General features: G+C 51.0%; 2 protein-coding genes across 6 annotated transcripts; one reads left to right on the forward strand and one right to left on the reverse strand.

Moving 5' to 3' along the window:
• Window positions 1-17,613: 17,613 nt before the first annotated feature.
• RNF223 (ring finger protein 223) lies at window positions 17,614-18,366 on the forward strand. Its single transcript, XM_036743141.1, has one exon. It carries the CDS (start codon window positions 17,626-17,628, stop codon window positions 18,364-18,366), a length of 741 nt encoding a protein of 246 aa, XP_036599036.1. The 5' UTR covers window positions 17,614-17,625.
• A 3,312-nt stretch (window positions 18,367-21,678) lies between these two features.
• Window positions 21,679-60,679, reverse strand: LOC118840446 (tyrosine-protein phosphatase non-receptor type 11-like). 5 transcript variants are annotated; one of them, XM_036747958.1, is made up of 16 exons: window positions 60,534-60,679; window positions 42,645-42,767; window positions 39,781-39,975; window positions 32,102-32,297; window positions 31,900-32,019; window positions 29,892-30,005; window positions 29,273-29,369; window positions 28,737-28,816; window positions 27,651-27,806; window positions 27,427-27,558; window positions 26,574-26,728; window positions 26,402-26,469; window positions 23,673-23,824; window positions 23,393-23,490; window positions 22,839-22,939; window positions 21,679-22,712 (listed from the first exon to the last, which is right to left on the reverse strand). In XM_036747958.1, the coding sequence occupies exons 1-15, from the start codon at window positions 60,545-60,547 to the stop codon at window positions 22,855-22,857; spliced, it is 1,785 nt and encodes a 594-aa protein (XP_036603853.1). In that variant the 5' UTR covers window positions 60,548-60,679; the 3' UTR covers window positions 21,679-22,712; window positions 22,839-22,854. The 5 variants fall into 5 exon arrangements, with proteins under 5 accessions (XP_036603853.1, XP_036603854.1, XP_036603855.1 ...); XM_036747959.1 differs by having other exon boundaries at window positions 22,848-22,939; window positions 60,534-60,605; XM_036747960.1 differs by lacking the exon at window positions 60,534-60,679 and adding an exon at window positions 51,543-51,616.
• Window positions 60,680-64,503: the final 3,824 nt, after the last annotated feature.

The raw sequence follows: 64,503 nt of genomic DNA on the forward strand, positions 1-64,503 counted from the left end.
AGGTCCCTTTCAGTCCCTAGATCTACAAGCCTGTTGGCCACTATCTTCTACCCTCTGCTGTCCTCTTCACACAATGTTGGAAGAGGGTCAGTTTGTACTTCCTTCTTCAGGTCTTAGGAGTGGCCCTTTGGATGGGTTTCTTCCCTTGTCTGTGCAAACTGCCCCATGCCCACCCAACACAGCCTTGTGCTTGATGCTGAGTCAAAGGTCACCAGAGGACTCCCACAGAACCCTCAGGCCTCTTGCTTTCCAACTCCCAGACACTCTCTTTGCCTTTTCACTCACAGAGAGCCCCAGCTTAGCCCCACCTTCCCTGTCCCTGAAGAAATCAGCATCCCCTCCCTTTCCACTCCCAAGTGCCACTTGTGCCTCCTGCTCATGACGCATTCCCAGTCACACAGCCAGCCATGGACACAAGGCCCAGGGGTTGACTAACCATGGAGGCTTCTGTCTAACTCCCTGAACATCCTCCATGGAGCAGAGCCAACCCTGGCTGAGCCGTGAATGCCTGAGATGGCTATGGGAGAGAGACTGACAGCGTTACAGGAGAGTAGAGTCATGAAAGGGTCAGAGCCTTGAAAGAACAGAACCATGGACAGTCGGGGCAACTGAGGTGGGGGCAGGGTCATTTGGGGACAGAATATTGGGGGGGAAATGTAGGGAGGGACAGTCATAAGAGGACAGGGTTATGAGGGGAAACAGCCATTAGGGCACAATAGAAATACACAGGAGAGATGAATACATGGGAGGACAGAACCACAGAGACAGGACATGAGAATTAGATCTTCCCCCCCACCCTTTGATCTCTGTTATCACTCCCATCCTCCACCTCCAAGTACTGGCACATGCCTCAATCTGGGGCCAAGATTGGTGAGACCCCCTACCGCCAGAAGATACTGTCAGACGAGGAGGTGGAGCATCCCTGAGCACTGATTGTCAGGAGAGTCAAGCACCCCCATACCCACTGACTGTGAGGGGAAGAGAGAAGAGCTTTGTGAGTAGGTGATGCCCACTCAGGCTTCAATGCCAGCACTGTCTGGGTCCCAGACTGTGACAAGGGGTTCCCTTCTCACCTCTCCCCCTAGAAAAGAGTCAAAATTTAAGTAAGGCTGAGGCTAGAGCCCAAAATTACCAAAGAGAAGATCAGGTCATTAGGTAACTACAGAATCCCATGACTGGAGCAGCTAGGTGGCACAGTGGATAGAGCACCAGGTCTGGAGTTCAAATCTAACCTCAGATACTTACAGGCTATGTGAACCTGAGCAAGTCACTTAACCCTTTTTGCCTCAGTTTCCTCATCTGTAAAATGAGCTAGAGAAGGAAATGACAAACCACTCCAGTATCCTTGCCAAGAAAATCCCACATGGCGTCACGAAGAGTCAGGCATGACTGAAATGAATGAACAACAACATAGAAAGTCAAGGGTAAGAGAGCCCTTAGAGCATAGAATGTCAGAATTAGGAGGGATCTCAGAACAGAGAAGACCCTTCTCTGGCTTAGCAAGCCCTTAGCAATACCCTAGTTTAAGCTTTTCATCCTACAGCCAAGGACATTGAAACCTAGCAACAGGAAATGGTTTGTCCAGGATCACACAGGACCAGAGCCCAAGCCTCTCGACTCCTTCCCCTGCACGGTGGAGGACCAAGGAAATCAATGACTACTTCCTCCTAGAAAATACATCCCCAGAGAAGTAGGAGGTGACCGGGTGAGATGCCCCTACCCATCACTCTATAACCTGAAGCCCTGGGAGCCAGATTAACTCTCACTGGGAGAGAGAACATGAGAAGTGACAGCTCAGGGCGCTTCCCTTCTTTCTGCCTTCCCTGCATCCTCCCCCCCACCCCACCTTCACCTGAGCTCCCTCTGTCTCCGGACTCCCCTGATTTGTATTCTCAAGATCACGGAACCATAGGATTTCTATCTGGAAAGGACTTTCAAGATCTCTATCTGGTGTCCTCAAAAGCTCCCATGGGCTCAATTACCACCATCTCTATGTAGCTCACTCTAGAGTGATCTATCCAGTCCAGGTGTCTCATATCACTGTCTATTGGACATTTCAAGCTGCAGGTCCCCTAGGCATCTCAAACTCTACAAGTCTGCAGCTGAACTCCTTATCTTTTCCCCAGGCCCTCCCCTCTTCCAAACCTGCTTATTTCTGCCCAAGGTATCTCCACTCTTCCAGTTGTCCTCAATGCCTTACTCTCTCTCATTTTCCATACAGCCCATTGGTTGCCAAATCTTGACATTTCCAGACCTCCTCACCTGAAATGTGATAATAGCTTCCTACCTGGCCTCCCTGCTTCCCAGGTGGCTCCCTGCAGTATCTATAAGAGGGAAGGTTTACAGTCATTCTCCTTGGCCCTAGAGAGCCAAACCAGGAATAAAGAGTGGTTTGACAGAAGGAAGCCCCTTCTAACTCAGGGAGCTATCCAGAAGGGTAAGGGACACCCTTGGAGGTATTAGGCTCCCTCTCCTTGGGGGTCTTAGCTGTTGGGGATGTTAATGGGAACTCTTTGTGTGGGGGTTGGATTAGATGGCCACCAATATAACCTTCTCAGTTTGCTTGTTAAAGACCCCTGCAGCCTGGCTGCAAAGTACCTTTTCAGGTATTGCATAGCTCTCTCCCTTCCCACCCTCTAGAGTCCAGTTAACAGTCTCTCTCTTCCTCACACATGACCTTCCATTTCCCACTTCCCTATCTTTACACTGACCATCCTCCACACCTGAAATGCCCTCCCTCCTTCCTGAAATAGCATCTCCTGCTTGAAGCCTTTCCTGATGTCCCCCAGCTGCCAGGACCCTCCCTCCCAGAGGACCTTGGGTCTAACAGTTCTGTTTATTTTGAATCTGTATGTTGTGTGTGGGTTTGTTTTTTTTATTTTTAACTATGTCTCTCCACCTCATCCAGGCTAGAAATATAGGAGTCCCTCACTCACTGACCAGTTCTGCTACAGAGCAGCTTTAACTAACTCTATTTCTGACCTAAGTCAGTTTGCCTTTTCTTAAGCACATAGTAGGTGCTTAAAAATACTTCTTGACTGATTAATCATTCAGTCCAACTTCCTCTTCTGACAGTTGAGGAAACTAAGATGGGGTGACTTACCCAAGAAGTACTGAACTTGGATGACCAAGCCTTTGGAAATGTTTCTGAATGTCAATGAAGGCTCACCACATTGAAGGCACTGGGGCTGGGGCACCAAGGATCTGTGAATTCTGGCAAGGTGGGAATGCCTTCCTTCCACCCACCCCTCTGAAATGTCATGGTTCTGGGCAGTCAAAAGGGACCTTGGTGGCCATCTAATCCAACCCCCACACAAAAAGTTCCCACCAATATCCTAAGACCCCCAAGGAGGGGGAACCCACTACCTCCAAGGGTGATCCATTCCCCTTCTAGACAGCTCCCCAAGTTACAAAGGGCTTCCTTCTATTAAACCACCCTTTATTCCTGGTTCTAGGGCCAAGGAGGATGATGGTAATCCTTCTTTCTCAAGATAGCCCTTAAAATGCTTAAAGACAATTGATAAGCCCAGTTCTGCCCCAACCACCACTGCCACCACCCACTTCTCCACCCCAAGCACAGCTCAACCTAGCTTAAATTCAACTTACCTTCCTCATCATCCTTGTGATGTCACTACTCTTCTAGAATACAGGACAAACAACAACCCAAACCACCTCCTTGTTTACGGGTTTTCTCCTCCATTGTACTTTTAGGCTCTAAAGGACAAGGTCTACATCTTGCCTTTTTTTTTTTTTGTATCCTCAGTGCCTGGCACATAGCAGGGGCTTAAGAAATGTTTACTGATTGACTCTCTAGGGAAAGAGATTGTTCCATGACTTCCCAGCTTTAAAAAGTGCTTCTTCACTCCAGATGAAAGAGGACACCCACAGACTCCAGGAGAGAAGTTATACCTAAGGATAGAAATAGCACCAGTGGGGCCACCTGCCCACCCCCACCCCACCCAGGGAAAGAAGCTAGTCCAGTGGTTTCTGGAAAAGGTTACTCCCAGGGCCTCCAGGAGATAAAACACCATCCCCCAAAATGGCAGGAAAGAAGGTCTCAGTTAGAGAGGACCCTACTAATGACTCAGAGGAAAAAGTCACGCATATCTCTAGGTTCTGAAAGAGGTCAGTCACCCACAAGGAGAAACAAGCTGGAGCGCACACACACACATACATACCATGCCTCCACAGAGAGATTCCTCTTAAGAAATCATCCCTTTATCTCTAAGAAAAAGATCATACTCAGACCCAGACTCTCAGACTGCTTGTGTGGGGGGATGGGTGGGGGGAACCTCCATCCCCTAGCCAAGGAGGTCAATCTTAAGCTCTCAGGGAGAGATTTCCTACATCCCTAAAAAATAGCAACAAACATCCTAAGAAAAAAGGTCTTTCCCAGACCCCCAATAAGAGAAGATTTTCCAGGCAGAGATGACACCTGCCTAATAAGAAAAGACCCCCAAGCCCTTAAAAAGAGATCATATCTAGGGAAAGAGTCCCTCAGAAAGGCTTTCCTCAGGCCTTCAGAGACAACTGGAAAAGGTTCGAGTGTGACAGGGAGACAAATCAACCCTAGGTTTTTCTCCCCACCCTCTTCCCATCCCTACCAACCAAGTCCTAAAGGGAAATACATCTCCACTAGGTTATGGGAAAGAGGTCATCCCAGGGAGAGATCACCCTCTATACCCTCAAGGATAGAGGCTGCTTCCATATCCTCTTGGATAAAGATCACCTCCTCCCAGGCCTCCAGGAAGAAAGGACACACCTCCCACACACACTGATTAATTCTCCTCCCTTGGAGAGTAAAGACTTCTTTCCAGAAAGAAGAAAGTATATTGTCTTCTCCCACCTCCAGACAATGAGATAGACACGGGAAACAACCCCTGACCCACACATGTTGGACTTTCAGCCCCATCACCTAGCCTTCCTCAATCAAAGCTGGGCAGAGGTGCCCAACAAGCTGGGAAAGAAAGGAACTGCCCTCTACAGGCTTTTCAGGAAGAAAGTGAGTGGGGGGTCACCAGCAGAGGACTATCAGGAGATGAAGATGCCTAAAGAAGTTGAGGGTCCCCATTTCTAAGCTTTGCTGTCCCCCTAGCTGGAGAGATGTTCTCAGCAAATGTAAAGATTCCTGGTCTGGGGAGACTCTGGGCTGTCTGGGGAAGACCCCTCCCTAAAGTGAGCACATTCCCAAAGAGACATCCCATCCAACTCTGCCAGAAAGTGACCCTGAGGGTCTGGGAGTGATTTCTGTCCCGGAATCCCTCCCTGGAGAAACCTTGCATTAAGGAGACTTCCTCCTTCCTTGGAAGAGATATTCCCTCTTGCCAGAAGGAGTCCTAGGGGCAGGACCCACCTGGTAGCCCGAAGCACCCAGCCCCACCTTCAGCCCCCAACCAGGGCTGAGGAAGAATCCCCCTGCATCCACACACCTGGCTTCTAAAGTGGTTCCTCCTTGCTGGCAGAGGTGCTGGGCACACACCTGCTGGCCTGGCAGCCAATCAGGGCCTCATCTCCTGGCTGAGCAGGCGGGCGGGGCCACTCACTGAGAGACCATAAATAGCACCTAAGCCAGGAATGAGTACTAATAGGGAGAGGGAGTACACCTTTCCACTTGGTCATTGGGTGGACTGGACGGACCGGACGCTGTTGCCTTGGGGAACACCACCGATTACTGTAGACTTTGACGCCACAATTTTTTCCTATAGCAGAAGGCACAAAGTACGTGAGCTACCCTGAGTAGGAAGAAGAAGGACCAGCCACGAGTTTGGCAACTTATAAAGGAGCCTGAAAAACTCCCCACGGGAAGACTCAGAAGCTGAGCCCAAGTCACCACCTCACCCTTTGGCCCTGAGGGCCAGACTGGGCCTCAGCTAGTAGAGCAGTGCCCGGCAGAGTATGACCACCTCCCACTGACCTGGAAGCCCAGGTAAGTCTGCCCACCAGAGCTAGGGCCCCTAGCTCTCCTTTCTGCTGGAGTGGAGGGCTTGGGGCTGCCTCCTGTCCACTGGCCAGAGAAGGACTTTGGGGATGGGTGGGTCCAGGGATGTCCTATCTCTTCCCCCTACTCCCCAACAATGTCAGAGGCTAACTGGGCTTGGGAACATCTCGCATGGGTGACTTGGGAGTATAGTTAAAGAAACTCCCTTATTAACAAACCATCAGAGAGTGGCAAGACAGAAAGTCTAGGCATCTCCCTCTCCCCCACCCTGGGCTGTCTATCTCCAAGTCTGGCTCGGCAGCATTTTAGACAGCCAAGCCTCCAGGTATCAGAAATCGGTATCCTTTCTGATGACTTGCACACAGCCACCCTGAAGTGACCTGATGATGTCAAGTCACGTGCAGGGGAGACTCATTTTCCCCCCACCCCTTCCCTCATCATCCCCTGGGGCCAATGCTCACAGCCCCTTGGAATGCCAGGCATCCTGGACTAGACTTGGTAGGGAACAGAGACCAGGCTCTGCTTCAGGCCAGCAGGAGTATGAGAGCTCCTCTTTAATGTCCAAAATACCAGAGACCCCCATGTGAGGACCAATAGCAGCAGCAAATCCAAGGCTGGTGCTTCGAAGTGAATTTTTATTTTATTGATCAGCATAGTGCCTAGAGACATTTGAAGCCATAGAGCATGAACTCATGGCGGGAATGATGCATCTAGAATGGGGGTTTGAAGCCTGCCTCAGATATTTGCCAGCTATGTGACCCTAGCCGAGTCACGGCCCAGGTCTGAGCTTCCTGCAAATGAGACACAGATACCAATTGTGTGAGCTGGCTGGGGTGGGGGGGGGGGGGGAAGGGGGAAGGATTTAAAGGAAAATCTTTAAGGCTTCAAATTGGGGTCTGTGGGCTTTTAAGGCATCTGTGGGTAGATTTTAGGGGGTCTAGGAACTTAGATGGGAAAAAAGAATCACTTTGTTGTGACAGAATTGACTTTCTTTGTCAGCCTATGTATTTTATTTTATTCATTTAAAAGCATTATCCTGAGAAGGGGTCCCAAGGCTTCACCAGGTTGTCTAAGGGGTGCACAGCATAAAATAAAAAGTAGAGGACCTCTGAACTAGAGAAATGGATATTTTGTATATTTAATAATAATAACTGGAATTTATATAGCACTTTGTGGTTTGTAAAGTATTCTAATAGTATTATCTCATTTTAGGTGGGTGCTATTCTTAGCCATTTTATAGATGAGGAAACAGGTTCAGAGAAATGATTTGCCCAAGGTCATCCAGGGGAAAAGCAGGATTTGAACCCAGGTCTTCTTGCTCTTTAGTCACTGCCCGTTCGCTCATTTTCTGGTCAAATTCATGGGATCATAGGACCATTGATTTAGTGCTGAGACAGACTTTATAACCCTCTTATAGATGAGAAAACAGACGGAGGGGAGGTAGGATTGGAACTCAAATCTTCCTGACTCCCAGGCCAGGGCTCCATCGACCTTATCTGAAGTCCCCTTTGCCCCTATCACACAGCCCCTTGTATGATGACTAGTTGGGAAGACTGTAGTCAGAGGACCATTTTTCCTCTCTCATTTGGTGAACTCAGTAGCCCTTTCTGGGATATTTCTTTGGTCCATGTTCTGGGAAGCCCAGAGTGTGGGGGTATATGCAGGGATGGGGCTGGAGCCGAGCAGCTTGGACCCTTGACTGTCACCTTGAGAACCCTGGATCCCCGCCCACCCAGGGGTGACTATTGGGGAGAGTCATCCCTGTTGGCCACGGGCAGGTGACACTGTGACACTGTCTCAGCCAGCCAGAATCCTGACTTAGCTAGCTGCTACTCTTCCCTGTAGTGCACCGGGTTTGTTAGAGTTGGGGGAGGAGGGGGGCAGGGTGTGGGGAGATGGCTAGAACTGGGAGAATCCTCCCTGAGGAGCCCCAGCCATCTCTCCCCACCCACCCCTCAAACCAGCAGCCTGCTCCTGGGGAAACTTGTTTAACCAGAGTCTTTAGGGCTGGGCTGGCTTGCTAATGGCCACATGGTGGCTGTCCATAAAGCTGGGAGGGGACAGATGAGCCCCTCTGGAGGTGGGGAGACCCATGGGGGACCTGCCCCTATCCTCAGGGCTTCGAGCCCCTCTGAGCTGCCATGGAAACCAGAAAGGGTGTTCCCCTACTAGTGGCACCCTCTGCTTTGGGGTGGTAGGCAAGGAAACCAAGGTGCTGACTCTGGGGGAGAGGGGAAACCCAGGGTAAAGGCGAAGCCAGATTCTACCCAGAGGCAGACTGGATGTTTGCCTAGAGGGTGATTCCAGAGGAGCCAATAAGGAATTATTCCCACCCCTCCCTCCCTACTAAAAGTAACCCAAATACACCCTTTTTCCATCTACGTATGTCCCAAATGTCATTCAAAACCTTACATTGTCCAAGGAATCAGGCTCATACCAGACGAAGCCCTGGGTCTGACTTCCTCATAGGAGAAAGTTTGGGAAGGGAGGAGGACAGAGCCAGGAACACTGGGTACCTGACTGGCTAAATGGCAGCCACTGCAAGGGAGTGGGGAGTGGGGTAGGACAGACAAGAAGAGCTGAGATAGGGATGTCCCATTGACATCCCACAGTTATCAATGATGCAGGTCACCTGAGCTGTGCCCCCTTCCCACATGGTCCCCCCTTAACCTTGACTCATCAGCATCTTGCCCACAGCCCCACAGTCCACAGCTACAGACTCCCTCATCCATGATGGCCCCCACTGGGCCATCACACATCAGGGAGGACAGAGGTTAGTCTCCAGAAGACTAGGCTAGGGAAAGGAGTCAGGAAAGGAAGAGTTAGATTAGATAATCTCTGAAGTTGGGGGACAGCTGGGGGGCACCATCGTGCATAGAGTGCTGGGCCTGGAGTCAGGAAGACCTAAGTTCAAATTTGACCTCAGATACTTCCTAGCTGTGTGACCTAGACAAATCACTTCACCCTGTTTGTCTCTCATCTGTAAAATGAGCTGGACAAGGAAATGGCAAACTGCTCCAGCATCCCTGCCACAAAAATCCTAAATGGGATTATGAAGAAACAACACAACAACGAAAACAACTTATCTAATCTAACTCTTTCCTTTTACAAATAAGAAAACTGAGTCCCAGGGAAGTTGTGAATAACCAAAGGTCACACAGGCTGTCTTTGACAGAGATGGACTTGGAGCATAGATTCTCTGACTTCAAGTTCAGGGTTCTTTTCTACCTTCGCTGGCCACCTCTCATTCCAGAAGAGCTGGGCTTTGTTATAAATGGCAATGCCAGGCTTGCAGTTATGAAGACCTGAGTTCAAACTCTGCCTCAAACACTTGGTAGCTATGGCACCTTGGACAAGTCACCTAACTTCTGCCCTCCTCAGTTTCCTGGTCTGTCCTTCCAAGGTTGTGAGGGTCAAATGAGGGAACCTTTGTAAAGTGCTTTGCAAACCTTAAAGTGATCCATAAATGCCAGCTGTTATTATTATTCGTCTTTCTGTGCCTCAGTTTCTTTATTGGTAAAATGAGAATAATTCTGCCTCTAGTTATTGTGAGAAAGGCCTTTGCAAACCTTAAAGTTGTGAGTGGCTGTGAGTTTGTGAGTGTGCATCCTTGTGTCTGCTTGAGGGCAGGGGCAGAGAGCTGAGACTGGGAGGCTCCTTCCTGCCCCTGGAGCCCCTGGAGAACATAGCACCTGGCAGGCAAGGAAGGAAGCAGGGACGCTAGGTCTGAGGGGCCAGAGGGAGGCCTCCCCAAAGCCTCCAGGTGGAAGTGACAATTTCCTGCCCCAGGATAGTCAGTCTGTTATTATAAAGGTTGGCTTCGAGATCTCGCTCTGTGTCAGACTGGAACATCGGGCTGGGCAAGTTCCTTTGCCAGGAGACAGGAAATGTACCTTTCAGAAAACTTGCCCTTGCCCAGCCCGAGCCCCCTACCCCCACCCCAATGCTTGGAACAGCCAGCCCCAGCCTAGAAGCTAAAGGAAATGGGAGAGGAAGGGAAGGCAAGTGGAGGGGACAGCCTGGAGGCCTTGATCTTAGATGTATGTACATTTCTGATCCAGGAGGAGGCCCACAGCTATCTTTAATGTTCCCAACAGCCCTTCCAAAATGACTCTTACAAAATACTTTCTGCACTACCCCGTGAGGGACAGAGGACGGGTATTACCACCCCTTTTTTGCAGATGAGGAAACTGAGACCCAGCCACATCAGAACTGACACCTGAACCCAGACCTCTCCTTCCTGCAAAGCTGGTACTTTTTCTCTGCAGAAGCCTCACCCCTACAAATGAGGTCATGGGTTTCTGTATGAGCATTACAGTCACATCTCAGTGGTGGGCATGTAAAAAAAAACTTAAAATGGCTAGCATTTATAAAGCAGGGCAGCTAGGTGGCACTGTAGTGGATAGAGTTCTGGACCTGGATTCAGGAAGGTCTGAGTTCAAACATGACCTCAGGCACTTACTGGCTGTGTGAACCTGGGCAACTAACTTAACCCTGTTTGCCTCAGTTTTCTCATCTGTACAATGAGCTGGAGAAGGAAATGGCAAACCCCTCCACTATCTTTGCCAAGAAAATCCCAAAATACAGCCATGAAGATTTGGACATGACTGAAATTCAACAACAAATTTATAGACCCCTTTATAAGTACTATCTTGTGTAATTCTCACAACTCTGGGAGCAAGGTGCTCCCTTTTACAGATGGGGAAGCTGAGGCAGATAGGCGAAGTAGCTAGTAAGTGCATGAGGCTGGATTTGAACTCAGGTCTTCCTGCCTCTAGGTCCATCTCTCTGTGTCCTGTGGTGCCCTCTAGTGCTTCTCCAGGGTGTAAGCCCCAGCCCGGCTTCTGGCCCTATTGAAGCTTTGAGGTTTGTGGTTCTGCCTGCCCCTCAGGTGATACCTCAGTTCAGTTCAATGTGGAGTCACTGGGCATTTATTAAGTACCTACTATGTGCCAGAGACAAAAACAAAGCAACTCCAGCTTGCAGCTTACTTGAAGGAATCATAGGTTTAGAGCTAAAAGGGAACTGTGAGGCTTTCTTGTGCAATCTCCTCACTTGACAGGTGAGGAAACTGAGGCCCAGAGAAATTAAATGACTCCCAAATTGACACAGAGAAAAAGGTTGTATTTGAACCCAAATCCAGCACTTTCCCCATTCTAACATAAATACAATACAATAGAGTATAATTTAGGAGCAGAAAGACAGTGTTAATGCCTAAGGGGCATCAGGAAGGAGGAGGCCCCTGACCTCAACTTTGAAGGAATCTAGGGTTCCTAGCAGAAGGACTTGAAAGGGGAGTGCACACCAGGCATTGGGGATAGCCCATGCAAAGACTGGGAGGTGGGAGAGAGAATGCTGTGTAGACAGAGAACAGCAAATAGGGTGGCCTGGCTGGAACACAGAGATGGGTAAAGGGAAATTATGTAAAATCAGTCCTCAAATCTGCAGTGACAAACGACCAACCCACTCTCCTCCCCACCCCCCACCCCCCCACCCCCCGCCCAAGAACAAGAGCTATGATTATAGCCAGCACCTTCTCAGGAGTTCAACCTACTCACAGCCTAAAGTTTGTTTCATAGAAACACCCCCAGAGAAGATCACAGGATTCTAAGCCTAGTGCTCAAAAGAACTTCTGAGGCCACCAAACCCAACCCCCTCATTTTGCAGTTAAAGAAACTGAGGCCCAGAAAATTGAAATTATTCCATGAAGGTCACACTGGCAAAAAGTAGCAAAGGGTAATTTTGAACCCAGATCCTCCGATGCCAACCTGGAGGTTGTACTGGGCCATTTGATTCAGCTTCCATGTCTACAGAAGGGCAATTGGGTCAGACAGATGCTGGGACTTTCCCAAGGCCAAACAATGGGCCTAGGTCCTCTGACTTCAAATGAAGGCTTTAGCTGTCACATACATCCACTTCTGCAAAAGAAATATTTGTATTTTAAATCAGATTTCCCAGTTGACTTCAAGCTTCATTTTGGAGGTATGTGCCACACACACAGAAAACACACACAAACCCACACATGATAAAAATCACAATTTGGATCAATAGGCATTATTATTTTAAGCATTATGATGTGCTGGGAATACAAAGAAAGACAAAAGACAAGCCCTGCCTTCAGGGATCTTCTAGTCTAATGGGAGAGACAAATATATACAAAGCAAACTCTATAAAGGATAACTGGGAAATAATAAAATGAAGACCCTGGAATGAAGAAGGGTTGGGGAAGGCTTCCTGTGGAAGGTAGAATTTTGTTGTTCTGTCATGTCTGACTCTCTGTGACCTCATCTGGGGTTTTCTTGGCAAAGATTCTGGAGTGGTTTGCCATTTCCTTCTCCAGCTCATTTTACAGATGAGGAAACTGAGGCACACAGGGTGAAGTGACTTGCCCAGGGTCACACAGCCAGTAAGTGTCTATGGCTGGATTTGAATTCAGGAAGATGGTGTCAGATTTATAGAAAGCAGGGGAGATCTATAGACCGAGAGGGGGAGGGAGGAACAGCCCGAGAAAATGCCCAAGGGGTAGCAGGAGATTGAGAGTCTCCAATTAAGAATTCCACTGATGACTTCAAACAGTAGGTGCATTCATGCTAGGTGGAGCTCTGTCTGGGCACCTTCCTCGGTCTCTTGGAACTTCAGAGACTTAAAGAAGCTGGAAGGGCCCTCTTTTCAGAGAGGAGGAGACAGAAGCCCAGAGAAGGCAGGGACGTGGGTAAGATGGCCCAGCAGGTCAGATGCTGAGTCAGGACTTGAACCCAGGCCTAATTCCACTACATGAGGCACACTGTTAGTCAAGTGGCAGGTCACATGCTGTCATTCCCAGATCTCATGTTCCAGATGAGTCACAGGCCTGCAATTCTCTCGGGCTCTGATGACCCAACTCCTCAAGTATCCAGTATAGAGCCTGCCCCACTCCTGCTTGGTTCCCACAGTCACTGGCAGCCAGGGCATGGCCACAGGTGTGACTTCCCTTTCTGGAACCCGCCCCAGTGAGAAATAAATATTTGTTGGCCCTGATGACTCTGCCACCAAGTAAGGTCCAAACAGGTTCTGATCTGAGGAGAAGGTGATGGGGACATTGGCGATAGGCACAGCCTGGGTACTAGCTACATCAAAGACAGTTTGGCTGGGCCCTGGGCTCAGCCCAGTGGCCAAGGGATGCTCACGAGCAGCTGGCAAAGTTCTCGTCTCCAGTTCAGCCAGTCACTGAACATTATGCTCCTACTGTGTGCTGGAAACTGTGCCAAGTATTGGGGAATACAAAAAAAAAAGGCAAAAGACAGTCTCTGCCCTTAGGGAGCTTACAGTCCCATTGAGAGGACAAATTGTAAACAGCTGTGATCAAATGATATAAGTGGATAAATTGGAGATAACCCACTCATCTGGGAGGCACTTGAATTAAGTGGGAAAGGCTTTTTGTAGAAAGGAGACTTTTGGGGAGACTTGGAGAGAGTCAGGGAGGCCAGGAGGTAGAGGTGAGAGCTCCTATATTATCATACACACACACACACACACACACACACACACACACACACACACACACACACACACACATGGAGTCATCCTTTAGTCTTATTTTGGCTAGAGTCCTGGCCCTGGAATCAAAAGGGCCTGAGTTTAAATCCAGTCTCAGACACAATACTAGCTGTATAGTCCTGGGCAAGTCACTTTCACCCTGTTTGCCTCAGTTTCCTCATCTGTAAAATGAGCTGGACAAGGAAATAGCAAATCACTGCAGCATCTTTGCCAAGAAAACGCCAAATGGTGTCTGCAAGAGTCAGACATGACTGAACAACAACTTTGTCATATTCCATTTTACAGATAGAGAAACTGAGGTCCAGAGAGAAGTGACCTGTCCAAGGTCACAGAGGATTTCAAGAGGGGTGCTCTGGCCCCTGATCGTAGGATTTCATTATGTCAGAGCTGGGAGAGATCTCAGTAGCTACCTAGTCCAAGCCCTACCCCCACCCTAAAATCCTTACTCATACTAATAGCTAGCATTTTAATATATTGTGGAGTCTATAGAGCGCTGCTTGTATTCTCTCACTGGGTTAAATCCTCTACAAGAAGGGCCACCACCCAGCCTCATCTCAAAGACCTCAGTAGAACAAGTTTGGAGTCAGACCAGCAGAATGGAATGGGCGCTATGTCCTGGTTTCAAATTCAGACGCTGCCACCTGTGAGCTGTATGAGGCTGGGCAGGTCACTCCCTATGGATGACCCTTAGTTTTCTCATCTTTAAAATAGGAAGATAGTGATCAGTGGAAAAAGCACAGGCCCTGGAGTCTAATCTCGCTCCTGATGCTCAATTACCTCCAGGACCTCGGACAAGTCTTTGAACATCCCTTGTCCTGGGGGCTTGGACTCAATGGCCCCTAGGGTCCTTTGCAGAGTCTGGATCCTTTAGCTCCAGAGCAGAGGCAGGAGCCGCTAGGAGAGAGTATGCATGGGGTGTCATCCCCACTTCACAGGGGAGCTGGGAGGCTCCCGAGAGAGGACAAGAGTGAAATATTTGGTAAACTCCATGTCCTCCTGCCCCCCTCTCCCTGTCACTCAGGGCCCTCTCCTTACCTTCAATGCAACAAGCATTTATTAGCTTCTGCTATGTTCGAGCCTTGGGGCAATGCTGGATAAAGAGCAACACAGCCCCTGCGCTCAATGGGCTTACTTTCTCCTTGGCATAATGAGGCAAGGCGATGAGTAGATTAGGTGGGGGCTAGGGGAGCTGGAGGAGAGCTCCAAAGTGCTCCCAGACAGTTGGAGGAGGGAGCAGGCATTTTCAGCCAGGAATGGTTTCCTGGAGATGGAAGCAGGGTATCTGAGCTGAATGTGGAAGGAAGGGAAGGATTTTTGACAAGTGGAGATGAGGAAGGAGGGGCATTCCAGGCATGGAAGACAGAAGTAAAAGACTGTAGGTCAGGCTCATGGGAAAGTCACAGTCATTATCCTGTCATCACAAGGACTAACATTTCTCTAGCACTTTTAATACATGCTCTCATTGGAGCCTCCCAAGCACCATGTGAGCTGGGCATGACTGGGATATCATGCCCATTTTAAAGAGAGAGAAACTGAGAACAGGGCAGTGATTTCCCAAGGCCATGTGCAACTGGTGAGTGTCAGAGCTGGAACTGAAGCCTGGATCTTCTGACCCTGAGTCCAGAACTTGATGGATTTTTCTTGTCGGGGAGTAATTTGAAATGAGGTTAGAACCATTGGATGAGAGAACCTTAAAAGTCAGGCGAAGAAGTTTTTATTTTTTGCCTACAGGCCTAGGGAGCCAGTGTAGTTTTTTGAACAAGGAAATGATAGGCTTTTGGATTCTGGCCCAGATTCCCCTCCCTCCCCACACCCAACCAGACACTCTCGGGCAGCCCCTCAGAGCCGATTGAGCTGAAACCTTGGGAAATGCTTGGGAGGGGGAGGGTCATTCTGCAGTTCCCCCCATCCCTCAAACCTATACCCAGGGTGTGAAAAACTACAGCTACTGGCTTGGGAGAGGGAGGGGATGAGAGCTGAGGTTTCCCAGGCCTCCAATGTTTACAGAGCACTTTGCATAGAGAGGTGCTATTAGAACTAGGGATGAGTCTGCTTTCCTTGACACAGGAAACTCCCTCTACCCTTGTGGAGCACTGGGAGGTTAAATAATGTGCCCAGGGTCACACAGACCAATATTAGTATTTTAGGTGAGACGAACCCAGGTCTTCCTGAACCTAAGGCTGGCCTTCTATCTACCAAGACACTGTCTCTCTCCTTTACCAGGGAATGAAACCGTCTCAAACTTGCCCAGGGTCACTCTAGTAGACTCTAACTCCAGATGTATCTCAGTGATTAATTTGGGAGCTGTAGGAGTGGAGGGTGAGGTTGGATCAGAGTGGGGACAGCCCAGAGGCAAGGAGATCTGTATGCATCTAGCATTGATCTCGCTCTGCACATGAGAGGTTTCACCCAGGTCTGTTGAATAGAACAGTCCAAGTGAGTGGTGGTGAGACTGGCAGGCCCTGTGAGTGGAGAGAAGGGAACTGACAGGAGAGAAGTAGAAATGAAATTGACAAGATGTGGCCATTGATTGGATGGGGACAGGAGGCAGGGAGTGGTAGGGCAGAGAGAGCTTCCAGGTTGTGAATCCAGGTACCCAGATGGATGGCAGTACCATCCACAGAACTAGGGAGTTTGACAGGAAGGGTGGGCTTAGAGGGGGGTGGTGGGGCATGATGATGGGGTCAGCTTGGGACAGGTCAACAGGCATCCTCCTTCAGGTGTGAGGCTCCAGGTTCATATCTCCCAGTTTAACCCAAGGTCTCCCTGAGAACTGTATCTCTTCCTCCCAGCTACCCTCTTTCTCTTGGCCAAGGTTACTGTTAGCCCTACAGCCTGCACAGGGCCCCAGGCTGTAAATAAGGATGTGATGAATGAGAGATGATAACCCCCCCAACACACACACACACACACACACACACACACACACACACACACACACATTAAGGAAACAAGGCCTCCATTCAATGTCCTTCCTTCCTGACTCCTCCAACAAGGTCTAATGAAAATTTCTTATCCCTTAACCATGATGGTCCCCATAGCTCCCCTTCTCTTTCCCAAAACATCCTGGATGCAGGGGGACAAACCAGGCCTTGGATTCTGGCCCAGCTTTCCTTCCCTCCCTCCCTCTCTCCACTCAGCCAGCCCCTCATAGATGATTAAGCTGAAACCCAGGAGCTGCTTGGGAGGGAGGGGTTCTGTAACTGCCCTCCCCTAATACACACACACACACACACACACACACACACACACACACACACACACCAGGCTTGCTAAGGGAAAAGGAAGCCCAGAGTCAGGGTGGTTAGCAAGAGATGTAGACTACCTTCCCTTTTACTTCCACAGGGTTAACCTAAGAATGGGGCAACTAGGTGGCGCTGCGGTGGATAGAGCGCCCAGAGTCAGGAAGACCTGAGTTCAAATCCAACCTCAGATACTTACTAGCTGTGTGACCCTGGGCAAGTCACTTAACTCTGCCTGCCTCAGCTTCCTCATCTGTAAAATGAGTTGGAGGAGGAAATGGAAAACCCCTCCAATATCTTTGTCAAGAAAATCCCAGATGGGGTCTCAGAGGGTGGGACACAACTGAACAGACTGAGAATTTCAGTTAAAGAATATGCTTTTCTTTGAACTTGGCATCAAAAAGACTTAGGTTTGAATCCATCCAGAATTCCAGTCCTTGGAGGCAGGCTGGCACAGCTAATAACATGTTAGTCCCGGACTCAGAAGGATATGGATTCAAATCCTGGCACTAACACTAGCTTAACACTGATGGGCCCCAACATCATCAGCAGTAAAATCGGATAAGAACAATGATTCGGTCACAGGGTTGTTGTGAAGACCAAAGGAGATAAGAGCTATCTCTTACCAAGACTTCCAAGAGGTGTTCAACCCCAGACTCAGCTATACTCCAAGGAGGGTGATCTCGTCTAGACCCAATGGAGGGCAATGGATGAATTCAGATGATAGCAGGAATGACTTGGGTTAGGTATAAAGCAGGACTTCCCAGGAATGGAGGGGACAGGGAGCAGAACAGGGCTGCCAAGCCTCCTTCCTTCTCTGAGAACTCTGAGAACGAGAGATGGGGTGAGAAGGGGGAGGGGCTTTCTGGTCTCCGACTCAGTCTCCCCTTTGTCTTCCTAGATCAGAACATGTCGTCAACCCAGCAAGTGTGGCACACGGGGGTGCCCCCACCAGGCCCGAACAGCCCCACAGCGGTGGTGCCCATGATGCCCATGTCCCCTTCAGCCCCGGGCTCCCCCGAGGACGGACCAGAGAAAGTATCCTCCCCGCTGGAGTGTTCCATCTGTTTTACGGGCTATGATAATATCTTTAAGACACCGAAGGTCCTTTCTTGCACTCATGTCTTTTGCCTGGAGTGCCTGGCTCGGCTCATGGCAGCCCAGCCTGCCGGGCAGTCGGACGACACGATCCCCTGCCCCCTCTGCCGCCAGCCCACACCTGTGCCGCTGACCGGCGCCCCGGCCTTGCGCACCAACCAAGAGCTGCTGGCCTCGCTGGCCCCACATCTGCGGAAGGAGGAGCCTGTCTGGATGGACGGGAGCAAACTGTGCTACAGGCCCCCCTTGTCTCCTAGCACATCCGAGCCCCCTACCTGCATCTGTTTGGATGTGGGCTTGAGCAAGCCAGATACTGTCCCTCTCCCGTCCCCCATCCCACCTCGACGCAGAGGGTTCCTGGCCAGATGTTCCTACTGCAGTGACTGGAAAAGAGTCGTCCTCATCACCGTGCTGCTGATCATTCTCTTCTGTATCGTCCTGTGGCCCGTTCAGTGCGCCCTCAAGACTGGCAACCTACGCTGCTTCACCAGCCCCTCTTCCTCGGTAGTTCACCGGCCCACCCCCTCCGCTTTCCCTACGAGTGATAATTAGGCTGGGCCCCACCCCCACCCCACCCCCTCTGAGTGCAATAATCTGGCCTGGACCCCTGGCTAGCCTGACTGACTCCCTGGCTGCTGGACGTCCCCCTGCCCAGCCTCCTCAGCCTCCCAGGGTCTACATGATGAGACTGACTCTCAAGGACCTGATTGTTTGGGGAGCATGGGAGGGGGTATGAAGTGAGGAGGTAATACTTAGTAGAGTCATCATAGATTCACAGACATGTCAGAGCTGGAAGAACCTTACTGGGCACCTAGTCCCTAACTCCTTTACAAAGGAAGTGACTTGGAAAGGTCATATAATGAGCCGGGGCAGAGCTGGGACTTGACCCCCAGTCTGCTGGCTCCTGGTCCAGAGCTTTCTAATGGATCCTTCATTAAAATGTGAAAAAGAACTAGGTGGGGAGGGCGGGGTGGGTGAGGATGGTTGTCCCCTGGGACAGTGATAATGTAATTTTCTATAGCCTGTGTGTATTTTATTTTTATTTTTATTGTTATGTGGACATTTCACTCCTGAGGCTCTGGTGTATTCCCCACCATCCTCTCTCTAGGGTTCCCCCAGACTGGGCAGGGCTGGTCCCTCCCCTCTCCTGGACCCCATCCTGCTCTCCAGCCCTCCCTGCCCAACATGTAGTGTCCTTCCTCAAGGATCACTGCCCCCCCCTTCCCTGGTCTGACTGCTTCGGACCTTAATCCCTCCTCCCCCACTAGTAGAACCTGTCTTCAGGTGGGGGCACTGAGCCAGACTTTGCTGACCTCTCTAATACCTCCCCCCACATTATTCCACTGGTCTGAGTGGATCTTGGGCATTAACTACTGGCAAAGTTTCCATTTCCCAATCCTCCTACCCCATAGACCTATGACTGTGCTGTGATCGGGGAGCCATCAGGAATCAAGGGGCAATATCTGTCCCCCTCCTTTGTTAATTGCTGTTTTGTTTGTTAAAGAAATAAATAATTTTGTATCTGTGCCTGTGTGGAAAAAAAAAGAAAACCTTGACTTCAGCGTCTGGGGGTTTCTAGACTCATCCCAGGTAGAACAGAGTACCAGAGAAGGTGGGAGCAGGATCTCCCTGGTGTCTAAGCAGCCTCGTGTGCTTCAAGGATTCACTCTTTGTTCAGGTCTAAAGCATTTATTAATTAAGTGTGAGGGCAGAGCGGCACCACAGACAGAGCTGGCGTCCATTCAGGCTGTATGATGGTGGCCAAGTCCAAACTACAAGATCGAAGCCATATGACCTTTTTATAGCATTTTCCCTTGGAAGTCTGCAAAACATTTTACATGTATCATCTCATCTGCTCCTCCTAACAACCCTGGGAGGGAAATATGCACTAACATTCTCCCCCTTTCACAGATGAGGGAACTGGGAAAGACAGGTTATGTGACTTGCCCAGAGTCACACAGCTAGGAAATGTTTGAGGCAGTCTATGAAATCAAGTGTCCTTGAATCCAAGTCAGGAAAAGGTACTGACCTGAGCTGCTAAAGAGTTCTTCATAGGTCTCATTAAAGCATGTGCGCTCGCACACACACACCCAGAGGCACGGGCACACCAGGTGCCAGGTGCTTCAGATGATATTTCAGATGATCCCAGGTGCATCAGATACTATTGACTGGAGGGCCTGAGCCAAGACCAAATCTCTGAGACAGTGGTAGTCCCATTAGAATGTAAGCTTAATGAGACCAGGGACAGCATCATTTTTGCTCTCTGTGTTTCCAGTGCCCAGTACAGTACCTGGCAAAGAGTAAGTCCTTAATAAGTGTGTGTTAAATACATGAATAGGAGGGGAGGTGGACTTAGGGAAAAAGGAGAGCTCTGTTTCAGACATTTTAAGATGGAGATGTTGGCAGATGATCCAGGCTGCTATGTGTCCAGCAGCCATGGGCAATGATGGACTGGAGAAACTGAGACTAGAACCAGCAATCTGAGCGTTCTCTACATAAAGATGACAGTGAAAGTGGCTGCTGGTGTAGGAAGGGGAATGGATTAAATCTGTCCAATCCAACAAGCTTTTATTAAGGTGGAAAGCAAAGAGAGGAGAGCTAGTGACAACGCCAGAAGGGAGAGACACATAAACACTTAGAAGGTGGGAGGAAGGAGAGGAACAAGGGAAGGCAGGAGAACCAATGACCAATGACTTGCTCGTGGATTGGATTTAGCAAAGCCGACTCTGCCTCACTCTCCTAAATCATCGAAGTCCAATGGCAAGACAAAAGGCAGGATGCTTGGTGATGGATGTAGATGGGTGGTGATGGCCCAGAATGCAGTGGATAGATAGCTTTGGTGTCTCCAATGTCTGACCACACTCTAAGTGCTCCACAGCATCTGCTTCGACCATTGGAACAAATTGTTTTCGCCTGCCCACTCCTCCAGGGGAAGTCTTCTCATACTTGGGGAAGACACCCCCCCAACTCACCAATGGGTTTGAGGCCCCTCAGTTAACCTCAGCCTGGTTTAGCCTGTCTGCCAAGATGGTTTACCAGGGTATGGCCTCTGTGTGCTACAGCTTCTTGGAGCCACAGGTGAGGGTTGGGTGAAGGCGAACACCAGAGGTGGACAAGTAGCCCCAAAAGGGATCAGCAAGCCCTCCCACCAGAGGTGCTGGTCCTCCCTGAGCACCCCAAAGGAGGAGGCAGATTCTAGGATCCAGGCTTAATGGGGAGGGGAGAACTGAGTAAGGAGAATGGACAAGCTGCTAGAGCAGCATCCAGGATTAGCCTGAGCTATGGTTGTCCCCAAGCACCTCTGAAGGCTTAGAGGACAAACTCCTGCCTGAAGAGGCAAAGGATAACTCTTGCTGGGCAGAGATAAGCACACAAAGGGCATGGGGGAGGGGAAGGAGCTGTGGGACCTTCTTCCCCTCTCCCCTTCCCCCCACCCTACAGGAGACTATCATATGTGTTGTCTTTGGGCCAAAGCCCTCAGGTATCCCCTCCCTACCATCCATCCCATACCCCTCAAATGGGGCTATTCCACCTTCAGACCCCATAACCCATCCCCTGCAAGACAGATGAAACTGGTGCCCAGACAAGATGCAATCAGCATCCACATGTCCTCTCCCCATCCTCAGGAATGGGGATGCATGCAGTCTGTCACCCAGTCACCCAGGCAGACTAGGGAGGGCCAGGGAGGAGCAGCTTCCTGAGTTCTCACATCCACCTTACCTCTCACCTCCCAAGACAGTCCATGAAGCTGCCTGATGCTGGGGGAGGGAGGAGGGCAGGGCTGGAAACTTCAGAGCGCCAAGACCAACTCATTCCCCCTCCCCCACAGCCAGACACAGGAAAAATAAATGCTCAAAGCCCACATTGTGAGAAGGTCCAGCATTTACTAGAAACAGTCATAAGGAGCCAATTGTATGCTGGGGCCAAGATGGGACTGCTCACAGGCCTACAGGGAGTCAGAGATACTGGAGGAGAGGAGGGGAAAGGGGACTCCCCACCCAGATTCATACACGCACTTCAACATGCAGAGTCATATGTGCAAGTCACACAAATTCGAATTCAGCAGTTTTGCAGACTGTCTCCCCCCTTAGACTTCGAGCTCCTAAACCATGGAAACAAATGGTTTTGCCTTTCTCTGTATCCCTGGTGCTTAGTACAGGGCCTTGCACACAGTAAGCACTTAATAAATGCTTATGACTCACACAGATACACACACACACACACACACACACACTCCCCACACACAGACACATGGTAAATGGTACACATTCGTCAAGCACGTATCACACATTCAAAAGTTCAGTGTCACACACATTCAGTTACACAAAGAAACACACCAGAAGATCCAAACAGACCCCCTTCATGTGAACACACATGCATGCACACACACACACACACACACACACACACACACACACACACACACCCCTGTCAGTCAGAAGGGTAGTTTTCCCCTGAGCTTTTCCTGCTCCTTTCTGGTACAGGGTTCAGACGCAAAAAGAAACAGAGAGGATGGGGCTGCCCACCCCTACCTCAGGCCCCAGCCTAGCTTGATCTCACAAGGAAAGGGAGCAAGGATAGTATGGTCTGAGAAAGGGGGACCCCAGCCCCTCCAGAATATATCTTCTTGTAAAGGTCTTGGCCCAAGAAATCGCTATCAAATTTTTTTTTTTTACAAAACAACCCCCCCCAAAAATTCCTTTTTCTTTAAAACCCCCAACCAAGAAAAGCCTGTAGCCAGTCTGGTATTGCCAGAGCAAGGGGAACACAGTTAGCCCCCAGATCACATGCTCTCCCCCTTGACTCTCAGGTGGCTTCCTGTTGCAGGCTCCACTCACTGCTGGGGGGACTTTGCTTCAGCAGGAGGAGAGGACGGACAGATGTGAACATGCTCAGCCCTGGGGAAAGGGAGGGGAGGGTATAAGGTCTCCCTCCAGAGCAGAAGAGCCACCTCCCTCCAACTCCAGAGCCTCACCTAGGTTGGCATCACCAATCCCAAGCCCCACCCCGCTCCCACGGGGTACCTGTGAGACCTCAGCCTTATCTTCCCACGTTGCTTAGGCCAGATACTGAGGGGGCCCTAACATTCAGGTTTTCATAGATGCAGGTGGAATCCTCGCTCATCCTGGTGGGGAAGAAAGTTGGGTCTCAGACCCAAGGTAGGGAGATGCTTTTGGGCAGACCTGGAGGCTAGTAGCAACCCCTTTCAGCTCCCACCCAAATCACCAAGTCTATTTTCCTAAGTCTGTTTTCTGGGTTCCTACCGGCCATCCCCTATCAAGTCTCCCCAAGAGACACTTAGCTCTTGGGGGGTGGGAGGTGGGTTCACTCAGAAGCCCAGGGCTACCCAATAGGGCCCATGGTCATCTGCTGCCCCCTGGTGGGAACCTTGGCTAATGCTGGGGGAGGTGCTGGACTCCCTCTCCTCTAGCGCCCCCACAGACAGGTTGGGCCCCCAAACACACCATCCAGTACTGAAGTCCCCATCATTCCACCCTATTCCCCACCGTGTCTCACCCCTGTATTCCCTTCAGCACCCCACCCCCCCACCATCATCCACCTTCCCCCACCCACTCACACAGACTGTGCCCTGGAGGGTGACAGCCCTTTGCTTCTGGAGGGGTCCGAGGGCGGGGAGCGAATGTTTAGATATTCCCGCTCCTTCCGCCTATTGCGCTGCAAGATGGGGGGCAGAGGTCAGTATGGGGAGGTGGGTGCCAAGGGCAGGGAAAGGAACTGGAATGGGGGGAGGAGACTGAATCCAAGGGGTTGCAGGGGGAGGCAGGTTTACCCAGGATGGGGCACAAGGGATCAGAGGGCATGGAGGGAGGGGGCTTGGGAGGGGAGGTCTGGTTCACCTGTTCCTCCTGCAACCGCCACTGCTCCCCTTCAATATGCCTTTGCACAGCCATATAGACAAACTTATACTGGGCTTCTGTCTGCACCATCCCAGAGCGCTGCTGCCGCACCCTCTGGATGGTCCTGGGGATGTCAATATCACAGTCCAGCCCTGGGGGAACAAGAAGAGACACTAACTTCATGGACAAGGGGCCTAAGGACACAGGGTGCAGCCCGAGATGGGGGGGAGAGGCAGAAGAGACATGCAATTCAAATGGCAGGAACATTGGAGTCATGGGAGTCGGAGGTAGAGGGTCCCCAGGGTCCACCAGGCAGATCCCAACATGGGGTCCTAGCACCCTGCTTTGATGAGAAGATTGAAATCATCCAACAGCCCCTTAGCCCCACCTTGGTCTCTGCATCAGCCCTCTCTCCTTCTCTCCAGGCACAAATGATAAGCCAGCCAGCCTTCCTACTGTGAACAATCAAATCCTTCTCCCTGTACCCTGGATCCCATCCCCATCCCCCTCACTTTCCCAGCTTTCTTCCCCTCTCTCTTCAATCTCTCCCTCAACATTGGTCCCTCTTCATCTCGCCCACAAACACTTTCACATCTCCCCAGCGTCTCTTTAAGCACTCCATGGGCTGACCTGTGGAAAGAAGGATGAGCCTTGTTCTTCTTGGGCGAGACAAGAGGAAGATAATAAGCATTGATATAGTACCTACTGTGTGCTAGGCACTCTGCTAAGTTAAAAATATCTCATTTGATCCTCACAACAACTCTGTGAGGTAGGTGGTATTATCACTCCGATTTTACAAGTGAAGAAACTGAGGCAGGCAGTAGTCAACTGTCTTGCCCAGGGTCACACAGCTAGTAAGTTACTGAAACTGGTTTTGAACTCAGATCTTTCTGACTCCTGGCCCAGGGCTCCATCCACTACATCTCCTACAGTCGCCAAAAGGCCAAAGTTGCCCAAAAAGTGGATTTTGGCCCAGAGTAAGGAAGGACTTGATGACAACTGGAGTTATCCAGAAGTGGACAGGCTTCCCCTGATGAGAGAGTTCTTCAAGTAGAGACTAGATGACCCCCGCCAGAGACAGGGTAAAGGGGCATTGGCACAGGTGAGGTTTTCCCCCAGGTGACCTCTGAGGTACCTTCTACAAAAAGTCTTCCCTCGATCTTCCCAAACTATCAGTTCATCTATCTAGAGCAGGAAGGGACTTCAGAGGCCATCGAGCCCAACCTCATTATTTTACAGTTGGGGAAACTGAGGCACCAGAAGTTAAGTGACTTATCCAAAGTCATACAGGGCACTTACTGTTGCCCTTTGGTGTAACCCCAGCTCTTGGCACACAGAAACGCTTAATAAATGCTTATCGACTGACACAGGTAGGAAGGGACAGAAATGGGATTTGAACCCACATCATGTACACTCCCAGTCTTTTTCTGTGCCATCTACCCCCTCCCCATACAAGAAAACTAGAAAAAGCTGTCTATAAATGATGCCTCCACTTCTTTACTCCCACTCTCTCTTCAAACCACTCTGGCTTCTGTCCCTGCCACTCCACCATCATTGGATGACCTCCTGTACCAAGTCTTCATCCCCCTGGACCTTCCTGCAGTAATTGACACAATGGATCAGACTTTCTCGGGCAGCTAGGTGGCGCCATAGTGCAGAGGGCACCTGGGCTGGAGTCGGGAAGACTCCTCTTCTTCCAGAGTTCAAAGCCAACCTCGGACACTTCCTAGCTGTGTGACCCTGGGCAAGTCACTTCACCCTGTTTGCCTCAGTTTCCTCATCTGTAAAATGAGCTGGAGGAAGAAATGGCAACCCTTCAGTATCTCTGCCAAGAAAACCCCAAATGGGGTCACAGAGAGTCAGACATGATTAAAAAAACAACTTACAACATCACTTTCTTAAAGTTAATCCTCTCCTCCACTGATTTCTCCCTGTGCCCCTCCAATCTCTAACAATTCTCCTCTCTCCTTCACTGCCTCATCTTCTCCCAGCCTTGTAACATAATAAGGGCTGTGGGTTCTCTTTACCTTCTTTCCCTCAGCAAACTCATTCGGATCCAAGCTAGCACCTTTCTAGGGAAGACTGGGAATGATGTGTAGATGTCTCTTTAGTCAAACAGCTAGGTGGCTCAGTGGGTAGAACACAAGTACTTCTTTCAAGGCCTAATATGGTCATGTTACTCCTTAGTCTCAAAAGCACCCATGGTTCCCTATGATCTCCCAACTAAAGTTCAAATTCCTTGAGCTGGCATTCAAGGCCTTCCACAGCCTAAAACCACTCTGTCTAGCTCCAACCAACCCGATTTCTCTCTGTTCCTGAACACACTTGCAGTGTCCCACTTCTGTGCATTACTTCACAAGGTTCCCCATGCCTGGAATATTCTTCCTTTCTCGCTCTAACTGAAAATTCCTGCTCATCTTTTAAAGCCTGATTCCAATGCTACCTTCTCCAGGGAGCCCCCCATGATCTCCTTGGCTTGGTAATGGCTTCACTCTTAACATGCTTATTTTGAAGTCTTGTGCATTTATCTGTGTTCACGTCATGTCCCCCACTAAACAGCAGGCCTGGGGAGGGCAGGGATCTTGTTTTATCTAAACTATGTCTCTTTCTCCAAGAGCCCAGCATAGGGTTGGACAAACAGTAGGAGTTTAGTAAATGCTGATGAACTGACATGAAGCTTGGAATCTAAAGGGAACATGGGAGTGCAGGGAGCTGGGGAGCAGCCATACCCTGCCTGCGAATAGTGTCCACCAGGATGTCAATCACTATGATGGTGCCCGTGCGTCCAATGCCAGCACTAGAGACAAAAGAGAGTCACCCCAGAGGGGCTTGCTGGTGGCCTCTCCCCCCCACCATTCCCACCAGTCCCTGTGGCCACCCCTTCCCTGGCAACAGTAATACCTGCAGTGCACAACTATGGGCCCAGAGCCCGGGACACTGCTCTGGGCTTGGTTCACCTGGTCCAGGAAACTGAGAACACCACCAGGCTCTGTGGGGACCCCATGGTCTGGCCAGCTGAAGTACTGGTAATGTGTTACCTTCCTTGGCTGCTCCTCCTGGACCGGGGCAAAGGGAAGGAGAGCGTCCATGAGTCAGGAGTGTCGGATGCTCTCCTTTCCCCACTATTTCATAGAAACTTTGCATTTATGTATCTATGTATGGGCTTTCTAGCCCAAGATCCTCTTTCACAGTTGAAGAAATTGATGCCAAAAGTTAACTGACTTGCCCAAGGTCTTTCGTCTTTCTTGGATCTCCAGAGCTTAACATCGTACCTGGCCCCTAGGAAGAAACTCTTAACAAACACTGGTGGATTGATAGAGGCAGTAGGTGTCAGATGCGGGATCCAGATCCTCTGACCTCAGAACTCTTTCTAGAATGTAAGCTACTTGAGGGCAGGAACTGTTGGGATTCTGTCTCTGTTCCCCTCCCCACACCCCCTCCCATCCCCCAGCACAGTGCCTGGCACATAGAAATCAATGTTTGTTAACTCAAACTAAATTGAGAAGCAGGAGTATGGAGAGAGGGATGAGATGCTCCCTACCCCCAATGCATCTTGGGAAGAGGTCCTGCCTCCCCCCAGCTGTCACCCCTCCACTTTTGTTTTCTAGGTAGGCATTGCCACCTCTCTGGCTGACTCCTGGGCCCCTGAGCCCCCTCCCAAAGTATGGCAGGGAAGATCATCTCCATGTCCTCACCTCCTGGTGCCCGATATCCCGTTCACCCTCCCGCCCACACTGCCACCCTGGAGGCTCACCCTGTCTGTGCGCCCCATCTCCAGCTCCCGCACGTAGTAGCCTTGAGCCTCCCTCTCTGTTACGTGACTCACACGCACAAAGCCGTAGTCTTTTGTGCAGTGCTCATCCGGCCAGTAGCGGAAACACTTGTTCTGGTGGGGTTCAGGAGAGACAATGAGGCCTGGCCCTGCTGGGGAACGTGACCTAACCTCCTCCCGAAACCCAGCAAAGCCAGTCCCCTCACCCGTCCTCGCTCCATCTCCTTGGTTGTCATGACAATGACATGTGTGTTCTCTTGGTAGACCATGGCCCAGAAGTCATTGACCGTGGTCTGCAGGCAGCCCTGGGTCGCTATGTACACCTTCGCAGGTTCCTGGGTCTGCCCATCCTCAGGGATGCTCTGAAAGAGAGGACGGGCAGGCTGCTCAGTGGTCATGGTCATGGTCACAATCATGGGCCCTTCTACAGCAGCCCCCTGGGCCTGGGCCTCCTCTGCCTCCTACCCAGCTGGGATGGAGGTGGGAAAAGAGGAGAGCAGAGTCCTAGGAGCAGGAATGACCCAGCAGGAGCCCAAGGAGGCTTTCCTCCAGATCAAAGTGGCCTAATGGAGATGGGGGTAGAAGGGCACAAAAAGTGAATTTAACCTTCAGGACACAATGAAAACATGCAGAGGGGCCAATCAGCCTGCAGATTAGAATAGGGTAACCTAGGCATAGTCCCCTCTGCTTGGGGCTAGACTCTCCATGACGAAGCCCAAAGTCCGGAGGATGGAAGGCACCCAGCTACTGCTGTTTGACCCTTGTTCTAAGACACTACCAGGGAAAGCAGGCCACCACCTGAGCCCCCCACTTCCCCTGGAGCCAGCTCTAAGGGTCACAAAACTTGGAACCAGGAATTGCCTTGGAGGCCATCTAGTCCAAACTCTTATTTTACAGAAGGGGAAACTGAGGCACAGAGCAATGAATGTGACTTGTCCAAGGTCACACAGCAAGTAAGTTACAGAGCTGGGATTCAGACCCTGGCCATCAGACTCCAAATCCAGTTTCCTCCACACCATACCATGCTCTCTACACATGGATTTCTTTGTATAAACAAGGTCACAAGCACATGAGCTGAAGAGTCCCTTAGATTTTCATGCCTAACCCTCCCACACTGTCTACCCATTTTACAGAAGAGAAAACTGACACCCAGAGAGGTCAAAAGTCACAAAGTGAGTAAGTAGCCAAGTCAGGCCTCTGACTCCAAAGTTAATATTCTTTTCACTAGACACACATGGTCACACCAAGAGCTGTGTACATGGCCCCACCTGCATGCAAACACACACACACACCTTAATGTAGTTGGCATTAATGTAGTCAGCACCTGGCACACTTCCATCCACGTCTCGAAGGGTAACACGGGTGGTGTCGACTGTAGGGTATAGAGAGAGAAAAGGGAGAGAGGAACGGGAAAAGTTGGGAGTTGGGGGGAAGAGGTGCCCAGGATCCCCAGAGCCACAGGCCAGGAAACCGGGACACTGGATGCCAGGACACAGGGTGCCCTGGTCTCCCTTCCTCCTCATTCTCCTTTGTTAGTGTTTGACCTGCCCGAGGGCTGAAGGATGGAGGGAGTTGTGGTAGATAGAGGGGGAATGTGAATGCCTGTGGAATACCTGTGTGTATTCAGACCCGTCTGTGTGCACACGTGGAAGAGTGTGGGGGAGTGTGTTGTGGGGGGCAGGGGAGTGATGTGGTCAGTTAGCACAGGGCATGAAGTGTTCAAAGAACTACCCACTGGAGGGAGGGGAGGGGGAAAGAAATCCAGAGCTAAAAAGGGCAGGCCAGTGGGCTCTCTCCCACCCCCAGACCCCCACCCTGAGATCCTCACAGGGGAGAATGTTCTTGTAGCGGTTTTTGGCTTTGTTTTCAGGGCGTTGCCCCTCCTTCCGGGGGTACAAAAGTTTACATTCCTGCTGCTGCAGCATCTGGGGAGATAAGACACCCTGGCTCAGCCCCACAACTCAGCCCTGATCCCATCCCCTGCCCCATGGCTCAGCCTTAGCCCCAATCCTACATTTCAACTCCAACCCCAGACTTGACACCAGCCCCTCAGCTCAACCCAAGCCCCATCTCCAGTCTCCCAGCTCAGCCCTGGCCCTAATCCCATATTTCAGCTCTGACCCCAGACCTTTCTCAAGCCCCACAAGCTCCACCTTGGCACTAACCCTAGAATGCAGCCCTAGCCCCATGGCTAATCTTAACCCTACCCTGCCCCCAGTTCCCAAACCTCTTCCTCTCTGTTCTCATACCCCATCTCAGACCAAGATCATCCTTATCACCTTTTTCTTCTTTTCAAGGCCTGAGGAGACTCCATTACATAGTCAGGTCATAATGCCAGGCAAGGACAGAGCCAGGATGAGAGCCCAGGAGTCTCAGCTCCCCTGGTGCTGGGTCTGGGGGCTTCAGGGGCCAAGATTAGGGGCAGCAGGCAGACCTTCTGCCCTTACCTCAAACTCCTCCCAGAATCCCTGTTTGGCCTTCTCACTCTGGTCCGCCATCTTGTTGAGCTCTCGGACACGGTTCTCAATGTTGGCAGCATTTATCCTGGTGGCATTGAATGGCTGGCAGGAAGAGCAGGGTCAAGGTCAGCTCTGCCAGCCTTCTGCTTCCCCCAGCCCTAACTCTTCCAATCCTCTCCTCCCCCTCTCCCCTCGCACTGGGTACATGGGGGCTGTTGTAAAGGAACATTCAGAGAAACTTGGACGTTTTCTGTTTAATTGCAATAGGTCTAGGCTTCCAGTCTCCCTCAGCCCCTCTGGTCTATACCCCAGGTAGCAGCCAAACAAATATTTCTAAAGCACAGGTCTGACCATTTCACCCCACTGCTTGCCTCTGTGATGAAAAGCAACCTGCTCAAGGCTGATGGTTAAAGCCCTCTACAATCTGGTCACCTTCCCATGCTCATTTCACATGGCTCCCTTCACACACTCTAGGTTCCAGACAAACAGACCTACTGGCTGTTCTCTTAACTCAGCATGCCACTTCTTAACCTGGATCCTCTTCTCCACCTCTGAGAAGTCTTCTATTCCTTTAGGGCTCAGGTGCCACCTCCTACAGGAAGCCTTCCTAGATTCCTCCCAGTCCTTAGTATTATCTCCCTCCTCAAATTACCTCATATTTATCTGTCCACACATTGCAACCCCTCGGGAGAATGTAAGCTTCTTTTCTGCCTTTCTACCCCTAGCACCCAGCACAACGCCCAATACATAGTAGCCACAGAGCAAATGCTTGTTAAAGGAAACAAAATTGATTATGGCTATTCTACCAATCCTGTGGCTTGACCATCCAAGCTTTCCAGGACATTCTGACCCTCTCCCAAGAGTTTTTTTTTATTAGAATGTAAGTACCTTGACGGCGTGGGGTGATTGTGCCTAGCATATATATATATATATATATATATATATGTATATATAGTAGGTGCCTAATAAATGCTTATTCATTGCCATAGCTCCAACTCCTTTGAATCCCAGAAGCTCTGTGTTGGAAGAAACCCGAGAGGGCAACTACTCTAGTCTGTGCCAGAAAGAGAAACTACCCCCCTCCCCCCCACACACACCCCGCCAACTGCCAACATCTCCAGCACATGGTTACCCAGCTCTATGCAGAGCTCTTAAACCAGACGGAGCCTGCTATCTCCCCAGGAAGCCCACTGCACACTGGGAACAGCTCTCATTGCTGGGGAGTTTTCTCTGACATCCAGCCTGTATCCACCTCTCTGGAGCTTCCACCCACAGCTCCTAGCTCTGCCTGCTGAGGCCAAGCAGAATGGGGTTAATCCACCTTTTACATGATAGAAAAGGCTGGATGGCCACTCAATAGGTGTGTTGGAGTGAGGCTGAATAGGTTAGATTAGATGACCTCAGAGATCCCTGCCACGCTGACATTCTGAGATTCTGAGACAGCCAAATACTTTGTTGTTGTCCAGTCACGTCTGACTCTCCATGACCCCGTTTGGAGTTTTCTTGGCAGAGATACTGGAGTGGTTTGCCATTTCCTTCTCCAGCTCATTTTACAGATGAGGAAACTGGGGCAAACAGGGAGAACTGACTTGCCCAGGGTCACACAGCCAGTAAGTGTCTGAGGCAGGATTTGAGCTCAGTTCTTCCCTACTCCAAGTCTGGCACTCTATCCACTGTGCCACCTAGCTGCAGCAGCCAAATACTAGGATAATCATAATTCCCCTCTCCCCTAAATAAATTTTTTTCTTCTCCAGGCTAAATACAGGGACCATAAACCTCAGAGCTAGAAAGGACATCGGGGCCACCTTGTCCAACCCTTCACTTGACAGATGGTGAGAATGAGACCCAGAATTCCTGGGTCCTTCTTCTAGGGGTCTTTCTTCATCCTGGCTGAATTTCAGTACCGTCTGTGGAAGGTCAGATCCCCATACCCTCGGATTGGGGAGGCAACCTCTAAGCCCTGAAGGTCCTGAGCCTTGGCAGGACTAATAGGTACCTGTTTGAGGTGCACGACAGCCCCTGATTTCTCCACCATGGGGTTCTTCTTATAGTGTTCCACAAGGTCCGTCAGGGTGTCAAACCGCTCCCCTCCACCCACGTCGTATTTGCCATCGGCCTGGGGAGGAGACATGTGATAGGGAGCCCCCAGTACCCTTCCCCTCCCATTTTCCCTACCCCACCACAGCCAGAGGCCACACCTGGAATCGGATCATGACGTGGGTGACCCGGGGCCGGCGGTCACCACCATCTAGCTTGTCCAACTCCTGGGTGAGGACAGACAGTACGAAGTCCCCGGGCTTGCTCTGGCTCTCGCGTACCAGGAAGCTTCCGGGTTTGCCCTTCTCTGTCAACAGCTTCTCAGCCTCCTTGCCAAAGAGGTGTCCGTGGTACCACCTGGCAGGGGATGGAGAGGGTGGGGACAGGTGAAGGCTCTGTTCATCCCAGGAGAATGATGGGATTCACCTTAGCCAAGTCAGGTCAATGGCTACACCCAGACAGATGTGCCAAGATCCAGGGTTAATCTGGGAGACTTCGCATGGCAGGACGCAGATCTCCTCCTCATGACTGAAATCACAGAATCTGAAGAGTTGGGTGGGACCTCAGTGGTCCCCTTGTCCAACCCATAACCACAAAGGAATCCCTTCTCTAACATCCTCCACAAGTGACATCCAACCTTTGCTTGAAGACCTCCAAGAAAGAGGAGCTCACCACCTTTAGGGGCAGCAAGCCCACTCGACTTTGGGATAATTCAAATGACCGGGGAGGTTTTCCCTGACCTCAAGCCTAAATCCACTTCTTGGACCCTTCCCCCCACTGCTCCCATCCCCTCTGGGGCCAAAGGGAAGAAGTCTCTTCCACCAGCCCTTCAGATGCTCAGACCCAGCTCTGTTGTCCTCCCCCAAGAATTCTCATCCAAGGCTGGACAGCCTTAGTTCATCTAGCTGAGTGTGAACAAACTCACCTAATGGAGAGTGTCTCACCAGCCCCAGACCATGCTTTGCATCCATCTACCTCAGACATCTTGCCAGCTGCCCTACTGATACATTCATAACTGGCCCCTCCGTTTATACTTCAGTAATCAAGTCGACTCTACCATCTACTCTGGAAAGGGCTTGGCAGCCAACTGCCCTGTGGAGCAGCTCAACCTCCCTGGGACTCCCCAGACCAGAACTCCCTTCCCTGGCTGTCCCTCTCCTATACAGACTGTCTCATCTAATCAAATGGTAAGCCCCTTGTGGGCAGGACCATCTCCCTTCTTCTATTTCAGAAGACCATAAGTAAGGGCTGGAAAGGCTCTCAGAGGTCTTCTTGTTTTAAAGATGAGGAAAGGGAGGCCCAGAATGGTTACGTGACTTGTCTAAGGTCATACAGATAGCAAGCGTCAGAAGTGGAACTGAAACCCAGACCCTCTGGACTCTGGTACCACTCTGGAATGGCCCTGTATTCCCCAGGCTTATCACAGAATACAATGCTTTTTCATTCATCTGTCTGGCAGGGACTTGAGATCCTCCACCACCCTGGCCACCTCCTCCAGACACTCTCCAGCTTCTCAATGTCTTTTTTTTTGGTGGTGGTGGCGGGGGAGGCGGGGGGGAAATTGGGATTAAATGACTTGTCCAAGGTCACACAGCTAGTAAGTGTCTGAGGTCAGATTTGAACTCAGGTCTTCCTAACTCCAGAGCCAGTATTCTATCCCCTGGTTGCCTCCTCGATGTCTTTTCTAGACTGTGGCATCCAGAACTGAACCTATGGAGTCTGACCAGGGCAGAGGACTGTGGGACAATGTCACCTGCTCATTACTGGAAGCTCTGCCTCCCCACTCAGCACCTGACACAGGAGGCCTGGGCAATGTTTATGGCATCAGAGGACCCAAGTTCAAATCCTGCCTTCTTCCCTTCCAAGCCGGGAATGCTCTTCCTCTTCTCTTCCTCCTAATCTGCCTCAGGGCTTCCTTCAAGTCCCAGCTCAGATCTCACCTTCTCCAGGAAGCCTTTCCCAATCCCCCTAAATTCTAGCACCTTCTTCTGCTGATAATTTCCTATTCAGCCAGTCTATAGTCTGTTTGTTTGTAGCTATTTCCATGTTGTCTCCCTGTTAGGGTTAGACAGTAAGCTCCCTGAGGTCTGGGACTATCTTTTGCCCCTTTTTATGTACCCCCGGAATTCAGCACCGTGCCTAGCACATAGTAGGTACTTAATGTTTATCGACTAACTGTGTGACTTTGGACAAGTCACTTGCAGGCAGGTACTATCTTTTCATATTCCATAGGATCATAAAATAAGACTCTAACTTTCTAACTTTCTCCATCTATGATCCAATGGGCTTCTAACAGGCTACAGATTGTGGGGTGGGTCAGAGACAGTTCCCTGTAAGCTCCTCATTGGCCACTAGGTGGCGGCCTCTCCTTATTCAGCAGAATGGGGCAGTGCTGGGATGCGGAGGGCAGTTAGGAAAGTCTCTTTGGAAGCTCTCTAGGGGTAAGAAGGGACACAGTTTGTCCCTAACACAGACACCCTCCATGTGTAGCGCTCCTGCCCATGCTGCCCGGCCCCTTATTATCACCACTACCACCAGCCTGCGCCATCCTGCCTCTATCCACTTCTTACCCCCACCCCTGGGGCTGCTCAAAACCTAGACCTTGGATTTAGAGCCAGACAGTCCAACTTCCCCCTCGTCATAGAGATGGCCCACTTCCCAAAGTCACACACTCAATAATTATGATTTAGTGATAATGCTAATAATAGCTCACACTCATAAATATGCAGCACACCTATCATATCATCTCATCTCCTGACAGTCCTGTGAAGTAGGCATCATTGTTATTATCCCTGGTTTACAGGTAGGGAAACTGAGGCTCTGAAAAGTTAAGCGGCTTTTGCCCAAGTTCCCACAGCTACTCAGTGTGGCTGTGTGGGAGAGTGATACCCAAGTCTTCCTGCCTCCTGAGCCTGGCAGTCTCTGCTGTGCCCACAGCCCACACAGCCAGTCAGTGTCTGAGCCAAGCCTTCTGACTCCAAGCCCAGCACCCCCATTGCTCCTGCCACATGTACAGAGATCCAGTCTCTTTCCTTCAGTTTCGGCTCAGAGGGGCTTGCAGAGGCCTTCTGGTCATTTCAGGATAGACTGTGCTGGGTTTCAGCTTGGCTGGAACACAGCGTATGAAGAGGGTAATGAGAACTAAGTCTGGAAAGGCTGGCCGGGGCCAGACTGCAGTGGGCTGTCGAGGGCACGCCAAGGAATCCATTTTATCCCAGAGGCAAGGAGCCGCTCTTGAAGGCTGTGGGCTGGGAGATGATTCTACCAGCTGTGCAGATGAGTTGAGGTAGGGGAATAGAGAGAGAGAGAGACTGCAGGCAGAGAAAACAAAGTGGAGGGAAATGGGAGAGGGGCCGAGGGGCTTAACTGGGGCATCGGCCATATGAGCGGTGAGAAGATTGGATGCCAGAGATACTGTCAGGGCACACATGACATGGAGCCATAACTGACTGACTACAAGAGGGCTGGGGAGAGGAAAGAGTCAAGGACAATAGGCAGTGAGCTCAGTGAAAGAGGCAAGTGTGAATCACAGGAGAAGATGAGTCCTATCTGGGACACCCTGAGTTTGAGAAGTAGCTGGGCCATACAGGTGGAGAGGCCCAGTGGGTGGTCCAAGATGCCAGAAGAGAGCTCAGAAATGACTTAGAGTTTGGGAGTCATCTGTGTCAAGATAATAATTAAACCACAGAAGTGTATAAAATCAATAGAGGTTAAGGAGAAAAAAAAGAGAAGTGGACCCAGGACACAACTTTGGGAGACACTCACAGATAAGGCCAGATACAGACAAGGCATCCAGCCTGAGAAGCTCCACATGGTCAGATGGGAAAGAGAAACAGGAAACCAGCTCATCCCAAAAGCCAGCAGGAGCAAGAGGATCCAGGAGAAAGGTGGCCCAGCATCAAAAGGGGCAGAGCAGTCATTGGATGAAGGCTGAGAAAAGCGTAGGGGATTTGGGGGTCAAGAGATCGATGGCAACGTTGGAGAGAACAGTTCAACTGAGTGAGAGGTCAGGACAGAAGCCAGACTCCAAGGGTCTGAGGAGGGAGAGAAAGGGGGGGAAATCAATCAGCTTTTCCCAGTTTGGCTGAGAACTGGAGGAGCAATATAGGAGGGGAGATGGAGGAGATGGAGGGGGGATAGGGTGGGTGTTTGTTGTTGTTTTAAGGAAGGAAGAAATTGGGCGTGTTTGTAAGTAGTAGGGAAGGAGCCAGTAGATAAGGAGAGATTTAAGATGAAAGGCAGGGGAACTAGGATACAGAATGGGAAGAGATTGAGGGAACAAGGAAAGGGGATGGCCCTGAAAAGGAGAAGGCCCCCTGCTTTGTCAGAGACAGCAAAGGAAGACAGAGGGGTAGATGATGTAGAGGGGTTTAGAGAAAGAGAATTGGGGAGAAAAGGAAGGCCATGATGGATGGTCTTTATTTTCTCAGTAAAGTTAAGGGGCTAAACCCCCTCTCTACTAAGGAGAAGAGTTGAGGTAAGAAGCTTGAGAAGAGAAGGCTTGGAACAGCTACTATTGTTGGGGGGGGGGGTGGGAAGAGACAGAGACAGACAGAGAGAGAGAGAGTGAGAGAGAAGAAGAAGAAGAAGAAGAAGGAGGAGGAGGAGGAAGAAGAGGAGGAGGAGGAGGGAAGGAGGGAGGGAGAGAAGGAGCAGAGAGACAGAGAAACAGAGAAAGACAGAGGGTGACATACACGGAGACCCAATAGGGAAGAATAAAAGTATGGGCCCAGTGGAGATTAGGGAACATGCATTCATAGTAGGCCTGGTGAACACACTTCTGGGACTAACTTAGATGTGATTCACCAACATGTGAGCAGGAACAGAGAAAGTGGGTAGTAGGGGTAATCCAGGGCTGGATCTGAAACTTAGTTTGAAGCCCTCCAGTTTTTTTTTAATTTTTAATTTATTTATTTAACATATTTAGTTTTCAGCATTGATTTTCACAAGAGTTTGAATTACAAATTTTCTCCCCATTTCTACCCTCCCCCGCCACTCCAAGATGGCATAATATTCTGGTTGCCCTGTTCCCCAGTCAGCCCTCCCCTCTGTCACCCCACTCCCCTCCCATCCCCTTTTCCCTTCCTTTCTTGTAGGGCAAGATAAATTTCTATACCCCATTGCCTGTGTATCTTATTTTCTAGTTGCATGCATATGTATATATATATAGAGAGAGAGAGGGAGAGAGAAAGAGAGAGAGAGTGCGGACACAGGGTGAGTTGAAGATGAAGGGAAGATATCTAAAAGAAATAAAATCAAATTAAGGGATGAGAGAGCAACATACTGAGAGAGGGAGATAAGGAGAGATAGAATGGGGTGGATTATCTCAAATAAAGGTGGCAAGAAAAAGCAGTTCTGTGGGAGGAGGGGAGAAGGCGGGTGAGGGGGGAATGAGTGAACCTTGCTCTCATCAGATTTGGCCTAAGGAGGGAAGCCTTCCAGTTTTAAGGATCCCAGCACCTCCCATAGCCACCCATTTTCTTTCTGGACATCCAAATTGCTTCACTGTACCTTCTCACTGCTCCTAGTTTTGTGTTCTGGGGCCAAGTTGTACAAGTGGAATCCCTCTTGCCCAGGGCAGCCCTTTAGTACAGTATGCTCATGTCCACACACACACACACACACACACACACACACACACACACCCTCACTACAGCTTATCAATGCCCTTCCCAAAATGTCTTGCCTGCCAAGACTAAACCCTATCCTCCCCCAGATGTGTCTGCCCAGGGCAGAAGACTGTGAGCCTATCACATCCCAGGTTTTGGATGCCATCCCTCTCTGAATGACCACATTAAGAAAGGCATTGTCTCCAGCAGGAGGTAGGAAGACACTTTACCAGGGATACAAGGGAGATAAAGAAAAACCACTTGAAGGAGGCTGTAACAGCAATAACTAACTGCCTGTATCCATGGAGAGAGTGGACCATGGGGAGAACGTACCCACTCCATCTTCTCCTGCTGCTCCTTGCTGCTGTTACCTAGAATCAGACTCTCTGAGCTGGCCAGGACTTTCAAGACCACAGAGCTGAGACCCAGAGAGAGTAAGATTTGCCCAGGGACCCTCAGAAGCTGTGCTACGGATGGGACCAACCCCCAGGTCTGCTGGGTTCTTCTTACTTCCCCACAATGACTCCAGACTAGAGAAACCAGGGCAGAATCAGGCAAAAGAACTCAGTATCCTTGATCTTACTGGGGCGCCCCTCCACCCCACCCCACCCCCGCTATTGCCCCCACATAAAGGGAGAATGGGGTTGAGGCTTAGGGAGGGTTACAGAGGCTCTCCAGTAGCCCAGAAAGAACACTAGACAAATGAGTTGAGACCTGAATTCAAATCCTAATGATACTTTCCAGCTGTTTGACCATGGGCAAGTTGCTTGGTCTCTGAATCTGTTTCTTCATCTGTACAATGGGGATAAGAGGCAGTACAGTATAATGGATGGAGTACTGAGCTTAGAGTCAAAAGACTTGAGTTCAAATCTCCTCTAATACTCACTAGCAAGCTGACTCTGGGCAAAGCCCTTAGCCCCATTGAGCTCAAGGCAACTCCCTAAATTTTCTCTTAGAGATAAGTGTTTAGAATCTGGGTGGGGGTTCCCACACTCACAAGATTATATATTAATGTAAAAATAAGAATGCTATTTGCGTAACAATGCTACCATAGGCCTCATAGGCCTACAAACTGGAAAGCATTCTAGAAACATGAACAATTATTTATAACTGGTCACCACAGCAGCAAGGGAAGGCCCTGGGTCGGGAGGGGGGAAGGGGGTTCAGCTGGAGGAAGTGAGATTTGGCCAAGGAGCCTCTCTCTCTCTCTCTCTCTCTTGGTTTCCCTTGCCTGGGCCTCTGCTTCTGATTGGCATGTATATGTGTCTGGGTGGGGAGGGTGGAGAAGCAGATGGGACCAAAGGGTCCCAGAGGGGGGAGGGAAGGGTCACTGCAGGTCAAAGCCAATTAGTAGCTAGAAGGAGAGGAACTGGAAAGGAGTGTCCCCCACCCCCACCCAGTTCCTCATTCCAGCACAGAGTGACTTGTTTCTAGAAAGCTTTCCATCCATTCTGTCCCTGCAGCCTCCAGGCAGGGCCTTCAAGCTAAATCCCCAGCTGTGGGTGGGTGAGTAGAGAACAAGGTGCCAAGGATTCTGAACTCACCCTTGCTGGGGCTGAGGCAGCCCACCGTAGGTGGGGGAAGCAGACACCCGACTCTCCTTACTGAGGTTAACCTCAGTCTTTCTTGCTGCATAACCATGGACAGCTACCCAGCCCGGTACAGTCAAAAGAGCTCTAAGCTTGGAGTCAGAAGAGATTTGGCTTCAGATCCTGCCTCTCCTCCTGCCTTAGTAATCAGATTGCCCTAGACAAGCCAATTCATCTTTCTTATCTGCAAGATAAAGATATAACCTGCAGTACTCCCTTCATAAATCTATTGTAAGGCAATATACAATAATACTTTGTAACCCAAGTGTCAACTCTTTTGGAGGACTTTTTTTTTTGGCAGGGGGAGGTCTGGACCTGTGATTCCCATCACAGGGAGTGGGGAACTCTCAGTATGGAAATTCTCTTCACCACTGCATATCAGTAACTTGTCTGTAACTTAGATTGGTTATAGAGAGTCAGCTAGGGATCTAAGAGATTCAATGGCTTTCCAGGGTCACTCAACATTACCAGTGTGGGTCAGGGATAGGACTTGAATCCAGGCCTTCCTGAAGCCACCATCATCATCATCATCATCTTCCATGAGATAAGTTAGAAAGCAGCCCCTCTGTGAGTCTCTCTCTCCAGGCATGAAGCTGAGGAGGCAGAGGGGCCTTGAATGTCACGCCAGGCATTTGAGCTCACCTCTCTGATGTTGGGTCCTGGCAGTTGAGTGGGTATCTGAGCTCAATGACATCCCCATTCTTCTCTCTCAGCAGGCCATGCTGCTCCGTGTAGTACTGCACCAACTCAGCCAGTGTGGCAAACTTCTCACCCCCATAGAGGTCATAGTAATCCCCTGAGTTCTGGATTTTAATGTGGGTCACCTCCTCATTTCGCCTGCAGAGAACAAGATCACAGTCTGGGCCTGTACAGGGAGAGCCCGGGGTGGGTGGCCATCCCTAGGGTAGAATGGGGCCTAATGTCCATCTACCTGGCTGTTCCTCACACATGATACTGCATCTCCTGATTCCGAGCATTTTCTCTGGCTGTGCCCCATGCCTGGAATGCACTCCTTCCTCATCCTCACCTCCAGACCTCCCCAGCTTCCTTCAAGGCTCAGCTAAAATCCCACCTTCTCCAGGAAGCCTCTCCCAGTAACTCCCAGTGCCTTCCCCCAGTTAGTTAGCTCCTATTTATCTTGTAGAGAACCTTGTTGGTACAAAGTGGTATGCACATGTCCTCCCCATTAGATTATAAACTCCCTGAGGGCAGGGACTGCCTTTTGTCTCTTTTTGTGTCCCCTGCACTTAGTACAGTATGAGGTATACAATAGGTACTTAATAAATGTTTACCGATTGATTGATTTTGTCTTCCTTTATATCTGGTGCTTGGCACAGAGTAGGCACTTAATAAATGCTTGTTGACTGACTAACTACAGAAAAGGACTCCTGTTTAATAATAGAGGAAAGGAAATCTCTAGGGCCCAGGCAGTGGCCCAATGCCTCAGGATGAGAATCCAAAGAGCCGTCTCCAAGCCTCTTAGAAAGATTGCCAGCAGAAAAGGTCACAGGGTCTTCGATTAGAGCTGGAATCACAAGGTCTTCACACCCAACTCCTTCTTTTTAGAGATAATGAAAGTGAGGCACAGAAAAGTTCAATTTCTTGCCCAGGATCACACAGCAAATAGGTATCTGGGGCACGATTTCATTGCGGATGTTCCTGATTCCAAGTCCAATGCTCCATCCATTTTGCCACCTAGGGAGCCCCATTCCCCTTGGCTGTTTAACATCACTCGGAAGCTGTTCTGGGAGGCTTCTTTGTTCTCTCTTCCTCCAGAGGGGTATCAAGACAGAGGGCTAGACTTGGAGTCAGGAAGACAACCTGGGTTCAAATCTTGCTTAGGGATTTTACTAGCTGTGTAACCATGGATAAGTCCCTTCTCTGATCTTCAGTCTCCTCACCTGTAAAATGGGATCAAAACAGCCACTTCCTTGCAGGGCAATGTGATGATCAAATAAGACAGAACACAAAGTGCTTTGCAAATCATAAAGCTCTATATTAATGGGAGCTATCACTTCCCAAGTCTCGAACCCCAAACTGTGGAAAGCTCATCTTTGTGTCTAACTTTGTGCTACCCTACCCTCAGTGGAGATCTCTGAAAAGGCTTGGAGATTGTTCTGATGCCTTACCCCTCACCTCCCCTCCCCCCCCATTCCCCAATCCAGGTTGTGGGACTCAGGTAACTCCTGCTTTCTAGGCTGGGAAGTCCCAGGGTACTCCTCTCCAATTTCCTATGGTCTCTTCCCCTCCCCCTCCCCCCACACAATGCCCTTCTTCAGGAAGACCACTCCTCCCCCAAACTTCAACCCCCTCCCAATGGATGCCCCAGCCAGACAATTGAGGCCATTGATACACCAGAGCCCTGAGGGAGGCCAGACTGGACCAGGACCTCCCCCCTTTGCCCCCCCAACCCAGCTCACAGACATATACAAAGAACATGGGCCAGTGGGGGGAGGAGGACACAGAGAAACTCAAGCCCAGGGAAAATGGAGATGAGGAAGGGGGAAGGGCCCCCCTCACCTCCAGATATAGGCCTATCCTCCCCACTGGGACTGGCTTTAGAGATGAGGCTGGAAGCCAGAACTCTTGAAATTCTAGTGTACAGGATCCTCCCAAAAGAGGCAGGGGAGGGGCAGGGCCTGTCTGAACTAGGGGGAGGGGCCTCAGAGATTCTTAGAGGAGGAGACCAGAGAAGAGAAGACATGTTTATGGGAGGGGGGGCCAGACTAGAAAGATCTAGTTCCCTCTGAGCCCTCCTCCCCTTCATCTAAGGGGAGGAGGGTCATTCCCTACATATCAAGACTAATTGCTACTCCTGACCCTCACCCCCACAAAGACACTCTCCATGTCTAGTCGGAGACAGGGCAGGGACATGGGAATCTGGGGATAGGGGAGAGATCAGGCCTCTAAGCAGTCTGGCTTAAGAAGAGACCTGTCCACATGCACTATCCCTACTCTCTCCTCTGTAAGGAGCCAGGTAGTGGGAGTAGGGGTCCTTTTCTCAGGCCTGCCCCCATCTAATAAGGCATCATAGTCAAAGACCCCAGCACAACTGTGAAGAATCCCAGGCCTCATGGCTTGGTGTGGCCTCCAGGCCCAAGGGTGTTGTTTTCCTAGGGTCGGTCAGGTCCTTCTCCAGTGACCTTGTGACCATGAAGCATCTTCTCCTCCCACACATCCCCTACTTCAAGGCTCTGGCTACATCTCCCGGACACACATATAAATATTTGGATAGTCCAGGAGCTACAGGCCTCTATCAGCACGCACATCTGTCTACAGCTGAAGAAGTGGGAGTTGGGGGGGGGGGAGGATAGTCTGTCATTCACCTTGGCTTTGACCTTTGCTAGATGGAAAGAAGAGCCCCTCCATAATACCCTGGGACTGAATGATTCCCACCCCTCAATCCGGACCCAGTGCCTCTTTCACCTTAGAACCCTATCCCTCCCCACAACTGAGAAAGTGAAGCTTGCCCCCCTCGCTCCCACATTCCCACTCCCAGAGAGTACCTGACAGAGAGGGTAAAGTCACCAGGGTTGCTTTTGCTTGGCCGGGCCAGAAAGCTGCCATGTACACCACGGGTGAGAAGGAGCTTCTCAGCCTCCAGCCCACTGATGTTGGGGTGAAACCACCTGAGGAAGTAAGAGATGAGGTACATAGTCAGCCCTGCCCAGCTTGGACTCCACCAGGTTAATGGGCACCCTGTTCTTCTAGCAAATGGGATGGCCATGAACCATAGGCCCAACTTCTGGGAATCTGGACCTGACTGGCCTCCCATTCCCCCTAACACACACAGGGAACTGGGTGAGTCCTCCAACTCCCCCCAACACATACCTGGATACTCAATGACCTCTTCATTACTCCCAAATACACTGGGAATTAAAGCCCCGCCCCTTATATCCCCCAGCACATGCCTGAATACTCAATGACCCCTCATTACTCCCAACATACACTGAGAATTAAAGCCCCCCCCCACATCCCCCAACACACTGAATACTGCCATCCATCTACACTAGGGCCTGGGAGCCCCACGCTATTCCACCCCAATATGCACCTGGATGCTAACTTACTTTCCCACACCCCTCAATAAATACATCTGGAGAATGAGGCCCCTTGTTTTGCTCCAAAACTATGTATATTCCCTCCTCCCAAAGTCCCCCGTGGGAGGCTGATTGTGGGAGCAGCTGAAGTGGGGGGAAACCTCTGGTCCAACAGGCTCTAGGCAGAGACTTGCTTTCAGCCTAGCAGTCACCAGAGCAGGATCCCTTTTGGACTGGAATTTTTAACTTTTGTTGTACCATGGAACCCTTAGGCAGTCAGGAGAAGCCTATGTATTCTTTCTCAGAATCACGTTTTTTAATCCGTCAAATACATGGGCTTACAAGGGAAGCCAATCATGGAATTATCCACAGAATCAATATTAGAAGCTAGTCAACGAAATTATCAAAATATTTTTCAGAAAAAGTTCACTGATCCCAGTTTAAGAATCCCTGCTTTCTGAAATCTTTATCTGAGCCCTTTCAGACACGAGCCGGTAGGGAATATACCCCCCAATTGGAGCAAAAAGTGAGAGATGTGGTGGAAATCTGACTGGAGAAGATACTGGTTACTCAATTGTGATTTCCCATCTTTCCCAGGAAAAGGTAAACTTTGACTGGTAGCTAGAAAAAGTCCAATAACTTGCAAACTCTGCCCCTAGCACTTAGGAAACACAGTGGGGAATGACTTTTGCAATAGCCTCCTCATTGATCATTTTGTCTCCAGTCCATCACCATTCCAATTCATCCTCCATTTTCACTGGTCCAGGTGCTCACTACTGATTCTCCTATTTAATAAATTCTGACTGCTCCCTACTAGCTCCAGGATCAAATATAAACACTTCTCTGTGTTCTCCGTCACAATCTGACCTAACCAACGTTTCCTTTTATTTTACATCACTCCGTTTCAAACACAGTATGGTGCAGCCAAAGTAGCCTTCTTTCAGGGTCTTCACATGTGACCCTTCCATCTCTTGTCTCCATGCACTGGCAGTACCCCGCTTCCCGCTTGTAATGCCCTCCCTCCTCACCTTGGCCTCTTAGAATCTTTAGCTCGGTCAAAGCTCAGCCAAAGCTCAGCTCAAACACCACATCCTACATAAAGCCCTTCCAATCCCCTCCCAAAAGTAACTTCTTTATTCAACCCCAAAACAATTACCATGTAATGCTTTCGCATTTATATGTTGCCTGCCTCAAAAGGATGTAAGATGCCTGAGGGCAAAGAGTTGATTAGTTTTTTACTTTGTAACTCCCATACCTGGTACAATGCCTAGCTTACAGCAGGCAATTAACAAGTGTCTGATGGATTTGCTCACCTCCCCCACAGCCCTCAAGCTGCCCAGGTCTGTGGTTATAATACTGTAACCTATGACTGGCAATTAACTGGTAATTGAAACATTGTAACCTCAATGCAAACAGAGTACTTCAGAAGGATGGCCACCACACAGAACTCCCAGCATCTGTTTAGGTCTAAGATGAGGGGAAATAAACATCGTCCTCTGGACCCTCAGCATTTTAGAGGACTGTGGAATATCTTCCAGGGAAGGAAATGTACATGGTCAGGTCGTCCCTACATCCCAGGATTAAGAGCCAGACAGGACGCTGGAGACAAGTCTTTACGTACATTAATTTATATGGCACACTAAGGTTTGCAAAACACTATTGCGATGATCTCACTTGATCCTCACAATAATCCTGTTAGGTAGGTGCTATTATTATTTTTATTTTACAAATAAGGAAACTGAGGCTGAGAGAAATCGATTTGCCCAGGGTCACACAGCTATTAAGCAGGAGTTGAACTCAGGTCTTCCTGTCTCTAAGTTGAGTGCTCTATATACTGAGTGACCTAGGTGTCTCACACAGATTTAGAGATGAAAAAGACCCCAGAGGCCATCAAGTTCAGTCCTCTTTTACAAGTGAGGGAACCTGAGATTCAGGGAAATTGTGACTTGCCCAGGGTCACACAGGTGGTAAACCAAAGAGCCAGGTCCTTGTATTCCAAACCCAGTGGCCCTTCCTCAGCATCCCACCAAAGAAACTGCTAAGCATGGGGGTGGGGCTGGTGCAAGGGTCTTGAGGGTCTGTGGGAAGATCAGTGACTGTAGATTCAATTCTGGTCCAGGCTGGGTTCTACCTTGACCACTGTCCAAAGGAGGAGGGAAGCCTTAAAGATCTCCAAGATCCTTTTCAGCTCAAAACTGATAATCTTATGACCAGCCCACCTGCCTTCCCCAGGCACAGTGTCACAAAGGGAATTGCCCAACAAAACCCAGCCTAGAGAATGAATCTGCTGGAGCTGAGGCTTGGACCTGGACTGGGCTGGGGTGCTGTGAGTCCTCTCTTTACAGGGGATGATGAGGTCACAGAGGGCTTAGCTCAGGTTGGGATGGTCTGTCTTTTCCACTAAAATATGTAGGGAAGGATGGGCCTTAACAGCCCCCTCCTTTCTAGTCCTGGGGCCTCTGCCCACCCTTAGAGGTAGGGGGCCAAGGGAATGGGAAGACCAGGGATTAAAGATCCCTGTAAGGGAACCCCTGAGGTCATCTGGGCCAACTTCCTCATTTTACACATGAGGAAACTGAGGCCCAAGGAAGTCATAGGATCATAGATCTCAAGCTGAAAGGGAGCTAACAGGCTATCTATGCCAACTGCCCCATTTTCCAAATGAGGAAACCAAGGCCCACGGGGGGATGTGACTTGTTCATGGTCCCACAGGAAATAAACATCAGAGGTAGGGTTCAAACCAAGTCTTCCAACTTCAAATCCAGAGGAAGGTGGGAGGAAGGAACAAGACTGACACAGAAACAGAGAGACAGAGGGAGATGTAGAAGACAGAGATAGAGATGATAGAGACACCGAAGAAAGAAGGGAAGAGGTAGGGGAGAGAGAGAGACAGAGAGAAAGGAAAGATACACAGAGAAAAAAGAGAAAGGGAAAGAGAAAGGAAAGAAGGGAGGGAAAAAGAGGTAGGAAGGAAGATGCAGAGAGATGGAGGGGTGGAGAAAGAGATGGAGGGAAGGAGAGAGAGAAGGGGAGAGGGAGAAAGAGAGGGAAAGACAGAGACAGAGGAGAGACACAGAAAAAAAGAGAGAGGGAAAGAAGGAGGGAAGGAGGGAGGGAAAAGAGAGGGAGGGAGACAGAGAAAGAGAGAGAGGGGAAGGGAGGGAAGGAGGAAGAAAAAGAGATGGAGGGAAGGTGAGAGAGGAGAGAGGGAGGGAGGGAAAGAGAGAGAGGGAGGGAGAGAGATGGAGGGAAGGGAGGGACAGAGGACAGACAGACATCCTAGGCAGGAGTCCCTATCACAAAGGCCAGGGTATTTGGAAGCTTCCACCCTTTTCCCCAACAAGGAAGCTCCCTCAACTCCAGCCAAGCTCCCTCTAATAAAACAAAACCCCAAATTCACTTTTCTCAGTAGAAACTCCACTGCCCCAGTAAAATGTCAGCTCCTTGAGGGCAGGGATGATATTTTCCTGCTGTCTTTGCACCCCTAGTGCCTGGCACATAGTAGGTACTTAATAGCCTTGCAGGGTCACAGACTTAGAGCCGGAGGGCCTTTGGAGACTTTCAAGTCCATCCCCCCCATTTTACAGAGAAGTAAACTAAGGCCAATAGATTGAGTGACTTGCCCAGGGTCACACAGGTCGAGTATCCAAGGTGGGCTGGGAACCTAGGTCTTCCTGACTCTATGCCTGCAGCCCTCTTCAGGATCATTAGACTTTTTTCCAGGATGAACTAAAGAAGGGAAATGGCAGCATGCTCTGGCAGACACACTCAGAATGGGAAAAGGGGAGCAGAGAGAAGGCTGGAGGGCAGGTCGGGCTCGGATCCTGGGGAGCCTTGAATGTCCAGCTGGAGAGTTTGGATGTTACCCTATGAGCAATGGGGAGACATGCAAGGCTTCTGAGTAGGACAGCAGTTCTTTAGACAGATGACTCTAGTACCGGGCACATGGTAATACCTTCATAGATGTTTGCTGACTGACATACAGGCCACCAAGGTGGGATGGTTTGGCAAAGGGAAAGACCAGAGCCAGGGACCTCAGTGTGGAGGCTGCCCCCAACAGTCCAGAAGAAAGTCAATGAGTGAGTGCCTGGAGTGAGGGGGGGATGTGAGAGTGGACAGGATAGAGAGATTAAGAGATATTCTAGACCAGGGGAAGAATGGATACCGTTTGGCAGTAGATGAAAGCCCCAGAGACAAATGGGGAGACAGAGAGAGAGATTTCAAGGAAAGAGAGGAGACAGACATAGGGATGGAGACAGAGACACAGGAGCGGGAGAGCTGTTTCCATTTGTCACCAAGGCTCCCGCCCTACCCAGCATCCGCCTCTACTGTGGAAAATGCTGAGCCGAGGGGCTGTCAGGCGAGCGACTGAGTGAGGCCCCCGGCTCAGGCCTGGAGTTGGGGTGTGGGGGAGGCATCTGGGCCAGAGCTGCGGTTTGGGGGAAGGGGGGCCAGCCAGGTTGTTTTTTCCTTTGGTAACTTATATTCAGATTTTCCATCACCACCTCCTGAGCACCTCGCTCTCAGGAGTGGCCTAGGCCTTATCAAAGTGGAAATCTCCTCAAGGGGACAGATTGGACCCTGAGTCCCTGTAAGATTTGTGGTCAGCCTGGCCCAGAATAAGTTTCAGTGTCTGTACCTTTGTCCTTCCCAGGCCAGGAGGCGAAGGCACTGAGAGACCTGATCTGGAAGGAGCTGAGGCCTTTGGCGATGACCTCAGGCTGAGCTGGGGAAAACCAGAGGCATCTATCCCTGACCTATTCACTCATACCAGTCTGTCCTGTAGCAGGAAAATTCCATGTGTGTGTGTGTGTGTGTGTGTGTGTGTGTGTACATGCTCTGACTGTGTGTGTCTGTGTGTATATGTGCATGCTCTGTGTGTATTTATATGTATACATGCTCTGTGTGTATTTATATGTATACATGCTCTATGTGTGCGTGTGTCTTTGTGTATATGTGCATGCTGTGTGTATGTGTATATATACATGCTCTGTGTGTGTCTTTGTGTGTATACATGCTCTGACTGTATATATACATATATACATGCTCTGTGTGTCCGCTTCCCTGCCCTGGGCCCATATATCCTCCTGCTAAGATGAAGCCTCACTAAAAACAGCAGATCCAAGCCCAGACTTTCTGCCAACCAAAGCCGGCTGCCTTAGTATTGTTTCTGGAGTCAAGTATTAGGGAGAGCTTCTTGGTACAGTGGAAAGGGGGCTGAATTTGAAGTTAGCGAACCTGGATTCAAATTCTGGTTCTGACACTCACCTGTGACCTTGGGGAAAACATTCACTCCCTCTGGGCCTCCCTTCCTCCTCCGCCAAATGAAAGCTTTGGCCTGAATGGCTTTGAGGCCCCTCCTAGCTCCAGACCTGTGTTCTTATACGTGTGCCTTCAGCCACCTCCTCTAAAATGAGGGGGTTGGGCCAGAGGGCCTTTAAGACCCCTTCCAGCTCTAAATCGATTTACCTAAATCTTTAGTCTCCCTGGGTCTCATTTTTTTCATCTATTAAAAAGGGAGTTGGCTCCTTCCGGCCCGAGATGTGGGGGCCTACATCCTGCCCTCCTATCTGGCCTCAGAGGCACCCTGAGAAATGGCAATATGGCGGTGTGCATGTGCCCAGCATGGCCACCAGAATGGTAGCCCTGGTGAGGACACAGCTGTGGCCACAACCCAGCCTTTACAGGAATAAGGGGTGACATTGTCCAGGACCAGACAGCTACATGGCTATTCCCATCTCCCAGGCAAAAGGGAGGGTAGATCTGGGTGCAGGGTGGGGACGGGGCTGGGGACAGTCAGAGCAGAGGGCCAGTTGCTTTCCTAAAGCCAGGTTAGGTCACCCCACCCTTGCCCCCTGGCGGGACCAGCAGACTGTCATTAGGGAAGTGAGACTAGCCACACAGCCCCTCCTGGTCTCATCGCCCCCAGGAAATGAGTCATAGCCCAACAGCTCAGGGTCCCTGGGCAGCGCCCACCCCCACCCTGGGAGATGAACCCAAGATACTCAGCCCTGAGTGTGACTCAGGCTGCATCAAATGGCCTCTGGGCATTGTAGGGTCCCCACCCCCACCAGGTACCAGAACCCCAGCTCTCCCTGAGGTGGTACTTGCTCCACAGGCCTTACCCATCCTTCCCACTCCATCAGGGAGCTTGGGGAGAAGGCTGGATTAAGAGGGTTGCTCCACCCAGGGCCCGGTCCCCAGTGCGGGGCTTACAACACTCTGTTCCCCAAATCTCTGGGCCATATGCCATAGACTCCTGAATGCGGTATCAGAGGATGGAAGGAAGGAGGCAATCCTCAAAGCTCAGGCTGGGAGGCCAAAGGGAGCCCACTCTCACCCCTAAAATATCCAGCATATGGTGCTGGAATTAGAAGACACCTTACCCACCATCTGATTGGCAGCACCAGAATTTGAATCCAGACTCCCTGCCTCTGAAGCAGAATCTCTTTCCAGGGGTTCACATTCTCCTCACCTCACTGAAGGTCTAGGTTCCAGACAGCGTGTCTAACCCTTTCACTGAGGAGCCTGGGTTCCAATCCCACTGCATCCTTACTACTTCTGTGTCCTCATTTGTAAAATGAGGGGGTTAGACAAGAGAGCCCCCCAGGTTCCTTCAAACTCTAGATTTAGGATCTCATGAGAGTCCTAAGTGTCTTCCCTGGGGCTCTTGCCCCATGCCTGGGGGGCATCAAGAGAGCCTAAGAATGCAGATTTAGAGCTAGGAGGGATCTTAGGTCATCTAGTTCAACCCCATTTCACAAATGAGAAACTGAGTCCCAGCCAGGGAAAGTTTAAGGTCACACAGGGAGTCGGTATTGGAGCAGAAGATTCAAACCCAGGCCCTGAGACTCCAAAGTTAATGCTCTTTCCACAGAGCTGCCTGAAACCACACAAGATAGACCAGGGCAACGTTTTTGTGTTCATGGGACCCAGCAACTCCCCCCTTCCATAACTATGTCTTTATCCACTAGTGACACCAAGACCCAAGGCAGGAGGGCCCAAAGGGGAACCTTCATTTCCCTGCCTCCTCCCTGGCAGCATCATACAATGGAAAGAGGCTGGGGATGATCAGGAAAGGGGATAGAGTGCCAAACTTAGAGTCAGGAAGATCTGAGTTCAAATCCAGCCTCAAGCACTTGTACCAGCTATGTGACCCTGGCCAAATAATCTGCCCTCTGCTTTCCTCAGCTTCCTCATTTGCAAAATGGAGACAATACTCCCAAGGCTGTTATAGGATCAAGTGGGATAATATTTGTAAAGTGCTGGTTGTTATTATCTTTATGACCTTGGACAAGTGATTTCATCTCTCTGGCCTCAGTTTCCCATTCTGTACAATAAAGACACTGTGCTAGATAACCTCAAAGCTCCTTTCTAAGTCTAAGTCTATGTATTCTCTCAGCATTAACCATCCTAGTATGGCTGGGCAGTTTGGATCTGGACACAGTCCAAGTCACTGGGTCAGTCCAATGTCCCTGTGGATAAATGAGAGGGATATGGATCTGAGAGAGTGAGAACAGCCACACCAGTCTGGGGAATGTGGAAAGTCACCCAGGAGGAGGTGGCAGCCAGAGAAGGGGATAGTGTCTGAGGCCCAAACTGAGGGGTCAGGCTCTCACCCCCATAATGCTGGGCTTCAGGCTTCCCCCCGGAGGGCCAGCCTGCTATTGACCCCACACCGGCCGCCCCCCCACAAAGGACCTCATTTCCTTGGACATGTACCCACACATCAGAAATCAAGCCCCCCACATCCACCACTGCCCCACTCTGGGGGTGTCTGGAGGCCCCAGGACTGTCCACCCTTCTCCTGGGCACAAGATATCTGGGGTCCCTTGGCACTGGTGCCCAATGAAACTGATGATGGTGAGAAACCAGGGCTTCTGTACCAAGGGCCTTCAAATAGATGGTCTTCTACCCTTCTACCCTTCCACCCTCAGCTCAGGTCACACCAGCCACACCCTCAACAGAGTCTCTGAGCTAGGATGCTGCCCGGAGGCCAGTCCCCAGACCAGATTAGTTCCCCTCCCACCCCCAAGTCAAAGAAACACAGACCATTCCTAGAGCTTCCCTGGAATCCCCATTCCTGCTACTTCTATCGCAGGATTAACCAGAAGAGAAAAGGAACCTGGCTGCCTACGTAGAGATTGGCAGAGAGGACAACTTCAGTGGGAAGGTCCAAAAGCATCCCCCTCAACCTAGGGTCCACCACCAGCCCAAAGGAAACCAGGGACAAGAAGGGCCCCAGGAACTAAGTGCCTTCCAGGCACATTGGAGAGCCCAGGAATGGGCCAGCAGGTGCCACGGCTGAGCTGGTGGCCCATGGAGCAGAGCCTCCCTCATGCCCCTATGTCCCGGTGTTCTCCCTACCTCACCATGGCCCTGGGCCTCAGAGACACAGCCAGAGACCTCCGACCGCCTGCCCGTCCAGCTCTGAGGCAGACCAAGACGTTAGTCCACAAACCACAGGAGACCGAGGGAGCAGAAGCCAGGGGGAGGGGGGGAAGGGGGCGGGGAGTGGGCGCCCTAATCGGGGACTTGGCTGAGCTCTGGCTGGGCGTGTGGCAGCCTGATAGGGGCACAGCCGGGGCCAAGGGGACAGGCCCGAGCTTCGGAGGGAGGAGGGACAGCTGGAGCCCGAGGTCTGGCTGGAGGGCAGCTCCAGGGAGCTGTGCCAAAGGGACCCAGGACATCAAGGCCCAGCCCAACCCATCTTTCCTCCAGGCTGGGCCAGCTCAGCTCAGGACATGGCAAGGGGGAGGGGGGAGGTGGACATGCAGGCAGTGGGGAGGCTGTCGTTCTGAACCAAATAGTATATAGCAATGATCCCAGAGTCCTAACTGTTGGCTCCTGAGTTAGCAGCTCAGGCAGTCTTGGGAAGGAGCAGACACAACTTCCCAAGGTGCTGAGCTCAGGCCAAGGCCCAGGGAGCTGGGGCAGACATTACCCCTGGGTCAGGGGCAGGGCTGAGGAGGAGACTGGGAGAAGCCCATTTGGAGTCCCAAGGAGTCTGCAGGCTCATGGAGCTGGGAGGAGCCTCACAGGCCACCCAGTCCAGTGCCTCCTTTTTACAAATGAGGGACATAAGTGACTTACCCAAAGTCATCTAGATATTAAGTGGCAGAAGCAGAATCTGAACCCAAGCCTTTTGATTCCAGAGTCAGCACTTTGAAATCTACAGTATTGCCTCCCTAAGCCCTGCCCAAAGAGAGAGCTGCATTTCACCCTGCTGAGACAGAGTCAGATCTCCCTAAGCTCCTCCTACTCTGGGGGCTCTAGAGAGGTCCCTCAGCTGCTTATTTTAGTATTCTGCTCCTGTCAGGAAGTTCTTCCCTAGGTCTGACCCAAGTCTGTCCTGCTGTAGTCTCAGGCTATTCCTCTTAGAGTAAGAGAGAGGGGTGGGGAGAGGGAGACAGAGAGAGAAAGGGAGAGAGACAAAGAGAGATAGGGAGAGAAAAAGACTCAAAGTGGGGAGCAGAGGAGAAAGAGAGACAGAGGCTGAGGAAGAGAGAGACACAGGGAGAGAAAGTCATAGACAGGGAGAGGGAGAAAGAAAGGGAAACAGAGAGAGAGGGAGAAAGAGAAACAGGGAGGAGAGGAGAAAGAGAAAGAAAGAGACAGGGTGGAAGAGAGAGAGAGGGAGTGAGAGAGACAGAGAGAGGGAAGAGAGGAAGAGAGGGAGAAAGACACAGACAGAGAGTGTTGGTGAGAGAGGGAGAGAAAGACAGACCAAGACAAAAGGTGGGGGAGAGAGAGGAGAGAAGAGAGGAGAAGAGAAGAGAAGAGAAGAGAAGAGAAGAGAAGAGAAGAGAAGAGAAGAGAAGAGAAGAGAAGAGAAGAGAGGAGAGGAGAGAAGAGGAGAGGAGAGAAGTAGAGAGAGAGAAGAGAGAAAGAGAGAAAAAGAAAGGAGGGAAAAGTGGAGAGAGAGAATAAGAGAGAAGAGAAGATAAAGAGAAAAGAGAAAGAGAAAAAGGAAAGAAAAGGGGAGAGAGAGAAGAGAAGAGAAAAAGAGAGAGGAGAGAGGCACAGAGACACTGAGTGGAGAGAAAAGAAAGAGAGGATGGGGGGAGAGAAACATACAGAGAGAGAAAGAGACAGGCAGACAGGGACAGAGACAGACAAAGGGGGAGAGAGGGAGACAAAGAGAGGAGGGAGGGAAACAGAGAGATACACAGAGAAACATCCATAGAAGAAGGAGGGAAGGGCATAAGCATTTCTTAAGTACCTGCCTATTTTCTGCCAGGCACTATATGCTAATAAGCACTCTCCAAATATTCTTATTTCACCTCACAGCTAGGGAGGCAGGCGCTACAGTTATCCTCATTCTATAGTTGAGAAAACCAAGACAGACAAGGGAGTGTCTGAGTCAGAATTTGAACTCAGGTCTTCTTGACTCCAAGCCCAGTGTTCTGTGCACCGAAACAGACAAAGACAGAGAGACAGAGAAACAGACACACGGAAGAGCAGGAATGGCCTGGTGTCCAAAGGCTCTGGTCCCTGCTTCCTCGCTTTCCTCTCCCCTCATCCCCAGGCGCTTCAGCCCAGGTCCAAGAAGCCCTTGCTGAGTGGGTGGCAGGGCTATCCAGCTACCAGGACAAGAGGAGGCTGCGTCTGTCCCCCTGCCAGGGGCCAAGGGCACTGCAGTAAGCAGCATTTCCATCCAATCCAACAAAGCCGTTGATGATTAGAGCCAGGGGGAGCCCTCAGGTGCCAACTTGTGGTCCAATGTCTTCCTTACAGATGGGAAAGCTGAAAGCCGAGGCTCAGGTACAGTTGGACAGGTGAGGCGTGGTTAAGGCCGTCATGAGATCCTATGATTTAGAGCTAAGGGCCTTTGGGCATCAAATCTCATTTTACAGATGAGACTCAAGAGATAGAACTGGAATCAGAATCATAGGGAAAATTCAAGTGAGCTGGTTGGGGGTCATGAGGAGGAGAATCTGATTCTTGACTTCTCTGGGTTGAGGGTGGGAGAGGCAGGCCACAGGAGACCCTCCATTCAGGTCCTCCAATCCCCTCCCTATCCCCATCCCCACGGCTCTGCTCACAACAGTAGAGTGATGTGTCCAAGGTCCCACAACCAGTATGTAGCCAAGGCAGAATTTGAACCGAGTACCTCTTCCTGAAAATTTGGGACATTTTCCATCCTACATGGAATATTTTTAAGAGGAGACTCCTCAGCCTGGTCTTGGGAGAACAGATCAGGCTCAGAGCTCTCCGGAGGCGGGGGCATCAATGAGGTGACTTCTAAAGCTGCCTGATTTCGGGGTAAGGGAGAGGCAGGGCAGAGGAGAGGAGACACTGGAGGCCGAGGGCAGGGGGTACTCTCTCTGACTAGGCTCTCATCCAATACCTGGCAATGACACTGGCCAAAGCCCTGCCCCCACCCCAGGCTTCCTCCCCGCCTCCCACCAAGATCCAAGAACAGGAGCTGAATTAAGAACATCAGGGTTAAATTGGGAGCCCTGGGCACTGGGACAGAGTCACTTTTAGCCCTGGGCAAGGGCAGAGAAGCTATTTCTGCCTTCACACTTTATGAGGAATTTGGGGGGGGGGCATTCAAGGAGCTGGCACTCCAAGGATTTCTGTCACTGTGCCTGGGACACCTGGAGCTTGGGGTGGAGGAGGGGGGATGGTGCAGCTAGCGCTTTTCCTGCATGGGAGAGGGGAGCACAGTGGTATTCCCCAGTAGGGATTAAGAACTCCCCAAAGTGGGAGGGGAGGATGATGCCAACCACCCCCCTTCTGCAGCCAGGTCTCCCACAGACCCCAAGACTGTAAAGTTTGACGATCGCCACTCTGGGCTTCAGATCCCTCCGTGCCAAACGAGGAGATTGGACTAGCTGCCTTCTGAGGCCCCTCCACCTCCAGATGTGTGACCTCCGAAATGGAGGAAATAATACCCATGCGATTACTCCCCAAGGATGCTGTAGGGACACCTCAAAAGCTGCTTAGCGATACAGCATCATTAAGACACCTGTCCTATCATCCGGCCATATGCCACAATTGAAAGACATTGAAAGTAGAAACTTTGTTTCTGTCTCGTGTGCCTAGTATGGTCCCCTTGAACATAGTAAGCACTTAATAAATGCTGATGGGGTGAAAATGTCGATCATAATCACTAGGCTTTCCACATTTTCAAGACCAGAGATACAGAAGTATAGTTTTCCAGGTGGCAGGGCTGTACTTAGCAAATCTGATTTGGGGGCAAGGACTATCAAAAAGTAAGTCTGAGTCAGCCCTCCATTGGGGGAGGGATGGGACCCAGCCTGGTGCTAGGGAGACAGAAAGTTCCTGAATACTGGTTCAAGGCCACTGCTAGAAAGGCTGAAGGGGAGAGAAGAGAGCTCACCTCTCTCCGTGGAAGGACAGAAAAGGCTGTCAGCACTCTCTAAATTTGGTGCCCTGTGGCAGAGCCCCAGGCACCCTGTCCTAGTTACAGTTATGCCAAGGTGAAGTCAGCCCAGCCCTGCTCCACCCCACTCATTTCAAACCTGAGAAGCATTGTCTCCATTTTACAGATGGGAAGACTGAGGTACAGAGAAGTCACAGAGTGTGGCCTGGCCCAGGGTAGTGATTTGCTTCCTTCCCCAGTGTCCTTCAGAGATCTGAGGACAGACCAACTCATAGGATCATAGATTTAGAGCTAGAAGCCACCTAGTCCAACTTCCTCATTTAACATGTGGGAAAACTGAGGGACAAAGAAGGGAAGTGACTTACCCAAGGTCTCACTAGCAGTGGTAACCAGCGGAGCTAAGATCTGAACCTAGGGTCTCTGACTACAAACCTAGTGATCTTTTCATTCTAACAAACTGTCTCTGCTAAGTCAGGGAACTTTGTGTCGGGGAGGGGTGTGGAGCCAAGAGCCAAGCTCCCCAAGTAGGGCTAATTCTCCTGACAACAGACAAGGCCCTTCTCTCCCAGCTGGAAGCTTCTCACCCACCCCTCCCAGGGAAGGAGTATCCATCCTCCAGGGCCAGGGAAGAAGATGGGTGCGGCGTGACCCCAGAGAACGCTGGTCTGGTGTCACAGAACCTAGGTCCAGATCCTCCATAAGTCACTTACTTAGCATCTGACCATGGGAAAGCCCCTCTCTCCCTCGGGGCCTCAGTTTCCTCATGTGTCAAATGAGAGGCTGGAAGAGATGAGAGCTAAAGTCACTTTTAGCTCTAAGCCCTATGATTCAGCTCGAAGGGTGATGCCAGGCCTCTCTCTGTGTACCCTCCCAAACCTGGGGATTTCCATGGGTGATGGTGGAAAAGGGGGAGGTTCAGAACTGGGGCAGAAGCCCTGGCCAGGCTAAAAGATGGTGGGCCTGGCCACTGGACATCCATCCATACGGCCTGTCCCCAAATGCTCCCCATTGGGAGGATTCCCAATTCTCCTCTGGAAAACTCTCAAATGCTCCTCCCCAGGTCCAGGGATTTCACTAGCTCCTGCCCAGGGGACTGTCTGTAAGCCCTTCTGATCATCCTTCTCAGGCCCTGAAGGTCACTGAAGCTGACAATCCAGCCCTTCGGGGGACAGTCTCCCTGATTCCCGTACTGGGGCACAAAATACCCTTCTCTTCTCCCCTTACTCCTCCCTACTCTCCCAAGAATGCTGTGTCAGTGATCACGGCCCAAGCCACTGGGAGCAGGCTTCACTGGGGGACGGGGAGTGACTTGTCAGTCACTTATTAAGCACCTACTGTGTGCCAGAGCTGAGGATACCAAAAAAGGGCCAAAGACAGTGCCTGCCCTCACGGAACTTGAAATCTAATGTACAAACAAACCATATCCAGAAGCCAAGCCCTACCTCTGACCACCCCAGTGAGTGGTTCCTATGGGACCAAGTCCTTCCACACATCTCCTGCCTCTGTTTGACGTGGGGGAGCACCCAGCAGGGGTAGCTCATCCTGGAACACTGCTTCAGGCAGGGGAAACAGATATTAAAAGGGAATATCTCGGATCCTAGAGTGGCCGAACCGCCCACTTTATAAATGAGGGGACTGAGGCCCTCAAAGTAAAGTGATTTGCCCAGTCACTAAAAGGGCAGAGCGTGTGAGTGTGGGCCTTTCGGCTCTAAAAGTCAGAGGGCTAGTCTACAATTGCAGACCTCACCTTTCTATAGTATTTTAAGATTTACCAACAGTGTTACATACAGTGGAAAGGGTATCTAGCCCAGAGTCAGGAAGACCTGAGTTCAAATTTAGCCTCACTTACAAGTTGTATGACCTTGATGGAGTCACTTCTCATTTACCTGCCTCAGTTTCCTCAACTGTAAAGAGAGGGGAGATAATAGCGCCTACCACCTGGGATTGTTGCAAGGATCAAATGAGGTAATATTTGTAACACCCTTAACAGAGTGTCTGGCACATAGTAGGCACTATATAAGAACGCTAGCTGGCTGGTTTTGTTATTATTAATCATCTCATGTCATTTCCTACCCCAGTCCTGGGAGGCAGAGACTATTTATAGGTGATTATTGTCCCCAGTTTACAGATGAGAAAACTGAGGCTGGACAAGGTAAAGTGACTCATCCAGGGTCACACAGCTAGCAAGCGTATGAGGACAGATTCAAACCCAGATTTCTAGACACCGAGTCCAACACTTAGTATACTGGTAAGTAAATAGTCAAACATGTGAGAGCTTTCAGCTTACAGAGAGTACTAGATTTGAAGTCAGAGAAACTGGTCAGAATCCCAGTCCTGCTGTGTTCTGTAAGACCTTAGGCAAGTGACTTTTGTACCTCAGTTTTCCCGTCTTGGACAAGACCATCAAGCTCTAGACTGATTCCTAGGAGCCTTTTAAGAGGCAGTGTTTGAGGGCAGGAGACATATGCTCTCTCTAACACAGAGCGGCCAGGGGGGGGGGGGGGCACGTGGCCCTCATTCTCACCCTCCCACCTCCAGAGTGAGAACCCAGGCAGAAACAGCAGGAACTGGGCACTTCCTGCGAGAGTTTCCTTCTTCCCTCCCGCCTCAGACAGGAAGCATCGGCCTGGGCCCAACATCTGTCCTGTCCTCCCCCATTTCCTGTTGCTTTCATTCCCACCCACCCCCACCTCAACCCAGGAGAACTTGGTAGGTGGGAAGGGGAAGGCATGCCCCCAGTCCAAGCTTCCAACCTCCACACCAACCCAGGGAGAACTAATTCAGATGGGAGCTAAGAAAGGGACCTAGAATTCCCCATACCACACTTCCTATGGTAACCACTGAGCAGTGTAGGATATGGGATGTGAAGGGACGAATGAGAGCCGGTATCTCAAGGTGGGGTGGAGTCACAGGCTCCACTGATTCCCTGAGTGGGAAAGTATGGAAGCAGAAGGAGAGCTGGGTCACCCACTACTTTCCCCAAAGGCCTTTCCCAGTCCCAACCAACGGCTAAAGCCATCCCCACCTAAGGCTACCGTTCCCCTCTGGATGTACCTAGTCTTCTCCATTACAAGGCAAGCTCCTTGAGTCCAGGGACTTGTTGCTTTTCTTTGTATCTCTAGAGTTTAGAACAGGGCTTGGCACACAGCAAAAGTTTAATAAATGCTTGGTTACCTATTGGCATCAGAGGATCTCAGTGCAGACACCTGCCCAGACATTTACCACCTGCCTGACTTTGGGCAAATGATTTTCCCTGGAGTGAGACAACCTCACTTTATCTGTAAATGAGGGGGGTTGGACTATGGAATCTCTAAGGTGCCTTTCAGCCCTAAATTGTCTGGTCTGCTCAAGATACTCCCAAGCATGTTCTCAGCGGCCCGACCCCGCCCCTTCCGCCCCCCCCCCCCCCCATTCACAACTAGCTCCAGGATCACACAACTCCTAATGGAACAAAGGACTGCCTTCCCACTTGGGAAGACTTAGGTCCAGAGACCCAGTCCTTATAAAAGGGATGGGGGAGGGAGGCAGGGCCGTGCTGGTACTCTACTGTGAGGTCTGGGATCTGGAACTTGAGAATCGGAGTCTTACAGCTCAGATGCCCATGAAGAACTCCCGTCCCCCACCCCACCCCTACCCCCACCACCAAACAGCTGCTCTGGACCCAAAAGATGATCAGGAAAAGACCTGAAGACTTCTTGTGGCTCAGGGATTGGCACTGAGATCTAAGCTCAGATGGACTAGGGAGGGGACTGACTGGCTCCCAAATCACCTGGGCAGTGCCTGTGGGCACCACTAAGAGTCCCCAAAGGGTCCAGCACAGTGACCAAAGTAGGGGTCAGGGGAACCAATTTGGTAGGAGCTCCACCCTCTAGATGTGAGTGCCCTGGGCCAAAGCACTGTTCACCCAGGGTTGGGTAATGGTCTGGCCCTGAGCATTGCATTGGGAGGATCCCAAGAGGTGGGGTGGGGGGGAAGGGGGCGGGTTGGCTGCGGACTCAAAGCTTCCTGGCTAGCCCTCCCCCCACCTCTACCTCCGGGGGTTGGAGGCCCCCAGTCACACAGAGCTGATATGAGGGCTTCCTGCTGCGGTTCCGTGCTCAAGCATCCTCTAAGGGCCGGTAGTAAATCAGTCTGAGGAGAAAGACGCACTACGGACTTCGAGGGTCCCTGAGCGCAGCCCTGAGGAGGTGAGCCAGTGTCCCAGGGGACTGGAGAGAAGGGATGGGTGGGGAGGGGTGTGGGAAGCAGGGCGAGGCTATCTCCTCTGCTGGGTGTGGAGTGGAGGGTACCGGCCAAGGGGTCTCCGAGCTTCCTGGGCTAGGTGTACGGGTTGGGCGCATCTCCCAAATCCCAGCTCCGCTGAGGCGGCAGCCGCGGCTACGCGAGGGCGGACCGGCCCGCCCAGGGCTACTCAGCTCAAGGAAACCGGAGTGTTTCCTTTCCGACTGGCGGTGAGTCAGACCGCCCTGGGAACCTCGGCGGGCCGGGAACCCAGGAGTCCTGGGGACCCGGGCAGCCCCCAAAGGGGCTGAGCCTAAGTGAGGGGGACGGGGGCGAAGAAGCAGAACCCAAAGTGAGATTGTAGACTAAGTGCAGTGTAGCCACCCCCTCCGCACTAGAGCTGCCGCTCCTCCAGAGCCCTAGGGGAGTCCGCTCCCGGCCTCTCCGGCTCCCACCCACCCACGAAGGCTCCCACGGTAGCAAGAGGGTGGAGGTGGGGGGAAGGAAGACAAAAATCCCTGCGCCGGCCCATTTCCCGAAGCCGGCAAATCGAGGCTCGCAGGACCAGCCCGGTCGTGGCCAGGAGCGCTCAGCAGCAGCCGCTCTTTTCGCGGCTGGGACCGGTCGGTCTCCGCAGGCAGATCGGGATCTTTGGGGCTCCCTCCCCGCCCAGAAGGCACCACCTTCAATGAGTCGGATCGCAGCCCCAACCCACCCTCCACAGGCTCGGGCTGGTGAGGAGCCAGCCCGGGCAAGGCAAGGGAAGGTCGGGGCGAGGAGCTCACCTGCGGGAAGTCATGGCTCTACCACTCCGGGCCCCGGCTCCGGCGCCCCTTACACGCTCAGTGGACCGTCCCGGCCCGGCCACAGCCCTGCCCTCCTCTGCCCCGCCCCGGCAGGCCAGAAGGCCCCGCCCTTCCTCAGGCCCCGCCCCCTCTAGGCCGCATATGGCCATGTCAAGCCTTTTTCCTCCAGGAATCTCCTCCTCCCTTAGCCCTATATGGGCCCTGGAACCACGTGGCCGCCCCAGGAGGTCCCTCCCTCCCACGGAGGGACACGCTTCCCCCGGTCCAGAGCCCGGTCCCTAGTCATCAAGCCCGCGGCCCTTAAAGGGGCCGCGCCACCCCAATCTGGTTTCCTGAAAAGTGGAAGGGAACCGCCTCTAAGAGCAGTGTCCAGCCTGGTTCCTCTGAGCGGTCCACAGGCTTGGTCATGTTTCCCAAGTACACCTCATTAGAAAGGAAAAAGCCGCTTTTGTGCACTTTCTTTTTTGAAATTCTGACTCAGTTTCTCCTCTCGCACAGCCTCAGCTCAAGAGTTTCGGGGCTGTTTTCTCCAGGAGGAAGAGGTCCTGGGGACACTCTTCCCTGGACCTACGTTGGGAGGCTGAGGAGGTCTGTGGATGGGACTGGTACCCTACCCCACTGTTTCCTTAAGCCTAGTCAGACTGGCTTCCCCGGGGGCCTGGAGTTGTGCTGCCGCAGTGGAGGGAAAGGGCAGCTATGTGGGCTGTCTCCACCTATCCACACACAAACGCGCACACCCCACCAGATCGATGTCCATTCTAACTCGAGGCAAGGGAGGTGAGGATGCTGGTGCCCAGCCCTGAGCCTCCCCCAGCCCCTGCCAGAGAATGCCTCCCCTCCCCCTGGCAGCCCTCCCTTTCCAGCTATTAATAACTCCCGTAGCCTGATCATTTACTAAATATACCCCCAGCCATGGGCTTAGGCCCCCAGGCAGCCGGCTCTTCACACAGGTGCGGGACAAGGTTGCTCTCCCTCCCCCCGGCGGTCCTAGCCAGAGCTACCTCCAGCTAGGCGTCCAGGAAGGGTCACAGAAGGTGAGAAGAGATGAGGAGAGACCCTCAACTGGACCCGGAGCTAGCTGCCCATCTGTTCTTGGAAGGGGTAGGCAGCTTCTAAATGTCATAATCTGGCCTATGATGTACCCCTGGTATGTTACTGGCTGAAAACTGGTTGCAATAAAATATAAAAATCTAAATGTGTGGATGACTGTCCCCTAGCAGGCTATGAAGGGTCCCCATCTTCCCAGGTCAGTCCTGTCATTCCCTGTTGATTCCATAGAGATTATATTTCAGTGGGCTTAGTCGCAAAGATACAGGCTGTGGCTTCAATGGAGCAGGAGAGTATAAGGTCCGCCTACAAACGGCCACAGTTAGTTCATTGTGGGATTAAATAGTGAGTGTGAGAGTGCTGAGAAGGGTGAGAATGCTTCAGGCTGTGCTTAGCACAGTGCCTGGCACTTAGTAGGCATTTAATAAATGCCCATCGACTGACTGATTGACCCAGAGGAGGTGGCATCCATCCAAGCTGGACCTTGGAGAATGGGTGGGTTTCAACAGATGGAAACCTCAGCCTGGAGGGGAGAGGACCTTGAGGCAGAAGTTGGGGGAAGGGCATGCTGAGGTTCTTTGGAGAGGAAATGGCATTTCAGGCCTGCTATTTACCTGTCCCATTAAAAAACTGGGTACTGGTAAGTGTCTCGATGATGGTGGGGGTGGGAATGTGGGGGTTGGAATAGGGGTGGGGAGACATTCATTCAATAAGCATGTTCGATCAAGCATTGTCAACCCACTGAGCTGGGCCCTGAGGATGACACAAAGATGAGAAAATATGGACAGTCCTTACCCTCAAGAAGTTCACATTCTGCTTCATAGGGAAACATCAGATGGGTTACTTATGTGCAGGACTTTTATAAATGTGATTGGAGTGGGGGGTGTAAAAGGTTAAAGGAGTGCTCTCCCCTCTTTCCTGTTCCCCTCTCCCTCACTCCTACATACAAGGTGAGAATAAAATCTCTCCAAGATGATGGTGGAGGAAGACCAACAGAAGGGCAAAGTCCTTCAAGAAAAATGCCCAGTGAGGACAATGACCTTTTGAGGATTGTCCCTGAGATGATGCCCAGTGAAGAGATCAAGGATGAGGTCCAAAGGAGGTAATGCCATTCAAGGATAATGCCCAATGAGGGTAATGCCCAATGATGGGAACATCACTGAAAGATAATGGCCACCAAAGATAGCCCAGCGAAGTCAGGACAACTCTAGCAGCTAATGGGGAGTGGCCAATAGACTACAAACTAGCCTTGGGGGTTGGGAAAACCCAGGCTTGGAGCCTTGAAGTCACCCCTCCCCCCCATGGAGCCGGAGCACTCTGGAGAAGAACAACAAGAGAGATAATGGACCTCCATCCTCTACCCTGGGGAGTAATTCCTCCTGATCCATGTTTCCCTTCCAAGAACCTCAGAAGTCTTTCCGGGCATCAGCTCCTTAGTGGAGTGGAGGGCAGGCAGTGGAGGGGGTTGGGTAAATGGTACAGAGTAGCTGGGAAAGGGCAGAGTGGGGGCCACAGGGGCATGGCAGCCAAAACTCCAGTTCAGAGTGTTGTGGGGGTGGGAGGAATTCGGACACCACCCGGGTTGGTGGGGCGATGGGAGAAAGAATGAGGCTCGTAGGAGTCCCCTCTGTGTGGGCACATTCTGCCCAGTTTGACCCAGGACAATGACATCAGTCACAAGCCCTGGGAAGGAGAGGGGGTTGGGAGTCTGTTCATTTGGCCTTGGGTATATCGCTAAGCAAATAATAGGAAATCTTACCTTTCCCAAAGTCCCCAGGACTGCCTGACTTGGGGAGAATGAGTTTGACCCAAAGAGACACACAGAACTTGTGGGATGAGGGCAGCTTGAAAGGTCTTTCAAGCTGAAGCTCCCTAGCTTAAAGAAGCTCTCTAACCCATCCCCACGCCCAGCTGCTGGACTAAAGGCTCCCTCTCCAAACTAGTCCATCCCCCTGCCTCACACCCCTCCTGGCTGGGGAGCTAGAGATGAACTGCCCTGAATTCCTCCCCATGGAAGCCAAAAATGACCCCATCTGTTTTTTCTGATTCTGCAGAAGCCTCCAAATTAATTTCCTAAAATACTTCATTAAGGCACTAGATATTCATGCCTAAAAACCTTTCACAGCTTCTTGCTGCCTACCTCCCATTCATTAAACATTTAGAGAACAACCAAAGTTTGGAGTAGGAAGGGATCTCAGGGGCCATCCGATAGGACCCAGACCTGAGCCAAACCTCCTTCATCAAGTAAGTTGTAACTTACCCAATGTGTGGGACCTCCCACTGGCCTCCCTAGAAAAGCCATTCCACTCTAAGATGGCTCTGAATGCTGCCAAGCTTTTCCTCTATTGAGGCAAATTTGCCTCCTTGTAACGTCTGCCCGGTAGGACCAAGCAAAACCAGGGTAATCTGTCTTCCAGCCTTCAGCCCTTCAAACATTTGAAGGCAGCTTCAAGGCCCTTTTCAGTCTTGTCCAGTCTACCATCACCTCTCTGCTATGAGGGATATAGGACTAAGGCATAGTCACTGATCCTTTGGGGATCAGATGAGATTTTATTGTTTGTTGTTGTGCAGTCATTTCAGTCTCGTCTGTCTCTTTATGACCCCATTTGGGGTTTTCTTGGCAGATACTAGAGTGGTTTGCCATTTCCTTCTCCAGCTCACTTTTACAGATGATTAAACTGAGGTAAATAGAGTGAAGTGACTTACCCAGGGTCACACAGCTAGTAAGTGTTTGAGGCCAGATTTGAACTCATGAAGATGAGCCTTCCTGATTCCAAACCACTGTGCCACCTAGCTGCCCTATGGCACAGTCACTGTTCCTTTGGGGATCAGATGAGATTTTAAATTTTAAAGTACTACTCACATTTCTGTGATTAGTTTTCAGTTAACTTACCACATAGTG

This window comes from Trichosurus vulpecula, chromosome 2, assembly GCF_011100635.1.
Source record: "Trichosurus vulpecula isolate mTriVul1 chromosome 2, mTriVul1.pri, whole genome shotgun sequence".
In the NCBI taxonomy this organism is placed as follows: domain Eukaryota; kingdom Metazoa; phylum Chordata; class Mammalia; order Diprotodontia; family Phalangeridae; genus Trichosurus; species Trichosurus vulpecula.

Coding starts and splice junctions, on each gene's coding strand:
- RNF223 (XM_036743141.1), top strand. CDS start 17,626: ATGTCGTCAACCCAGCAAGTGTGGCACACGGGGGTGCCCCCACCAGGC.
- LOC118840446 (XM_036747958.1), bottom strand. Junction 26,470..26,573: donor CCCATAGTTGTGCACTGCAG/GTATTACTGTTG, acceptor TTTTGTCTCTAG/TGCTGGCATTGGACGCACGG. Junction 23,825..26,401: donor GGACACTATTCGCAGGCAGG/GTATGGCTGCTC, acceptor TTGTTCCCCCAG/GGCTGGACTGTGATATTGAC.